The sequence below is a fragment of the Dama dama genome, chromosome 32 (assembly GCF_033118175.1).
Source record: "Dama dama isolate Ldn47 chromosome 32, ASM3311817v1, whole genome shotgun sequence".
NCBI classification, from domain to species: Eukaryota; Metazoa; Chordata; class Mammalia; order Artiodactyla; family Cervidae; genus Dama; species Dama dama.
This window is the reverse complement of record NC_083712.1, coordinates 41,855,742-41,927,134: the sequence shown is the minus strand read 5'-3', so window position 1 is coordinate 41,927,134 and position 71,393 is coordinate 41,855,742. Positions and strand designations below refer to the sequence as shown.

General features: G+C 48.5%; 1 long non-coding RNA gene, 1 other non-coding gene and 1 pseudogene across 3 annotated transcripts; 2 read left to right on the top strand and 1 right to left on the bottom strand.

Moving 5' to 3' along the window:
• The first annotated feature begins 11,220 nt into the window (after positions 1–11,220).
• LOC133050566 (uncharacterized) lies at positions 11,221–16,369 on the top strand. Of its 2 annotated transcripts, none has more exons than XR_009691643.1 (3): positions 11,221–11,387; positions 14,798–14,899; positions 16,219–16,369. It is a non-coding gene; the product is annotated as an uncharacterized LOC133050566 (long non-coding RNA). The 2 variants fall into 2 exon arrangements; XR_009691642.1 differs by having other exon boundaries at positions 14,798–15,007.
• A 22,206-nt stretch (positions 16,370–38,575) lies between these two features.
• On the bottom strand, positions 38,576–38,922 carry LOC133050549 (small nuclear ribonucleoprotein Sm D2-like; annotated as a pseudogene).
• A 28,743-nt stretch (positions 38,923–67,665) lies between these two features.
• LOC133050699 (small nucleolar RNA SNORA70) lies at positions 67,666–67,800 on the top strand. Its single transcript, XR_009691677.1, has one exon. It is a non-coding gene; the product is annotated as a small nucleolar RNA SNORA70 (small nucleolar RNA).
• Positions 67,801–71,393: the final 3,593 nt, after the last annotated feature.

Genomic DNA, 71,393 nt, shown 5'->3' with positions numbered 1-71,393 from the left:
ATTGCCACATTAAAAAAATTTTTTTTATTGGAGTTTAGTTGATTTACAAAGCTGTGTTAGTTTCAGGCACACTGCAAAGGATCAAATACATATATATGTAAAATCTTTACTCTTTTTTAGATTCTTTTCCCATATGGGCCATCACAGAGCATTGAGCAGAGTTCCCTATGCCCTATACAGTAGGTCTTTATCAGTTATCTATTTTACATGGAGGAGTGTGAGTGGGTCCACCCCAGTCTTTCAATTGATCCCTCTCCTCCTTACTCTTTGGTAATCATGAGTTTGTTTTATATATCTGTAACTCTACTTTTTGTAGACATTTGTAGCATTTCCAAAGATCCCACACATAAGCCATAGCATATGATGTTTGTCTATTTCTGTCTGACTTGCTTCACTCAGTTTGACAGTCTTGAGGTCCATCCATGTTGCCACAAATGGCATTATTTCATTCATTTTCTGTGGCTGAGGAATATCCCACAGTATATGTGTACCACGTCTTCTTTATGCATTCCTCTGCCGTTGGACATCTAGGCTGCTTCCATGTCCTGGTTATTGTAAATAGTGCTGCAATGAACACTGGGGCGCACAAGTCTTTTCAAATTATGGTTTTCTCTGGATATATGGCCAGGAGTGTGATTCCAGGATCATCTGGTAGCTCTGTTTTTAGTTTTTAGGGAACCTCCATACTGTTCTCCATAGCAGCTATATGTCCCCTCTTTTTATGTAATATACATCTCAGGCCTCATAATGGTCTCTATAGAGCTGTAGACTTGGCCAACTTAAAATAGTGGATGATAATAACCTTGTATGTAGACTTGATAAGACAAAGATAAGAAAACTTACTGGAAGTGTAAAATTAGAGCATGCAAAGTCAAATTGCATACCATACTAGAAAATATTAGTTTGCAAATCCTTCCATGAACCCAGTCATCCCTCAACCCCTCAGGACCACAAATCTTTATAAGACATGGCTTATAATTCACAAGAGCCTTTGAGAGCATTAATGATAAATTCATTGGCTGACTTGGAAACATCAACTTGTTTTCTCCTGCTGTCTTCATCAAATTTATCAATATTGGCAGAACTATCAGTTGAAGGCAAAAGAAATATTAAGTCTCTCTCTTTCCTCCCAAAAGTTATGATTAACCTGATTTCTGATAAATGTAATTTTCTTAAAAATAATGATTTTTTTTTCTATTTGATAACAGAGAACATGACATAGATGAAATTGATATTTTCATAGAATCTGGCTTCAGATGATTTGGTAAAATATAAGGACTGGACGGGTGATGGAATATTTCAATGTGACCCAGATACATTCTACCAGTTGTGTATGTTCCATATATTGGTGAGAGATAGCAGTGTACCTCATCTATTCATTTTACTTCTAGGGAAATCTGGAAAAATTTGCAGCAGATTTTATAATACAGTTTTATATTGTAAAGAACTTACTTCTGACATTAGATCCTGAGTCTTTAATGACTCACTTTGAGAAAGGAAGTACCATTGGTTTCCTTAAGATATATCTGAATACAAGGATAACAAGTATTGCTGAAATTTGGCCTCTGTACAGTGGTGACAGCTTTAATCTGGGAGACAGAGCTTTGGGTGACGCATTTAGAAAGAAAGCTTTATTGCTTTGCCAGGCAAAAGGGGCCACAGCGGGCTAATGCCCTCAAGATGGTGTGTTCTGCCCTAGAGGGGCAGTGAGGAGTCTCACAGTGTTCAAGGAGCAGGGCATGGTCATCTCACAGACCTTCTTCTGGTTGGTTGGTGATGAGGCAACTGGGAATCAACATCATCAGCCTCTGGTTCCAACTGGTCTGGGGTCTACATGCTGGTGGGCAGCATAGAATTAACTTCTTCCACCTGACGGGGGTTTCAGTATCGGCAAAACAGCTCAAAGGACACGGCTCAGAATATCAACTACAGTCCTTGAGGAAGAACTAAATGTCTTTGACTTTATTTAATGGCTAAAGTATCATTATTTTGTGTTGCTTGACTGTTTTCCTTTCGTTCTGCATCTTCTCACTTCTCTGATTAAATTTATTCTTTGACTAAAGGTTTTCTATAGACAAAAGGCAGGTGGAGGACATGGGTGGAGGTTGTTCTGGGATGACTCCTCCTTGGTTATAGGATCCTATTCAGTTACAGCAGCTGTTTGTTTTATTTGGCAAAAAAAAACCCAAAAAAACAAAAACACCCAGTTCTGCAAAGTCATTGACATCGGACCAACGTTGCTCTATCAAACAGATGCTGAATTTAACATGAAACTTAAATACATCGTAGTGTTAACACTTCTTCAGTGATGCTATTGGTGGCTCTATTGAGCTGATGGGTGACCTCGATTTGCCCCAAGAGTTGGTTTCATGTTTTGAAACACATGACATTGGAGGAGGAAGAGGATGAGGGTCTCCCAAGCACAGAGTTGAAACCACATTTCCCATAGAACTTTGGAACGTCTATCAGCAGACATGTTACAACCTGCCAAGAACACACATTGGCGTAGAAGACTTCATGAGGAGATTCAGGGCTCACTCACAAATGTACATCCTAGGACTTGGAAACTGATACCTGCCTTAATGAAGAAATAAATTTTAGGGCAAAAGGAAACATGCAATGCCAAGCTAGGAGGCAAATCATCAAGCAAAAAATTGTGTAAGACTATGAATGAAGGAAAGACATGGAAGACAAGTGCTGAGACCAAAATCCAGAAATTAAAACCAGTTATTTGGGCAGTGTTGCCATGAACCCATAGACATTTTAATGTATTCAATTTTTTTTTTTTGGTATTTTCATTTCACAATAAAATCTTTTAATAATTTTGTTACTAAGTTTTCCTGGTTTGTTATGTCCTTTATTTTATTTTCTATGATCAGAATTGTCTTATGAGCAATTAATTGTGTGGAGAAACTGCTTCTGGCAAACATTCTTACAGTGAAATACTTAGAACCCACTAGGATATATAATGAGAAATTTATTGTGGGGATCTGACCTCCCACAATTCTGGCAGTTGGTGAAAAGGTGTCGACAAAAAATTAATCAGCCATCTAAGAAAGAAATGGAAAATCTTATTTGAGCCAATTTGAGGATTGTAACACAGAAAGAACATCTCAGAAAGTTCTGAGAACTGCTCCCCCCTTTACAAGTCTAGACACAGTTTATAGAACTTTTTTGAGATAGAGGGCTGGACATCAATGATGTATTACTGACAGTTCACATAACCTGGATCTAAGTATCATCCCGGTAGGTCATGTGACCCTTTATGAGTTCAAAAAGGAATTGTCTTAAGGATGTTAGGTCAATGCTGCCCTTTATGGCTGAGCAGGTATTCCTGCCAGTGGGGGAGGTTTAGTGGTCCCTGATGCAGATACACGGTGCACTGTGGTGGGCAGAGGAGACCGAAGGGCGGAGAAGAATTTTGTATAAATTTCTCTTGTCTTGCCGTAGAAATATGACTTTTATTTCACAAAGGCTAAGAGGTTGTGGCCTCTTTGTCTGGCACTGGAGTCTGAAGTCAGCAGGCAGGCAACTGAAAAGGAAAAAAAAATGTACATAAAATGGGAGAAGAAAGGAGATACTGACCCAGATGATCTGGAAGCCATGAGAATGGGCTGGAATCGGTGTTGATCCCCTGTCACCTCTAAGCTTCCATCTCTGATGATGGGTGCTGATGGGCAGGAGAAGCTGGCCTGAGCTCGCAGAGCGAGGCACATCTGGTCCATGAGCTGACGGCTAGAAGCGTGATCTGGCCGGTGATGGAGCTGCTTCGCCATCACCCCAGCGAGTCAGCAGGTGATGACAGCGTGTGTTTGTGGGCATGAGAGGAGTAAGCCCCCAGCTTCGCTTCTATGATCTCACACAAAACGTGTTTTGAGTCCAGAGCTAACCCAGAACTTCTGGGAAGAAAAGGATTGGTTACTATATATACAAATATACTCTTATCAAAATAAGAACAAATATTTGTAACTATTCCAATTCTCATTCCACAATTATGTGCATGGTCGTAACTATTATTTCTATGTATCTTCTTGCATTTCTCAGTGCATATTTATTCCTTTTGTTCTTGGCAAGCACCTTAGGTGGTTGTGGTTCCCTACCTAGTGAGATGAAACAGACCTTCATTTCTGAAGAGTTTGGGCCATTAACAGTACTGTCTGCAGGTCTCCATCAATTTATTCTCTTATAATTATAATCCTGTTACATTAATATAATTACAGGCAAAGGTAGCCTGTAATTGGTTGAATTGTGCTATCTCTCTGTCTCTCTATATATACATATCTGGAAATACTCAATTTTCACAGGGACATCAAGTTAGGAACTATATATGTATATAGTGATATTTGTGGGCTCTCTGTGTGTGTGTGTGTGTGTGTGTGTGCATACTCAGTCATTTTGGACTCCTTGTGGCCCCATGGACTGTAGCTCACCAGGCTCCCCTGTCCATGAAATTTCCCAGGCAAGAATATTGGAGTAAGCTGACATTTCCTTCTCTAGGGGATCTTCCCGACCCAGGGATTCTGGGAGGCAGATTGTTTACCAACTGCATCATCTGGGAAGCCCACAAATATCTCTCTCTCTCTCTCTCTCTCTCTCTCTCTCTCTCTCTCTATATATATATATATATATATATATATATATATATATATATATATAGTTCCTAACTTCCAGTCCCTGTGAAAATAGAGCACTTTCAGATGTCTTCAAGTTGAGATGAGGTCATCAGGATGGGCTCTGGGCCCTAATCCACCATAACTGGTTTCCTTATAAGAAAAGGGCAGTTTGGATTCAGACACACACAGAAGAGAGCATCTTGAGGAGGTACCGACGCAGAGGGAAGATGCCAACGAGACGATGGAGGCAGAGATTGGAGTGATGCTACCACAAGCCAAGGAGCGCCTGGGGCTACCAGAGCTGGAAGAAGCTGGAAGGATCCTCCCTTAGAGGCTTCAGAGACAGTTTTAAGCCACTCAGTCATGGTCCTCTGTCACGGCAGCCCTAGAAACTAATATAGGTATGTAGAAAAAAGCATTAATCAAGTCAATAACCACAAAAAGATTCTACAGGATACACTGATTTCCCCTGTCAAATAAAAAACACCAGGAACAGTGGCTGTAATTGGAGTCACCATCTAATCAAGTTTACGATAATCCTTTGTCATTTTCCAAATCCGTTTTCCTTCTGCACAGGTTGAAAGTGGGTGCAGCAGGAAATCTCCACCCTTAAATCTTTCAAGTTCTCAGTTGTGGTTTTAATCTCTTTGTTTTCTGATATTGATGTCACCTTTGGGTTAGTAGATAGAGGCAGGTATGGTGACTTCCATTCAGCTTTCCCTACAGCCCTCACTCCATGGGATCCAGCCAGTTGCTAAGTGTATATATTCCAGTTATGCATTCCAGGCCTGGGGATAGCTACAGAGTGGGCTTGAGGTCTGAGGACCCCATCCCCCACCCCATGAGATGGACCTGAGCCAAAATTCCTTTGCACTTTCTGATCATCACAAGCCTCTACACTGACTAGTCTACCGTTGTGGGGTTTTGGGTGTCTAGAAGTTACGGTCAGTTCAGAATCACTGTCTAGTCATCTCCCCCAACTTGATTATTCTCCTTCCACAAAGTTCAATCTCCCTGGCAAATGTGTAGCTGCCTTTGGAGGGAATGAGGAGGAAGATTCACAGGGCTATTTTGGTGTAGCAGGTCCTTCCTCAAAAAGACCTGGCCTCCCCTTCCTTCAAGCGTCTCTGGGACAGTGAACTGGTTTTTAACAGGGAGTGAATTCAGAGTCTGTGAGTCCACTGTGTTTCTCAGACCTTGACCTTCTCAGCTTGTATGGATCAAGGCATCAGGGGTTGGCCCATCCTATCGGTCCTACAGATACCCAAGACATCTGCTGCTCATTATGGTCACCATGCCAGTAACATCTCTCTGCAACATGCCAGGGAAATCTTGGCCTTTCAGCCACACATAGCGTGGGCCACCTTTTGGTCCAGATTTCTGTCCACCAACTGGGCAAACTGTTAGAGCATTCCCAGCCCCTAGAGCAAACACACTGGATCTGAAATCTCTGCTTTAGTGGTCCATATCAATCAGTTTGGCTTGATCCAACCTTATTTTTCCTTCCAATCTGATCCCACACCATTTGGAACGATTCCACACGTGTTTCCTTGGTTCTTATCAACATAAATTGGCAAAATCATGCAGTTCTTTCATTGTACATCATACTTCATCACGAATCCCTGCCTGGACTTCATCCTCTTGGAGCCTGGGGTTTTGAGTCTGGCCATAAATCTGGATGTGCTGAGAAGGGTGAGGTAGAGCTGGGGAGGCATAACCCTTTGCCAGGCAGGTGAAATCAGCATCGTTTCTTTGGCCAAGGGGAGACTACCCTCCTCACTCTTGGGTGAAAGTTCTGGAAAGGAGATGTGGCAGAACTGATGGGCTAGAATCTACTCAAGTGTCTCTGTCCCAACTTTCAGTCTCACTCCTTCGAAGTCGAGGCTCTAACTAACATGAGAAACCCCCTGAGTGTGACAGTTCCATCCATGTTACAACTCAACTGCCTGCAGATCTAGACGTTGGTTTAGTTTTTGTTCTTAGAAACCTCAATTTGGTGGCTATAGGAGATATATTATTTTAGGGTTATAATGGAGTCGCTCGTATGAACCTTGAGCTGGAAATTTCAAGCCCTGATCTCATCATTCACTCCTTCCCCTATTTCTCCATTGCACTTTGAAACAACCAGTTGCACTATATTTCTTACTTTCACTAAAATTTTTCGTGGCAGCAAAAACCTTGTTTACTAAAAGACTCACTCACTTAGGCACTATTTTGACACTGAGTACAATGTGGGGCTTCCCTGGGTGGCTCAGACAGTAAAGAATCTGTCTCCAACATGGGAGACCTGGGTTCGATCACTGGGTCAGGAATATCCCCTGGAGGAAGGCATGGCAACCCACTCCATTCTTGGCTGGAGAATCCCAAAGACAGAGGAGCTTAGTGGGCTACGGTCCATGGGGTCACAAAGAGTGGGACATGACTGAGCTGCTAACGCTTTCACTTATTTTTCACAATGGCCTACCAGTATGCCTTTTACCACTGGGGACGAGACCACTAATGCCTTTAAATCTAGACCAGAAAGCCAGTTCAGAGAACCCATCCCTGAGATTTGTTCCCCTGGAACTTTCCAGTACCAAATTTTGTATGAGACAAGGTTCAGCCAGAGAGACAGAACCACGCAGGGCTCTACATGACAGGTGACTGTTATGGGAATTGGCCATGGGCTATTGTGGGTACTCTATGAGAGGCTCTGGTTTGTGAAAGTGGTGCTGGATCATGACCGATTGTGTGGTCAGTCTGTAAAGATGCTCCGTCCGTGGGGGAAGCGAGGGCAAGCAGGGACCTACACAGATGACTGAGAACCTGTGAGGATGAGCTAGAACCCTCGCTGGTCTCTCACCATCTGCACCTGTAAATCTGGCGAGGGGGGCTCTGCAGAGGACATCAGTGTCTTGTGTCATGGAGCAAAAACCCACCCGGCCCACGAGCTGTAGGTGCCAGAAAGGGGATCCGTCAGGATGTGGAGTTGCCCTGTGTGTGGCAGCTTTCCTGAGGAAATGGGATGAGCCACAGGCAATGATGTTGCGAGAGCTGAGACAGGCAGCACCTGGCTTGCTGCCCTGACTTGCTGTGTGTCGAAAGAATCTGGCTTCTGCTTTACTTCTGGGTTCCCGAAGTTGACACCGCAGAACCCACCATAGTCTCAAAGTCTGGGAAAGCGCTCTCCCCAAAGCCCTATTGTTCTTTTAAATGCTGACACCTTGAGAGACAAGGACCTTTCCATCTGCCTGTGAGAAAGAAAACAAGTTGCTTTGCCCTGTGTGGATGCTGACATCTGGGCTTTGAGCCGTAAGACCCAGCCCGATGTGAGTGGGAGCTTGGGGTTCAGGGTGGAGAGCAGTCACATGACCGTCTCCCTCCATATGTCTCCCCCAAGCAAGGTCTCTGTCAAGCTTTGTCTCAGATTCTTGTTGCCCATTCAAAAATCCATGATATTTGTCTCCACTTGGCAAGGTGCCTTCACACACACACATTCTCTCCGTTAGTTCTCATAGAAACTAAGAGGTGTTCAACTTGGAACATCTAAGTCATCTCCAAAAGAGGCAAGGAAGCCTGAGGGTCCTGAGTCAGGACTTCAGGATCATTTTTCCCTTTAGCCAATCTTCTTGTTCAGGGCTAAGAGCCATTAGGCTGTTATTAATAATCTCCTAGAAAACGTGGATGGGCATTTGCAGAATCAGGACCCAGTCATGTTCACCACTTATTTCTGCAGCTGCTGGGAAACTAGTCATGCCCTGACACAAATCCAGGAGGACCTCAACCAGTGGTCGGGTTTCCTGAAGAGCTCTTCGAAGATACACAAGTCAGTGAGGGGCCATCACATTTTCAGACGCATGTTTGCGTGCTCTGTGGATCTTTGGCTCCCACATTTCCAGTTGTGTGCTAGTCTTTATTCTTGACACTTAGTGCCTGGAGATGATTATTCTAACAATAGGTTTTGCCTGGCGAATGGGCCTATGCAGTTGTAATGATCTGCCAATATTTGTTGAAAGTGAAGGTGAAAGTCGCTCAGTCATGTCAGACTCTTTGTGACCCCACAGACAATACAGTCCACGGAATTCTCCAGTCCAGAATACTGGAGTGGGTAACCGTTCCTTTCTCCAGGGGATCTTCCCAACCCAGGGATTGAACACAGGTCTCCCTCATTGCAGGTGGATTCTTTACCAACTGAGCTATCAGGAAAGCCCAAGAATACTGAAGCAGGTAGCCTATCCCTTCTCCAGCAAATCTTCCCAACCCAGGAATTGAACCAGGGTCTCCTGCATTGCAGGTGGATTCTTTACCAACTGAGCTATCAGGGAAGCCCAGAGACCTTGAAAAGCAGACTTACATCCAATGTTGACATTAATTCAGGAGATGGTATCATTCATAGGTCCTTTTGGATTCTGTATAACAAAACTATGTCCATATTCAATCAGATGACCCAGAGGAACTGCATTCTTGACTTTGTTGTAGTCAATTCTCCTCAAGGAACATCTCGGCTCCTCTCCCTGAAAGGGTAGGTTTCAGTACTGGAAACGCTCATGTTCCACTCCCACTGGGGGGTGGGGGGGTGGGCTGTAGGAAAAGCAGGGGGTGGTGACCAAGACTCAGTCTTCTTTCTCTTCCCCCGTGACCTCTCTCTAGTCCATTCTTTTGAATCACTAACCTGCCAAACAACTAAATCAATTGTCCCTGATCAAACACGAAAATAAAATTGACCCCCAAATCCCAGATGGAGGCAGAGATTGGATGATGTGGCCACAAGCCAAGGAAAGCTGGCAACGACCGGAAGTTGCCAAGCAAGAGAAGCGAGGACAGTTCTTCCCCAGAGCTGTCAGAGGGAGCTCAGCCCTGCTGACACCTTGATCTTGGACTTCTAGCTCCCAGAACTACGAGAGAATGCATTCCTGGCATTTTGAGATCCCCGTTGGTGGTGTTTTGGCACCCAGGAAACTTATGCAAGTGGTTTTCACAGGAATAAGAATAAACACTCCATGAGACTCAGTGACTTGCCAAGGTCACACAGGTCTCGGTGGCAGAGCTGGAAGGGAAGCCCACGTCTTGACTCAGAACCTGAACCTTTCTCTGTGCACAACTGGGGAGCCTCTCGCCGGCACGCAGCTGGCCTCCCTTTCTCCATGCCCTCTTGGATGCTTTTGGGGAACTCAGTTCCCAACCCAGGCTCTTCTACAGCATCTTGAAACATGACCTTGTGGAGACCGCCTCACACATAAAATGCATCATTGCCTTAAAATAAAGCAGAGTTAAAAATCCCAGGCCATGTAAGCAAACGCCCATGTTTGAGTCTTCAGACCAATCCTGCCAGCCGCTGTAATCATACAAGTGGCTCTTTGAGACCTGGTGCTTCACTATAAAATGACTCTAATTTGGAGAAGATGGAACCCTGTGTGTGGAAGTTCATAACTGATTCAACGTGTCACAGGGAAAGGTATTTTTTAAAATTATTTCTTGACTCTCGGTGTCATTGGGATTTAGTTCGACTCAAGAGTCATTAGGTCAGAGCTTGATTTCGGAGGTCCAGGTGGAAGCTTGGCTGATCCGGACAGGTGCCAAGGTTTCATCAATGGTCCGGGGTCCCTGGAGTGTGGCTACTTAGGTCTTGGAAGGGCCCATCCGGCAAGAGCCAAGCTGCTGGCCGGACTTTATCACAGAACAGAAAAGATAGAGGTTCCCTTCCCGGCCAACTAAGCCGCCCTCTTGTGCCAGGTGGGCTCGCTCTGAGCCCAGGGAGCCAGGGTCTAAGTGAGGAGTCAGAATTCATTTTCTCAGAGGGAAGGGAGACAGCCAAGCTCCAGGCTTGAGCTTGGGGGAGGAGGGGGTGTCCCTGGAGCTGGCAGCAGGGTGGGAATCTTCCTGAAGGGAAGAAGGAGCTGGGCCTTGGGGGAGGGTAGGAGACTGGGGAGACACAGAAGGAAGAAGTGGGGAAAGTCCCCATGAAGGGACCCAGAGCTGTGGATGCAGAGGGAACCTGGGCTGTGGGATAGACCACAAGAGGTTGGCTGGCTCCAGGAGTCAGACGGCGGGAGGGCCCCTGGGTGCTGGCAGCTCCTTGCTCCTCCCTGCTTCATGGGGAGCCTCGGGCAGCTGTGGGGAGGCAGGCAGAGAAGCCACTGGGGATGGGGAAAGAGTCTGTAAACACGCGGACCATACACGCCCCTCACCGAGGCTCTGGGGGCGGTGGGGGGAGTCGCTGCTGGATGCAACTGGCTCCGTGATGGTTTCTGTTGCACTTATTGAATTATTATTTATTGCCTCGCTCTGCTTTGTTTTGCTGTGTTAGGTTCTTACGTCCTCCAGTTACTAAATCTAGGAGGAACAGCCAAAGGCCCTTAGTGGGGAGATGGAGGGCCTGGTGTTTCAGCCTTCCTGGTTGGTAGGGGAGAGGGCGGTGTGTGTGTGTGTGTGTGTGTGTGTGTGTGTGTGTTTGGAGGGCTGGTCCTCCGCAGACACACTCCCTGATCTTGTGCCCACGTCCTCAGTGTCTTCAGGAGACCAGGAGTACGTGAAGCCCCAGGATTATTTAGCCGCCTTGAGCCCCTGTGGCAGAAAGTGAGGGCAGACGTTCCAGCTCTGCTCGTGGTGACATTGCCAGGACCCACCCTGACATCTGCGAGGCTGGCTGGCCTTCCTCTGACTCAGGCTTGCTCTCGCTGCCCTTTGCCTGGGTTGATTGGAGCCATGTGCGAAATCAGCCTTCTGCAAACCAGGCACTGAGAACGCCTGGAAAGCGAGGAGGGCCCTGCAGAGACTGTTTCCTGACGCTTCCAGGTCTGTGATCTCTGCCCTCGGAGCCCTGGTCACTCTGGGGGTTGCTCTGATCTTTTTGAGCTTGGCCCCCCCCATGCCCTCTTTCTCTCCCAGGCTTTGTTTCCCCCCTGACCCCCCTGGGAAGAGGTTGGTGGGAGCTTCTTGTGATACTTTCTGGCAATTTGGGGGATGGAGCAGGAATATGGATTGAGGTCCCAGCTCTGGCTTCACCTCTCACTGGGCGACCTTACTCCCCTCAGCGTCCCCTGCTACATGTGTTCATGTGTCATGGGGGTGGTTTTGAAGCTTAACTAACAATATTCGGCACTCAGCAGGGCTCATCCAGTCCCGATACTGGTTTTCCCCTTGCTTCTCCAACTGGAGTATCATGGAGGGTGAGGTTTCCCGAGTCAAATGGGCTCCCAGGATCGCCTAGACCTGGGCCTGCCTACCATCTCAGGGTAGAAATACCTGAGCCAAATCTGACTGCTGAGACAAAGAGACCTCATACCTTTGCTCGGAATGTCTGCTGATCAGTGCTCTGCCTGCAAAGGGGAATTTTATTTTAGGATTCGCTAATTTCATTTAGATCCTTCCTAGCATCCTCGCAGCCCTACGGCTAGGAGACGATTGAAGAGAGAGGTCTCCCCACCCACAGAAAGTGTTTATACTTTCCTTCCCATTTTATACGCTGCCCTCTCAGTCATCCTAAATGTTTATTTAACGATGCTCAAAGACCTTTTAAGCTTCCTTGGTTTAATGTTTGCTAAACACCCTGTCACTTCCACTTCTACTGATAATTTCCTGCCTGCTGTCGAGCGGCCCCTGCTTACACACCGTCTGGAAAGTCTTAATGGAGAGACTAAAGGCTTGGTCCCTACGAGGGTGTGGGGAGCCCACGAGGTCAGGGGGCTCTCTGGGGTGGAAAAAATGAAGAGGAGTCGGGATGTTGGGAACTCACTTGGAATTCAGGAGTTCCTAAGATCGGTGAAGGGGGCAAAATTTCAAGCATATTGTGTCAATCGTCAGAATCCCGGGCAGCACCTCGACAGCCTCTGGGCCCTCGCTGGGACCCAAGCCTGGCGCACAGTTTCTCCATCATGAGGAAGGAGGAAGGGCAAGACTAGATGCCAGGCGGTGGTTCAGCGTGATTCCTGGCCCACGAGCTAAGGCATGCCAGGGAGAGAAGCTGGCTGTTTCTCAGGCCATAGGCTGAATGCTCAGCCAAACTCCAAGCTCAGCTCATCTCTGGTGTCCTATTTCTTCCCAGTGGCCATAGTTGGACAGCTCTAAAAACATAGACTTATGGCCACATTGCCACAGGAAGTTGCACAGTGTTGCTCTGTCTGGTTGTGCAGGTTCGGCACTGAGCAAATCTAGGACTCTAAGCCACACTGCAGTCTAAATGAACGGTGCTCTCTCGAGCTGTGCCGTGATGCAGGTTAGCTCTCCACCTAGAAGCAAGCTGGGCAATTCTGTGGCAAAGAACTGGGGCGAGATTGACTGAAGGTGATGTGTGCAAGGCCAGAACGAGGGGTTTTGAGTAGGACCCCTCTCATCAGGCCAGCCCCACCCACATCCCACCCTAGTGCAGAAATTCCAGATTGGAAAGCTGCTCAGAGAACGGCAGGGGCCTAGGATCCTTGCCCTTGAGTCTGGACTTCCTTCATTCACAAGAATAATATTTTAAAAAATTCGAAGGCTTTCTCCCCTTCATAGCTGACAGTTCAGGGACTCCCCTGGTGGTCCAGTGGTTAAGACTCCACCCTCCCCATGCAGGGGGTGTGGGTTCCATCCCTTGTCAGGGAACTAAGATCCTGCATTCTGTGCTTTGTCACCAAAAGATGAGAAGAACAAAGCTGACAGTCTAGTGGGAATTACACAACTACTAAGCATGGGCTACTGGGCTTCCTGGTGGCTCAGACGGTAACGAATCCGCTTGCAATGTGGGAGACCCGGGTTCTATCCCTGCTTTGGGAAGATCCCCTGGGGAAGAGAATGACAACACATTCCAGTATTCTTGCCTGGAGAATTCTATGGACAGAGGAGCTTGGCAGGCTGCAGTCCATGGGGTCACAAAGAGTCGGACAGGGCTGAGCGACTAACACTCACTTTCAAGCGTGGCCTACATTGGGACCTGAAGTTCTTCCCATGAGAACTAGAGCGTTTCAGGGTAGAGGCAGGTCAGTGTCAGCCAGGGTGGTTGGGGACCACTTCTCGGAAGAGTTGGGTCTTCATACTTGGCTAAGAGAATGGGGTAGCGTGGACAGGTGTGGGGGCCAGGGGAGCAGAATTCACATGTGGAATGACTGGGGTGAGAGCCAGAGGGTGGGGTTCACCCGAGCCTCGGCTTGCACTGCAGGGTGAGGTGGGGTGCCAGCCGAGACCACGTCTGTGCTGAGTGGTGGTGGACACGCTGGGACGGTCATGTGGGACCAGGTTCGAGTGACTTTAATTCAGGCCTGCAGTTTGGAATCCATTCTGTTAGGAAACCATTGGGAGGCTTCTGAGAGGGGACAAACTTATAAAGAGAGAAAAAGTGCTGTAGAGTGTCCCCAGCTTGGGGGGCAGCATGGAAGAGAGACCCCAGTGGGAAGACTTAGCAGCGTTCAGCGTAGGCTCCCTAACTCTGCCTTTTCCCAAGCCAAGTTCCTTTCCCCTGGGGCCAGAATCCAGCCGTCCACAGGGCCCAAGAAGGGCAGTCATTCCTGGAGGTGCGATCGACTCTCTAACAATGGGCCAGTGAGGCCACATCCCCTCCCACGATGTCTCATGGCTCAAGGATGACTGCTTCCAAATGATGGGGAGAGCCTGGCGTCTCACGTGTCCTGCAGAGGACATTCTTGCCTGCTGTGTGAGCGGTGGGGGGGATCCCAGGGAGGAAGAACTCACTGAAGCTAGGAGATGAGCTCAGCTGCCGGGGGCTGCTCTCCCGGGGCCCTCCCGCCCCAGGGTGGCCGTGCCGACGGAACAGCTGCAGCTGCCAATGGGCCGTATTGACCCTAGAAGACATGTGCATGAGACGATGTTCTGTACCTGGTGGCTGCTGGCAGTGTGGTGACTTCCGCCCCAAAGACCTCAGCTGGTTGTAGGAACCGGGTCTTCACCCCTAGTGCTCCTGAGACCATTCTTCTCTCCTCTGGAGAGCTTGCATCCTCTCCTAGCAGGGCTGAGGTGCCTCTGGGAATTGACTCAGCCCTCAGCTTCTTTCTGAGCCTCCCTGTCAAGCTCCTTTTCCCAGTCCGAGAGCAAACTGATGATGGACAAGAGCCGTGGGCATGTTCTGTTCCTCAGCCCATGGGTGCACAAGGCCGTCTGCTCCCAATTACAGCTCTGAGGTTGAGCCATGGATTGACAGGGCAGACTTCTCAGCCTGGAAACCCCATCGATCTGTAACTTCCCCAGAAAACCATCACTCACCTCCTTATCAGCCTCTGCAGGCCTCAGATGGTGACCGGCATCTGGTGGACCCAGGCCCTGCAAACCGACCACAGAAAAGGTGTCTCCATTTCAGCAGTTCTCAGCTCTGACCGGTGAGGCTCCTAAAACCAATGAGGGTATAACTCAGCCGTAATAAAAGCATGAAATAATGCCATTGGCAGCAGCATGGATGGACCTAGTCGATGATCCTTCGAAGTGAAGTAAGTCAAAGACACATAACATATAATTATCACTTATATGTAGGATCTAAAAAATGATACAAAATGATACAGATGAATTTACTTGTCAAACAGACAGAGACTCACAGACATGGAAAACAAGCTTCTGGTTACCAAAGGGTAAAGGTGGGCAGATAAATTAGGAGTTTGGGATTAACATATACACACTACTACACATAAAGTAGATAACTAACAAGGACCTACTATATAGCACAGGGAATTATACTCAAAATTTTGCAATAATATATAAGGGGAAAGAATCTGAAAAACAATATATATATATATGCATGTATATAAAACTGAATCACTGTGCTACACACCTGAAACTAACACAACATTGTAAATCAATTAAAAAAAAACCCAAAAACTAATGAGGATTTGGTACTCAAAACCAAGAGGAAGAGGGCCAGAAGTGTTAACCCCATGACTTCCTGTGACCTTGGCAAGCAACAGGGACCCCAGTGAAGCCAAGATGAAGTCCCATTTCAAATTTTTACAAAGGCAATCTAAGGTATCAGAATCTAACAACACTGTCTGTCGGGCTGAGACTGACTTGAGACGTGGGCTGTGGAAGTCGCTAGAAGTGAGAGCCTTTTCTTGTCTCCTTGCCCTGGGAGTCCTCTAATCTTTTCTGTTCCTTGGAAAACGCAGTTTGAATTTTTCCCTTCATTGACCTTAAACCAAGATGGGAGATTTTAAACCACCAAGAGCATAGGGCAGTTAGCAGTTGTCTGTCTCTTCTATTTGAGAGGCCCGAGTCACTATATCAAAGAACCATGGACTTTCAGAGGTGGGGATGATCTCAGATGGCTTCATGTAGACCCTTTAGGCCTGGATTAGAGGAAACGGAGGCCCATGACTGGAGTGATACATTGAGGGTCACGTAGCTAGTGGATGAGGAGCTGGACTTTGGAACTGGATCCGCCTTCCAGCCCACCAAACTGCCTTCCATTTCCTGGATGTTTCTATCTCATCACGCTGGAAAGAAGCGGGGGTTCCCCCACTGGGGCCTGGTAAAGGTGTCAAGTCAGTCTCAGCCCGACAGACAGTGTTGTTAGATTCTGATACCTTAGATTGCCTTTGTAAAAATTTGAAATGGGACTTCATCTTGGCTTCACTGGGGTCCCTGTTGCTAGCCAAGGTCACAGGAAATCATGGGGTTAACACTTCTGGCCCTCCTTGCCCCCACACAGGTATGCATAGACGGGAACACCCAGTTGATTCTGATGAAATTCTCGAACAGAGGCCTGGCCCCCAGCCCTGACTCTCGAAGTCAGACTGTCCCCCGGGGGTGGGCCCAGCCCTGCAGGTAAGTCTGAAGTCCAGCCAGCCTTGGTGCCATGGTCCCGGGAAAGCTTCCTGAGGGACCAGAAGGACTGCGGCTCTGCTGGGGTGGTGGTGAGGGGGACATCTCTGCCTTTCAGTTCTCTGGAGGGAGGCTGGCTGGCGGCAGAGGAGCAGGGGAGTGGGGAGGGCTCGCTGAGGTCACCGGGCGAGCGCCTGGCCTGGGCCTGGGGGAGCAGGTGGGCTCACCGTTAGGAGGCGCGTGGCCGCTGCTGCCGGACGTGGGCCAGTGTGGCCGGAGCGGCTGCCTGCTCACCCCAGGGACCGAGCTGAATTCACCGGAGGCCCGTGAGGCCTCTGCAGAGCCCAGGTGCCGGGGCCACCCACCTCCCAGCACAGGTCATCTCCCGGGAGAGGGAAAGGCCCCCCGCAGCCAGGGCCCAGGGGAGGCTGGGCTCTGAGTCAGGAGTGCAAACCCAAGTCCTAGCTGTGCCTCAGGCGGCTTTCAGGAAGAGTACCATGGAGGCTTAATTTTATGGTGTGTGTGTGGTGTGTGGTACAAGTATGTGTGAGGGGTGTGCTTGCTGTGTGTGCTATGTATGTGTGATATGTGTGTGATGTAGTGTGTATGTGTGGTGTGTGTGCTGTGTGTGTGAAATGTGTAGTGTGTATGTGTGATCTGGATGGTGTGTATATGTGGTGTGTGTGTTGTATATATGGTGTGTGTGGCGTGTATGTGGTGTGTGTGCTGTATGTGCTGTGTATGTGGTGTGTCTGGTATGTATGTGGTTTGTGTGCTGTGTGTGCTGTGTGTGGTGTGTGTGGTGTGTGTGTGCTGTGTGGTGTGTGTGCTGTGTGTGTGGTGTGTGATGTGCACGTGTGTGGAGTGTGTGTGTGTTGTGTCTCTCTGTGTTGTGTCTCTCAGGCACCCCTGGAGCTCTGGCTCGCTTTCGTGGGCTGCTGGTTCTAGAATGATGGCCCTGTCGTTGGCGATGAACCGCTCTGTAGAATGAGGGCCCCTGTGGGCCCAGATGCATCCGTGCACCCACCACCCACGCTGGTCGCCAGTACCCGCCTGAGGCAGAGAAGACGGGCGCAGGCTCCAGCTCGCAAACAGACCCACGGCCACCTGCCTGCGCGGGATTTGGCCGGAGAGAAGGCGGAGCCCCGGGGGGCGAGGCGCTGCGGAATGGCCTCAGGCTTCCTGGGCTGTTGCCGAAGCTGAGTTCAGAGAGGACAGAGCGCTTTTAGGAAACAAGAGGCCTGTGTCCTCGGGGCAGTGAAGGGAGCACAGCCTTCAGTGGAGGTAAGAGCAGAGGCATGAGCACCAGAACCCTGCGTCTCAGACCAGGAGACCTAGAGGAAAAAGTCACTTTATATGAATTGCAAAGAATTCTGCTTTCTACACCTGGAGACTTCGACCACCTGAACTAACTGCCCCCTACATGCCTGAGGATATTCTTTGTCTGAAAGGGCCTCTCTGCCCCGAGTCTGGGGAAACCCTGGCCCCCCCACCCCAGGCATCTGCAGTGAACCTTGCAAATCCCACCTCTGTCCTCTGTCCCAGGGCTCCTCCAGGGACAGAGGCCCGTCCTTCCCACCAGACGCAGGGACACAGGGAGCTGCCTGCCTGGCTGATCCCCGCTCCCGTCCAGCCGCGATCGGATCACCCCAGATGTGTGTGTAATCCCTTTAGCGTTTACACTGCTTATCCTGCACCATCTCTGCAGCTCCTCACAGCAGCCTGGAGTATGTGTTAATTACGCAGAGTCAACAAACATTTAGGGAGAGCTGACAGCGTGTGTGTGTGTGTGTGTGTGTGTGTGTGTGTGCGCGCGCGCGCGCGCGCGTGCCCCTCCCCGCCCCCCTCCCCACCCGGGCACAGCTGAGCGGGCTGTTTCTTGCACTTGCAAGCTGAACAGTAAGCTCTCTGAAAGCAGAGCCCTGAGGGTTTGCCCTGAGCATCTTCTCAGCTCCTGGGCAGAATGCCTGGCGCACAGTGGGCGCTCAGTGAAGGATGGATGAAGGAGCTTCAGGGTCAGCATCTCTGCTTTCCCTGCAGAGGAGTGAGGGGCAGGCAGGTGAAAGAGGAGCAGGCCAGCCTGGCCTGCCTGTGGTCACCCAGCGAGGGCGGTGGCTGCGACCTTCAAGCCGTCAAGCCTCTTGCCTCCCCCACTACAGGCCTCTGGTCAGCAGCCTTGGCGAGAGAGAGATAGGAGATTAACAGCTACACACTGCTCTGTATAAAAGAACTAAGCTGCAAGGATATACAGCCCTGGGAATACAGCCATTATTTCATAATAACTTTATTTTTTATTTTTAGCTCTTTATTTTATATTGGAGGATAGTTGTTTACCAGTCCATCCTAAAGGAAATCCGTCCTGAGTATTTACTGGAAGGACCGATGTTGAAGCTGAAACTCCAATACTTTGGCCACCTGATGTGAAGAACTGACTCATTTGAAAAGACCCTGATGCTGGGAAAGATTGAAAGCGGGAGGAGAAGGGGATGACAGAGGATGAGATGTTTGGTTGGCATCACCGACTCAACGGACATGAGTTTGAGTAAACTCTGGGAGTTGGTGATGGACAGAGAGGCCTGGCATGCTGCAGTCCATGGGGTTGCAAAGAGTCGGACACGACTGAGCGACTGAACTGAACTGAAGATAGGTGTTTAACAATATGAATTAGTTTTCAGTGTACAGCAAAGTGATTCAGTTATATGTATGTACACATGTATCTGTTGTTTTTCAAATCCTTTTCCCATTTAGGTTGTTACACGACATTGGGCACAGTTCCCTGAGTGACACAGTAGGTCCTTGTTTGTTATCAGCTTTAAATACAGCAGTGTATACATGTCAATCCCCAGTTCCCTAACTATCCCTTCTCCCTACCCTTCCTCCCAGTAGCCCAAAGTTCATTCTCTGAGTCTGTGAGTCTGTTTCTATTTTGTAAATAAGCTCATTTGTAATAACTTAATTTTAAAATTTATTTTTAATTGGAGGATAATTGCTTTATGATGTTGTGTTGATCTCTGCTATACAATGACATGTATGTCTTGAGTATAGCTATATCCCCTCCCTCTGGGACCGCCCACTCTCCCCCTACGCCCCGCCTCTAGATCATCACAGAGCCCTGAACTGAGTTCCCTGTTATACAACTGCTTCCCACTGGCATCTACTGTACATGTGGTAGTATATGTACGTCAGTGGTAATAACTTTAAGTGAAATATCATCTACAAAAATATTGAACCACTATGTTATACACCAGAGACCAATATAACATTGTCAGTCCACTCTACCTCAATTACAAAAAGAAGAAAGAAGGATCGGGGGCAGCGTGGTTGAGGGCGCTGCACCCCTCTCCCCACGGGGCTCCAGGGAAGCAGGTCCGAGGGCCTTGTGAGTCACACAGCGTGCCCCCACACGGCTCCCGGAACCCGGAGCCTCTTCTGAGAGCACCTCAACCTGGGGGGGTGCTCCCCAGGCTGATGTACCCTCTTCCAGGGGATGTAGCCTCGGGCAGGTCTCGGGCCACCTGGCCTTGCTTTTGCTCAGGAAACATCCTCAGTAGGATGTGGAAGCGGCCAGGGTCCCCAGGTCCTGGGGGCACTCAGAGGGCAGGGAGGTGTGTCTTGGAAGGTGGGGGTCTGCAGAGGATGAAGACCCTGCACAGACCCTCTCCCTGCCAACAGCTTTGGGGGAGGTTCTGGTCCAACGGGTGGCTGCAGGGTTGCAGAATGAAAGAGACCGGGATGACAGACATTTTCCAGAGAAAATACGTCAACTCGGGAGGCTGCCCTTCTCCTGTGACCCGCCCCCCACCCCACCCCGACGCCCTGGGAGATCAGGCTTTCACGAGCTGCTTCCTGTTATCCACTGACTTTCCTCCTAAGCGTTACTGAGGTTTTGGCTAACCTGATGCTAAGAAAAAAAAAAAAAAAACTCTCAAAAAGGAAAACAAAATACACAAACAAAAAAAATGAGGAAGATTTTTGTATGAGAAAGTCAGGGGGTCTAGATTAAGGACCTGTTTCTTGGAAGTGGCCTGCACCTCTTGCAGAGTTGTGACTTTGGTGGAGTGTGGAATGCTACAGAGCCAGATGCTGGCAGCTGTGTCTCGGGGTGAGGATGGAAAGTTCCGGGTGTGAAGTAATTAACCACACAGAGCCTTGCCCTGGAATGAGGGCTGCAGAGTGACGCAACCATTTTCAAGTGGCCTGGGGGGGTGGTATAAGATTTTATGGTGATTATTGAACCTTTTTTTCCCCTTGCCTTGCTAAGGATGGGAACTATAGTTCTGTGCTGTCAAATATCATACGGACAGGCCGGGCTTTTTAAACGAATTGAAACAAAATACACTGCAAAGTCAGATCCTCAGGCCCACCAGCCACACCACCGGAGCCCCAGAGCCACATCTGGCCAGCGGCTACCAGATTGCAGGGAACAGATGGACAGCGTTTCCATGCTTGCGAAAGTTCTTTTGGACGGCCCGGCTCCAAACATTCTTCTGTTCGGGGGTGGGAAGCCACAGAGGAAATGAGAAAAGTTATTTAAGAAATGTGAAGAGGAAGAACCACTTAATCGTCAGCCCCGGACTTTGGAGAATCAGATCCTTCAACAATAACAGAGCTGTATAAATCAGACTATTGTCTTGGAAAACAAACGTCCATGTCTCTTTACCGCCCCCTCTGACGTTTCAGCCACGAAGTCAGGACATCTGGGGTCAGAGAGCTCCTCACCGCACTGAGGACAGCTTGACTTAGCTTGAGGCAGGGGAAGAGGGCAGAGAGGTGGCAGGAGAAAACGCAGTCTCAGAGTGAGTGTATTCTGAAGCTCAGGCTGAGTGTGCGTGCTGCCTGGAGGATGCCTGCAGGAGGAGACAGAGTGGGGACCAGGCGCAGTGGGACTCACGCCGGCCGACCTGTCCTTCCCAGGCATGCGCTGGTGAGGGCGGAGGTGTCAGGCCGGAGGAGGGCTGCAATGAAAGGCAGAGTTTGCCCCCCACCAGCCTGGCGCCCAGCCACGTTAAGGTCATCTGTGACACAGGGTAGTCTTGGGAGGCCCTGGAGGCTTGCCTCCTCTTCGGTCACCCTGGCATGCAGACGTTGCCCTGGCAGCCAGGAGACCCGTTGTGGCGTCCAGCCTGGCAGTGGACGTGGCCCGCCATGGGGGTTGGCATGGGACTTGCAGGGCACTGAACTAGATGGCAGGCTGGCAGAGACTCAATGTCTGTCCCTAGTGGTGGCCAAGGTGGGGTCAGGGCAGGCCTGTGGTAGACACTTGATTCTGAGCAAGACGAGCAAGAGGTCTACAGGGCAGACTTGCCCTGGGTAGACAGGGATGGCATCCAGACTCTGGAGGATGGCAAGCACAATGCACCCTCCATTCTTGTGGGTGCAGGGCGTGCTAAACCCTTTCTCACCCAGAGATTCTCTCAAGAAGAGAAGGGAGGGAAGGGAAGTTCTGTCTTAGTAACTGAGAACTTTTATCCAAAGGAGTCTGTGTATTAAAAAAAAAAATCTATTTGCATGATTGAATCAGAGTAAGTAAACTGGCCTTGGTTGATGGTTTCTTGTTAACCAGTGTGTCTGACACTCAGCTTTCATCCAGTTGCTGTGGCCTGAAGTATTTGGTGCTCCAATTGGTCGGGTTCGGTTTACCTGTCCACCTGGAGGCAGAAGTGAAGTCCCCCTGGGAAGCCCGGACAGATGCGGGAGGGTGGAAGGATGCTGAGTCTGAAAAGCTATGGGGTCATCTGGATTTGGTATTTACTCTGGATAGCAGTGGATGGAATCATTCTCAAAAAATTATATCATTGTTGTTAAAAGGACATAAGCTTAGATATTGGTGGATAGATTGTAGGCAGAAATATACCTGAACCAGCTGGACTTATTTCAAGGTCATGGTCAAGATCCCGCTGCTCAGAGCAGATGAAAGGGCAAGCTGACCTAGGGAATGTGTCAGAGCTTGTGTGATGAAGGTGTGCTTTGCGATGTTGCTTTCTATGAGTCCGTGGAAAGCACTGTGGCCGAAGGGGTCATTAATACCTAACCTGTTTTATTCTGGTTGCAATTCTAAAGTCCTGGAATTTGTCCTCAGGGCCCCAGCAAACTTTAAGATGTTGTTGAAGAGGTTGCACATATTTGCATAAACTTTCAAGGTGAAATATTTTTAGTGTTTTTCTTTATGGCTGCCATTTGTTTTTCCTTCTCTTTCTTTTCCTGGGCTACCGTGGATTCAAACTCCTTCAGCCTGAAGAGGACACAGGACCAAAGAGCCCCTAAAACTGGCAAGAAGTGATCATGGAAACCATGAATAATCTCGAGCTCTGGGCAAAGCAGGTCAGATGACTGTCAAGGTCCTTATTATCGGGAGGTACCCCTGAGTTCATTTATATGTGGTAGTGGATTGAATATACTTTCCACTCAGACCATAAAGAATCCACTCTCAAAGCAGGAGATACAGGTTTGATCCCTGGGTGGGGAAGATTCCCTGGAGGAGGGCATGGCAACCCACTCCAGTATTCTTGCCTGGAGAATCCCATGGACAGAGGAGCCTGGTGGCTACCGTCCAGGGGATCGCAACGAGTCGGACACGACCGAAGCGACTAACACTTAACCACTTTCACATCCCTCAATTCAGGTCCATCTGCAAATTCAGAGTATGACTTTATCTGGAGACAGAGCTTTTGTAGATGTAATTAGTTAAGATGAGATCACACTGGATGAAAGTGGACCCTGAATCCTGTGCCTGCTGTTCTTAGAAGAGAGACACAGGGAAGACGTTCACAAAGACGAGGCAGAGACTGAAGCTACGAGCCATCTTGTCAGCTACAAGCCAGGGAGCCCCAGGGGGACTGGGAGCCACTGGAAGCTGGAAGAGATAAAGATACCCTTTTCCCCAGAGCCTGTATAGAGAGCGTGGTTCTGTTGATCCCTGATTTCAGACTTCTGGACTCCAGAACAGTAAGAGGACAAATTCCCCTTGCTGTAAATTCCCCCCCACCCGCCCGCTCCCAGTGTGTGGCGATTTGTTACAACAGCCCTTGGAGACGGGGGGCTTTTAGGGAAATTAAGACCTGGAGCAAAAGATAGGTCAGGGGAGAGAAATACAGACAAAGAGGACCCTTCTGAGGTTCCTTGACAGGCCGGTTTGAAGGGTTCATTTCTGTTTCAAAACAAAGTTGGCCTGTCCACACTGCCGCATCTGGCCTGCAGCGTGCAGGGCCGGGGGCGGTGGGAATGGCCCGGCCTCCTGTGTGTGTTCTCTCAGCACAGTCCAGGCAATGCTGGGCCAACTCCACGCCCTCAGGGAAGGGGTTCCTTTCCTCCCATCCTGTGCCTGCTCCTCAGCTGTGAGTCGTGAGTCTGAGGCTGCCACGGGGCACCTCGAATCCACAGGAAGGCCCTGGAGAGGTGGCTGTGGCCTTGATCTGCCTGGACACTAGCCTGGCACTGCCCAGCCTCAGACAGCCCCCTTCACTCCTTCTGTAAACACACACACACACGCAGGCACTTGTAATATTCCGTCAGTGCTCATTATTTGTGAATTCTGAGTTTGTGAACTCACCTACTTGCTAAAATTTATTTGTCACCCCAAACCAGTACTCATGGTGCTTTGGGGTCATTCGTGGACCTGCCAGTGAACAATCAGGGTCTTGGATCTGCATGTTTCCAGCAGAGGTCAAACGAGGAGACCCTCTCTGCCTTCTCCTTTCCTCCTGTAAACAGATGTCCTTTCTGTGATCTGTTGAGTGCCATGCCTTTTTACCTTTTGGGTGCTTTTTTGTTGGTGATTTCGCAGTTTAGATACATGTCCTTCAGGAGCGAGTTATCCAGTTGTTGGCTATGAATTAATGCATCAACAACAAATACCTTAAAAGCTGTCTTTAAACCACAGCAGACCTAACATGAGATTATGCCATAATTGGTTGATGAACATGTTGTGACCAGACGCTTGCAGGAACCTGGGAGCCGTGGTTCAGTGTTCAGTAGGGCTGTCCACACACAGCCTGTAGAACATCACCAGGAATAATAAAAACCGACTGTATTTTTCATCCAGGTCTTGTGATGAGGGTGAGGATGAACTGGTCCGCACACCCCTGTCCCCAAGTGCCTCTCTGGGTAACAAAGTGAGGAAACCCTGGAGTTCTGGGAAGTTCTAGATTCCCATGGGTGAAGAAGTTTTCTCTCACTTAGCAAATGTCTTCAGAACATCCAGCACATGAACAAGGCTCACTGTGAGTCAGTGCTTCTTTCTCCAGTGTTTAGCTCTTTCTCTAAAGTATTTACCCAGCAACCCTCCCTGACCCCAGATAAAGCAAGGTCAAGAGAAACAAAGTGAAACAAAACAGAAAGTCCACTCACTAATAGGGGAACAGAAATCAGATTATAAGAACAATAAAAGCAAACCACTACCCAACATCAGGGCTTCCCTGATGGCTCAGCGGTAAAGAATCAGCCTGCAAAGCAGGAGATGCAGGTTCAATCCCTGGGTCGGGAAGATCCCCTGGAGGAGGGCATGGCAACCCACTCCAGTATCCTTGCCTGGAGAATCCCAAGGACAGAGGAGCCTGGAGAGCTACAGTCCATGGGGTTGCAAAGAGTCACATATGACTGAAGCAACCTCACCATGTACCCAGCATCAGGCATCTCACAGGAAGGGATTATTTGCAATTGACCCAGTTCAGTTACATCAACAGTTATATCAGGTGAGGAGAAATTTCAGAATAGATGTAAAAACGAAATCCAGTCCCTTCTCTCCTAAAGGTGCATCAGAATCATTTTCCATCTTTTAATCCTCATTAAAAGCAAAACAAAATAAAATAGCAATAACAACAACAAAAAAGGGAGACAAAGATAAAGGGTCTCCCTGTGCATGACCTAACTAGTCTGAAATCATCACAAAACCAGTGAACAACCTGCTGTGAAAATGATAGGGCTGGAATGACTGGTCTGGGCCACCTGACTTGAAGGAACAGACATTAGTTCACTTCCTAGTAATTCAGAACCTGGATGATTCTAAGAGGGTCCAGCCTGAAGTTTAACTTGGCAGTTACCAGAAGAAACTTAACTTTAAGAAATGCGTCATCATGTAAATTAATATTGGAAAATTATTTACCCAAGGGGAATGTTAAAACTCTGGAAAAGAACTTCAGAAATTAGCTTCAAGCCACGGGGCGCCAACCAGCACCTGTTTATGGCATTTTTAGTACCTTCTCATGCAAAGTACTATGTAGTTTCCCAGCTTAAAACCAACTTTTGCCACTGAGTAACCTTGGATGACTTACCTCAAATAATCTCTATGAGCCCTAGTTGCTTTATATGGAAGTGTCCAAGTCAGGGGCTCATCACGTGACAATTTGCAGGAAAGAACTCCATTGAAATGGTAGTCTTACGGTTATTACCCCAGCTTACTCCCACCAAGCTCTTCCTGGGCTCAGGGTCCCATCCAGATGCTTCAGATGGTCCCCTCTGTTGAAGCTCTTCTCTCTTTTTTAAAAAAAATTATTATTGAAATATAGTTGATTTACAGTATTATATTGGTTTCAGATGTATGGCAAAGTGATTCAATCATATATGTATAGATTTTCAGGCAGTTTTCCATTATAGGTTATTACAAGATATTCTAACATAGCTTCCTGTATTATGCAGTAAATCCTTGTTGCTTATCTATTTCATTCTTTTATTATTTACTTATTTTGGCTGCGCTGGGCCTTTGCTGATGCACTGGCTTTTCTCTAGTTGTGGTTCCTGGGCTCGAGAGCACAGGCTCAATGGTTGTGGTGCAGAGGCTTAGTAGCTCCGCAGCCCGTGGGATCCTCTTGGATCGGGGATTGAACCATGTCTCCTGCTCTGACAGGCAGATTGTTTACCAGCTGAGCGACCAGGGAAGCCCGTATATGTTCATACCTACTTCTAATTTACTCTTCCCCCTTTCCCCTTTGGGGCTTCCCTTGTGGCTCAGCTGGTAAAGAATCCACCTGCAATGTGGGAGACCTGGGTTCGATCCCTGGGTTGGGAAGATCCCCTGGAGAAGGGAAAGGCTACCCACTCCAGTATTCTGGCCTGGAGAATCCCATGGACTGTAGAGTCCACGGGGTCTCAAAGAGTCAGGCACGACTGAGCGACTCACTTTCCTCTTTGGTAATCAGAAGTTTGTTTGAATGTCTATGAGTCTGTTTCCGTTTTGTAAATAGATTCATTTGTATTACTTTTTAGATTTCGTACATAAGTGATATCATATAATATTTATCTTTGACTTATTTCAGTCAGTATGATAGTCTCTAGGTCCATCCATTTTGTGCAAATGGCATTATTTCATTTCTTTGTATGGCTGAGTAATATTCCATTGTGTGTATATGTGTGTGTATATATATATTCTGTTGTGTGTGTACATATATGGGCTTCCCAGGTGGCACTAGTGGTAAAGAACCCATGTGCGAGTGTGTGAGACAAAAGAGACATGGGTTCGATCCCTGGGTCAGGAAGATCCCCTGGAGGAGGGCGTGGAAACCCACTCCAGCATTCTTGCCTGGAGAATCCCATGGACAGGGGAGCCTGGCGGGCTACACTCTTTGTGACTGTAAGGTCGCAAAGAGTCAGACACGACTGAGTGATTAAGCACAGCACAGGATTGCTGGGTCATATGGTAGTTCTGTTTTAGTTTTAAAGGAACCTCCATATGGTTTCCATAGTGGTTGCACCAATTTTTACTCCCATCGACAGTGTAGGAGGGTCCCCTTTTCTCCACACCCTCCCCACTGTTTGTAAGCTTTTTGATGAATGGCCGTTCTGACCCATGTGAAGTGGTGCCTCATCATAGTTTGCTTTCCTCTAATAATTAGTGACATTGAGCATCTTTTCCTGTGGCTCAGACTCTCCTCTCCCTTCTCCATGGGTCTAAATGCTACCTTTCCCTCAAGACCAGATTTATATCTCACTGCCTCCTCCAACTAGCTGGAGCCTATTCCCTGCTGTGAATGTCCACAGGATGCTGTCTGGGCAGATTTCACGTCATGTGCCATGTTGGGCCCTACGTGGCCACCATTTGGTGTGAATGTTTTATATTCTCTACCGCTCGGCAGGCTCCTTAAGGGCCAGATCCTCTCCCCTACAGGTCACCTAGCCCAGAGACTCTCACAGAGCATGCATACAATTCCTGGTTGAATGTTTGGTCCACTTTCCAGGCTGATCAGTGCGGCCAGTCTCCCTTACATGACTTAGGTGTCTTAGGAGGGTTGGTGGAGGTCAGAGTACCAGCTGGAACCAGGCTGGGCTGAAGATATTTGCAGGAGGGTAGCTCTCATGGGTTTGGGCTGATAAAGGTCCATAAAGGAAGCTACAAAGTAAAAGAATTTAATGTGACAATCCTTGTAAGAACAGAGTTGTCCAAAATTGTGTTTTTGTAAGTGTAGTGGTTACCTAAAATTGTTGTTTGACTGAAGGTGTTATAGATAATATCTATAACATCTATTTCCCTCTACCCACCACCACCCATATTTATTTTGCTTCTGAGGGTGGAGAAAATGATAAATGTCTCTCTTTCCTAGACATCCAGTTTTATTCTTCAGAGGCAACGCATGTTGAATATCTATGTATCCTTAGAGATCATCTTTGCATATAAAAGTATCTGTATATATTCTCCTCTCCCCCAACATTTTTGGTACAGATGACAACCATGTATGTTACAAATTGCCCTTCACTTTGATTTTTTAACTTATATTAAAAGTTTCCTTAAGAGCTAACTCCCTTTCATTTTTGACAACTGCATAGTATTCCATTGTATGGCTACACTGCAATTTACTTTGGCAATGTTCTCTGTTGATGAACATTGAGGTTTTATACCCAAATCCTTGTTATTATTAATAGTGCTACAATGACTAATCTTGTGAATATATTATTTCATGTATATGTGAGAAAACATGTGTTTGATAAGTTCTTGCAAATAGAATTGCTTGGACAAAGGTGGGTTCATTTCTATGAATACTGCCAAATTACACATAACACTCCTTCCATCATCTTATAAGCTGGACTGTTTCCCCACACCCTTACTCACAACGCTGCCAACAGGGTGTATTATCAATATCTTTGATCTATGCCTTTCTGAAAGTAAAAAAAAAACACTGTTAGATGATATAGTTTGAAGTTGCTTTTCTCTTATGAATGAATGAGGTTGTGTGCACTTTCCCATATTTAAAATCCATTTTTATATCTTTTCCTGTGAGCTATCCATTCATATTCTTTGTCATTTTTCTACTGTGGTTTGATCGTTTTCTGCAATACTTTTTTATGTTTTGGGAAAATTGGAATTGCAAATTTTTTCATTGCTTCTTATGAACCACTCTAGATGACTTAGTAAACCATAGCATTGCTACTTTATTTACTTGGAAAGTATAGTTATCTTCTTAAAAAAGAAAACTGCATAAATTACATATTCCTGATTACTTAACTTCCCTTGTCAGGGGCAAAACATCTTACTTCAATTAAAACATCTTATTTCAATGATTGAAATAGTCAAGGAACACAGAACACCTTACTATACACTGCAAGAAACAAACAAGTAGATTTAACAATTCATAATCAAGCAAGTTGGAATTGATGGACCAGGAAGATGCTGGGAACTGGGGAGACAGGTCTGAGCAGAGTATGTTTGGGTGCAGTGAGGATGGAGTGGGAATCCCTTCCACTGCCTGGAAGAGAAAACAGCACGAAGCAGGTGAGTGTTGATGAGCCCCAGGGGGTCAGGGGCAGCGTGGTGATCCGGGGGTTGTGCCAGTCATGGGCAAGACCTTAAAGAGGTTGAAGTAATGCAAATGTGCCCAGTGTTAAGAAATCAAAGCCCTGTGCCTGGAAGGACCAGTTTTCTCGCTTGCAAATGCCTCATGCTTCTTGCATGACTTGGAACATAAGTAAATCTGTGCCTTCTTCCCCTGCCATCCCCAGTCCAAACCCTTCCCCAGGGCCCCTACACTAGGCTTCTAGAAGCCCCAAACCAGTGCTGAAAGTGTAGGTAAAAGTCACCCTGGGGGTAAGGGCTGCAACATCAGGCTACCATACCTTTCTCTTAAGTTCCTGCGTTGGGTCCTATTCCCCCTCTTACAAATGCTAAGAGAAAGGAAAGAAGAGGTGAATGAATTTGTTCTTCTCTAAAGAGTAGAACTAGCTGGCAGAGCTCAGGGCTGCTAGGACGGTGGGTCTCAACACCCATAGAGCTTAAGGAGGTCAACACCAAGTGCAAAACAAGAATCAGTTATCTACTAGAGTAGCCGTCAGCCACACTTTTTGGCAGCTGTTACAGTGACAACTCAGTGAGCACTTTTCACTGATGAAGTGGGTTAGATTATTTGGTGAATTCACATCCCAGCCCTGCAGAAATTCTGTGGTCAGACCTGAGATGCTGGGAGTCTGATTTTTGTAAGATCTAAGCATGTATCCTTCCCAGCTCCTCACTTTCTGTGTTTCCTATGCTCCTTGTCTGTTGTTGTTATTTAGTCACTAAGTCATGTCGACTGTTTGTGACCCCATGGACTGTAGCCCACCAGGCTCCTCTGTCCATGAGATTTCTCAGACAAGAAGAATACTGGAGTTTGTTGCCATTTCCCTCTCCAGGGTCTAGGTTTCACAAATTTGGATATAAATGCAGATCAAATTCCAGCTTGGATGCGTCGAGTCAAAGCCGTCTTCAAGTGTACTGTCAAGAGCATTAATAAACAAGTTGCTTCCATAACAACATGATAATGGCCTATTGGTCATCTGTTTCTATCAGATACTGTGCATCCATTCTAAGCCTCCCAGTTGTCCACTGAAGATATGTCATTCTCTTTTCATAGATGAAGTGACCTGAACTTAGAACTGCTGATCTCATGCGGCTAGTAAGTGACAGAACTTGAATTTGGACCATTTCATCTAAACCCAAAGCCTGATCACTCATTTCTGCCTTCAGCTCATTTTCCACTGCCAAGGATGCTTTTCTAACTCACCAGATTTTGAGTTCTGTAGCCCCTGAGGATTGCTCCTGTCCTTGAAATTCACAAGACGAGGTCTTGACCTAAATGATAAACACTGGTCTCAAGGTGCTGACTGCCTCACAAATGAGAATAATTACCTGCTTGATGCAAACTGGAGAACACACACCTACAATGAACTGCTGAACCGTAGGTTCCGCAAAAGGTGTAGGAAGCATCGGGAATGATATCTTGAGCTGAAATCACTGGGGAAGGAGAGAGGTTCGGTTTTGGACCTTTTGAAAGGCTAAAAAGAAAGAAGAGGTTAATTTCACCTTCTGGCAATGTGGTAGACTAGACATCCTAGGAAATCTCCCCATATAATACAGCTAAACCATCTGGAATCAAAATTCCTTTGAAATGCATCACTGAGTTTGGAAAAAGGTAAGAGTTGCTGGTGCTTTTGATAGTCCTTGTGGTTTAGAGCAGGAATTAGCAAACATCTTCTGTAAAGCGCCAGATAGTAAATATTTGCGGGTTTCAGAGCCCATGTGGTTCTCTGTTGCAACAGCTCAATGCTCTGTAGCATGAACGCAGTCAGAGATAATACGTGAGAACAGGTTTAGGAGGGCTTGACCCCCAGGAAATTGGAATTGAGCCTTGGGCCCATACTTTGCCAATCTCTGATCTGGGGTCTTAGAGTTGAATGTCTTTTATGAATCTTCTGATCTTGAGCCCATACAAGGTAAGACGATAGAATGGACACAACCCTCATACACATAAAACAAGATCCCCAGGGAAAGTATGGTCTAGGAGAATGTGGTCCCTGGCCAAGAGAAACAGAGAAACTTGTCTTATCAGGTTGGGCTCTGGATTGGAAAAAAAAAAAAAAAGAAACATATTTCCTCTGTGAATTGTATTACTGTAGGTAGCCTCATCTGGGATTGGGGTTTAACTTTATATTACCTGCATCATACAGCAAACTACAAGCTACAAAGTTAACTTGAAGTGGTTCTTGATTGGTAGTGCCCTGGGGCACCTTACCAAACATGAGTTCATAACCCTAAATTACAAACCACACAAAGAAACAAAGCGCTGTGAGGAAGAGTCCGCAGAAACACCACCGAAAACGGCAGAGTCATTGCCTCAAAGATCTGATGTATTGCAATGACTGGTTACAGAAAAATTAAAGAAATAGAAAGGAGAATGAAAAAGATAATAGAAAACATTTCAGGCAAGGGGAAGAAGAGAAAGTTTCAGTGATGGGAGTGAACGCATACTTAAGGACAAGGAGGTAATCGTTCTGGATGGGGTTGATATGAGGGCAGTAATGGATGAATGAATGAATAAAACATTTGTTAAACTTGTAGTGTACTGGGCACTAGTGGTGGAGATGAATGACAGACACAGGCTCTGCCCTCAGGGAGATTCCAGTCTAGGAGAATCAGGTAAATAAATAAAGCCCATGAAATGTGATACCAGCTTCAAGGAAAGAAGGTATAAAATACAGCAGAGGCAAAGGAGGATGTCCCATTCTACCCAAGGAAGTCGGAGGCGGTTTCCTGGAGGACCTTATGCTGGAATCAAGTTCTGGAGGGTCTGCAGGGGTCTGGACTTTATTCTGTAGTTAATGGGGAAGAAATATGACCAGTCTTACAGTTTAAAAAGATAATTATAGCTGCAGTACAGTGAGTAGAATGGAGAGGGAAGAAATGAGAGATAGGAAGCCCCACCATGAGGCTGAATAGTCACCCAAAGATAAGGCAGACGTGCAGGTGGATTGGGGAGATGTTTTAGAATTTGGTCCCCTTTGGGGGTAACAACTAGTCTTGACACAAATTTAAATGGCTGTCACCCCACTGATGACCCTGTGACCCTACATCTCCTCCTCCCCGGTGCTTCTGGGGGCTCCCAGGCTTGCCTTGAAGGTGCTGGTGAATGACTGTGCCCCCAGCATCCTTTCTCCATGTCCCACCCTTCCCCTCCCCTGTCCCCCGGGTCCTTCTGCTCCCACAGGCTGGGAGCTGTGACCTGAGTGGGCGGGAGTGGGGTGTCTCTTCCTTCTTCTTCAGCGTTAAGTGTCCTGGAGGAGTGCTGCTTATTTCCTAATGATTATACAGTTTTCATGAAATGGTCCTTTGACGTGTTATGCAGAGACTCTCTGCTCTCCAGGTGACTCAGAGGAGGATGAGGAAGAGAAGTCAGCTTTCCAGAGCCCATCTTCTCCGTGTCTGTCACTTCTGAAAACCTGGCCCACTGTGACTGGCTTCTTCTTCCCCTAGGACATCCTGCAAGAGCTAAAGCAGGGGCCTGGAGTTGGGGGATGGAGCTGACTCTCCCAAGGTGTTTCCTAGCCCCCAAGCAACGGGCTTTGCTGAGCCATCTCAACCTTTCTGCCAGAGACGAGAGCACAGAGATGCAAGCGCATCTGTTTAATACAGGGTTTAGAGCTTTGAGTCATCATGGGCTAGGTAGTGCGGGCAGGGAGGATGCTGGAAAGGTCTCAGGAGTCACGGGAGGTCATTGAAGAGACCAGGCAAGAGCTTTAATACCTTCCCAGTGGGTCTATTTCTCCCCACATGTCAGTATTTCTCCAAGAGTAGACTGGTTTATATCAGCTTCTGAATTACATACAGACTTGGCTCAAATGTTCAGTTTGGGGGCCCTTATCTGAATCAGAAGCCCTGGTGAGTGGGGCTTGGGAAACTTGCAACTTTAACTAGTGCTCCCTGGGTGATAGTTTGAGACACTGCACACAGTCCTGTAATTGGGCCCATATGTCTTCTCTTTAGGTAAACGGAAGGCTCCTGAGTGTAGGTCCAATGTCTAAGGCTCATCTTCTCTGCCCCCTACACACACAGGCAATTGGCTGGTGTACAGTATAGATTCACCAAAGTTGAGTGAAATGATAAAATGCTGGTGGACTGACTGTGCTTATACTCTGCCCCCTCCAACAAGACATCTGATACTCATTCATTCCATCATTACGCTTTTATTTTGCAAATACTTATTAGTACTGTCTCAAGACAAGTCCCTGGGCTAGGCGCTGAGTCCCGAGACAATGAAAGCAACAGAGAGGCAGAGACCCCGGAGCAGGGAGCCAGGGGTTTGCAATGATGGGAGTGAGACTTCTTGGAGGAAAAACTTTCCCCACAACAGGGAAGGTGAAAATCCCTTAGGAGGCGTTCCTCGGATGAGTTGTAATTTCTGCATTGCTCTCTCTCTCCAAATGAAGAAAGACATCTCAATTCCTTCCTAATTCCCCAGCTTCAGGGCACAGCGGGCAGTTTGAAGACTCCTGGAGTTGGGAGATAAAGGGAAACATTATGTTCCACTGGGTCCCGTTTGATGTTTATACCATCAACACGGGACTTGGGGCTTCCCCGCTTCTCTTTCCCTCCGCCAAGGTCACCCGGAAGCCTGTGGGCTCTTTGATGTTCAAAAGATGGGCCTGGTCCTCTGTCTTGAGTGTGCTGCTGGCCGGCGTTCCCCATTCAAGTCGGGGCAGAGGTGGATCCTCTTTCTGGGGCAGATCCAGGGCCCTGAGGAGGAGGACAAGCATGTTCTTTTATAACCGTGCCTCCTGTTTTTCTGGGTCTCAAATGGAATTTTTGATCCTTCCTCATTTCCCGCCTCTCAACTTTATTCCTGATCAGAAACCATCTGCTGAGTTCTGGCTGTACACAAATAGCAAGATACGCAGGAAGCCAGCAGACCCTCAAGGTCAGGCAAAACTCACGAGGCCACCCTGGGCGTGTGTCTCCAAAGCACAGACCATCAGGAATCTCAGACCATCAGGTGCCCACAATCCCATGAAGGAGCAAAAAGCAGGGTGGGGAACCACCCACCCCTTCTCCGTTAGTTAAATCATTTCTCACTGTTTCTAGGCTGTCCCTGTGTCGTATGATGCGCGAGGTCTACATCTCCAGCAGCTGTGACCAGAGGCCCCTCTTGGGTACCGGAGAGGACTTGAGACTTGGCTGGCTTAGCAGAGATGATTCAGGCACTCCCCTGGCTGGGCCACAGCAGGAGCAGGAGACAGCTGAGCAGCCACTCGTCCCCGAGAGGAGCATGGCATAAAGGAGGGAGGGGACCAGTCAGCTTGCATCCCCTGATCCTCAGGGAGGTGGATTCAGAGCAAGAATACATGTGTAACAGGGGAGGCGGGGATGTCACAGCATCCTCAGAAAGAGGGGCAGAGCTGGCCCCAAAGACATGGGAACATAGCTTGGGAACCGGAACTATGCAGCTCTGGTCACCCGGTTGCCTTCTGCCTTCCGCCCGCTGCTCACTGGCCTTCTGATTTCCTGGTCCCCACGGTTCCGGTGACGTAGAATGCCTTCCTCTCCACTTCCGGCACACAGGTGACTACCAACAGACCGCCACCCTCCATCCTTTATGTGTTTTATTCTGCTGTCTCAGATCTGCAGTTTCTCATCAACACTGCTCACTCTTGGGGCCTCGTGGTCCGTCTTCTGTGTGTGTTTTTGCGTCCCCCATCCCCCACAAAACTAGCTATTGACTCTCTTTCCTGTCTTTTCTGGTAAAGTCCAGTAGAAGGAGCATCTGACTGGATGGAGGGAATTGTCACTGTCCTTTCTGGACCGTGTGCTTTGGTCTGAGCTGCTTCACTGGCAGCTGGTCAACCTGTTGACTGGCCAACTCAGCAAGCTAGAGGCAGGGCTCAACCCTGCTCCACTCAGCTCAGCCAGAGGTAATAACGACCTCAGCAGGACAGTGCATTCGAGAAAGCATCTAAGGCTTGTTCTCCAAAGGGATGTGCTGCGTTGAGCAGTTTTCTGAAAAGGGGACCACGGCTATAACCGCTGTTTTGAAGAATGGTCTGCTTAGTGTGGTGGGTTTGGGGGGAAGACAGACAGACCTGGGTTTGGATTATTGCTCTACTTAGCAGCTGTACCTCGGGAAGTTTACTTCCGATCTTTCCAAGCTCATTTCCATACTGGAGTGATGTGTAGGTTAGGGAAAAATTATGAAAAGTAACACCCCAAATAACTTTTATATGGCAACGCCATATTGGTCTGTCTGATTCTGGATTTCCATGTCACTGACTTTCACGTCATTTTGGCGTCAGGAGCCCATTTCTTGATTCAAGCCCCGTGGTTCCTACCATGCCAACACTGGTGGTGAAAAGGAGAATAAAGTAGGTGTAGAAAAAGCATCACTAAGAAACATTCAGAATACATCCTTGATTGTGTTGTAAGGTCTTATCTAAGTCTGACTAGAAATATTAGGCAAGATTTAAGATGTTTCCTCTTTAGTAGTTCAACAAGAATGACTTTAGCTGTTATATCGGAAATGAGAAACCAGACAAGTTTTCTTGGCTAGTCTCCTTCAATTAATAGATTTAAGAACATCTGCAATACCTTTGTTTAAGACTATTTGAGTAAAGACTTTGGGGAACAACGCAGACCGTGTAGAGATATATCCACACAATAAAACCAGATCTGCAGTCAGAAACCCTAACGTCTGGTTATCAGCGTTATGCAATTAATTGGCTTAGAGTCATGATTGATGCCCAGGGAGCTGTAATCAACCATAATCAGGAGAGACCTAGAGAAGAAGCAGGTCAAAACCAAGACATTCTTCCCCAGATATGATCCCTGAGAAAAAAATATGGGTGATTAGCTCTGGCATCTTGATCACTTCCCTTGGCTAGTCTGGTACAAACCCACTCCCCCTACCTTCTTCTTCATTTCAGGATTAAATCCAGGCTACCAGACAGAGCGTCTAGCCAATTCTTTCATGTGAAGAATTCCTGGATAAGCTGCATACAGTACAGCCCAGTCTTCTGGATATCAACATGATTTCCCACAAAAGGAAGCCCTGTGAGCAGATAGCTCATGTTTATCACTGACGGATGGCTTGACTTGCATTAGGCAGGAACTCTCTGCACCCCTTTTGAGACCCTGGGACCAGGGATTTCATGAAGCTTCTGTAATGGATTATCCTGAAGGAACATATCAAGGTGGCCCTCCGGCACCAATGTCCGCATGGAAGTTTTTTGATGGTGACCTAGGATGTGTAGTGTCACAAGACTCCAAGTCTCAGGAACTCGTGCTAATCTCTCAGGCTTGTTGACAAATATGGCATCAGAAGCACTGATATCTCTGATCATATGAGTAAGAATATATATTAATACATATAGATTAGGTGGATAAATACATGCAGAGAGGGCTATGTCCCATTTTAGAAAACGTGCGTGCTTTGGTGGAGATGTGTTTTGGTAGGAAATATTTTTCCAGTAGGTGACAAAGCCTGCAGGGGAGAGAATTCTTTTTCCAGAAGGCCATGATGGTGATTTTTAGTAGCAATAGTGGAGGCAGAAAAATGAGAAGCTACAAGAACCTTCTTCTCAGTTTGCTGTAGAAGAGATAAATCACAAATTGCTAAGCCCTGAGGAGGTGAACCCCAGACTGTACAGACTAAGAGACAACATGGAAAATTCTATTGAAAGCCCTCTTTTCCCACTTAAATTCTTGATGGATGGAAGGACTTGGGAACATCTTTTATTTTTACACTGATTTATTGATGCAAACAATATTTCTAGAGTAGTTTTATCAGGCATTGTTGTAAGTGTTGAGAATTCAGAAGCAAGGCAGAAATTTGCCTATTGATGGAAATTTAGACAAAATATCCAGTTTTTCCCATGACAGATAGTGCTGTTTGAACATTTTGCACTTCCTCTGAGCCTATAGAGAAACTTGTGTGCAAGTTTCTCTATGATAGATTGTTAGAAATGGAATAGCTGGGTTACAGAGTTCGTACATCTTCAGCTTGACTATATATGTGCTTAAATTCATCTGTAAAGTGGTTGTTCAGATTAAATTCCTGACAGAAGATATGAATTCCCGTTGCTCCATATTATTGCCGATTCATCACGTTGTCAGACATTGTAAGTTACGCAATAGTATTTCACTGTGGCCTTTTAATTTCCTTGACTGCTGATGTGGTTGGGCATTTTTCCATATATTTATTGGTCATTTGGATTTTCTCTTTCCAGATTCTCTCTGGAGGAATTTGACCCACTTTGTTCACCTTCTCCAGTTTCCAGAAGGGTGAATACTTTCTCTGTCATGGAACAAGTGTCCATAAATGTCTGGATGTGTTTCTGGACTGTCTAATCCCTTCTATATCTCTCTCTTCCTGTACCAACACTTCTCTGTCTTGATTGATATAGTTTAGGACTTGCCTGGTGGGCCAGTGGTTAAGAATCTGCCTGCCAATGCAAGGGACACAGGTTTGATCCCTGGTCCGGGAAGATTCCACATGCTTTGGGGCGACTAAACCCAAGTGGCACAACTGCTGATACTGCATGCTAGGGCCCATGCTCTGTAACAAGAGGAGGCACTGCATGAGAAGCCCATGTACCACAGCCAGAGAGCGGCCCCTCTGCAACGAGAGAAAACCCGCGCGCAGCAAAGAAGACCCAGGGCAACCAAGAAGAAGTAAGTATGTTTTTAAAAAGCAATATTAAGTCATCCTAAATCACTTTGGTCGATTATCCTAAGACTGCAAGCATGAATTAACATTTTAAAATTTGTTAATATATTTTACATCAGCAAATGCAATGAGAAAAGCCATATGTATTGGTCTGTGAGGGTTGCCGTTATGGAATACCACAGACTGGGTGGCTTAAACAGGAGTACTTAATATTCCCACAGTTCTGAAGGCCAGAAGTCCCAGACCAGAGTGTGAGCAGGTGTGGCGTCTCTTGAGACCCCCCGCTCCTTGGCTTGCAGGTGCCCCATTCTCGCTGCTTCTTCAACATTATTTCTCAGTGCCTGTGCATCCTTGGTGTCTCTCTGTGGGTCCTAAGCTTCTCCTCTTATAAAGACTACCAGTCAGAGTAGATTAGGGCCCACCCAAATGGAAGCATCACTGGTCATCCTTTCTGGCAGCGCTTGTCAGTGTCAGCCTCCTCTCCTCAGCCCCGTCCTGGATGGCGGAGCTTTTGCGTGGTTTTTACATGTGAATGAAGCAAAAGAAAAAGGACTTCACCCCCACTCAGGCTGGCCTATCTCACCTGGAGTGCCTCTTCTCCTCCTTCCCTCCCATCCACAGCCCGGCTCCAACCTCATCCCTTTCAGGTGATCCTGGACCACAGCAATCTCAGCACCCTCTCCTAAACTCCTTGAAAGTTTCTTGTCTGCATTATTTCTTTACGTTTCACCATATATGTTTCCTGATGTCACGTCTTCTATTTTTTTTTTTTTTAAACTCAGGACTTTATTATCCCAAGTACAAAGGACAGGTCTTCACAAAACAAGGGGGCAAGATCTGATGGCAGGGCAGGGACCTCTACTTGAAAGCAATGAGTGGGTTTTGCGAGACCATGGTGACCGAGTCTTTGCACAGGAGCATCTTTGAGATGCAGTGGTCCTTGTTGACTGGCTTGGACTTCTTGCCACTCTTGGGGACCTGGGTCCACATCTCCTTCAAATTCTCCCACATGTGTTGAATGCCCTCACCCAGCCCAGGAGCGTTCTGTTGTTCCGGCGGTTGATGAGCCCTTGGGTGCTGTTCTTGACCAACTTTGTGAGAACGGAGAGTGGCCCCACATTCAGCTCCTCCTCCTCCCACTCCTGCAGCTCCTCCAGGGTCGTCTGCCTCCAGGGCTTGTTGAGGAGGCTCACGGTCACTACCATCTCCGCATTGCTTTGGCCTTTCGAAGAGAGAGCAAGGGAGAGCCCACGTCTTCTATTGTTAATTTAGCTGGTCATAATGATAGGTTTTCTGTGTTCATGAGGTAGTAGGTCTTTTCAGAGAAGAGACCAGATTCTTACACGGTCCACAATAAGTGTTCACAGTGGTTATACAATCAGTACTGCTTGAACATACGTATTGAAGGCATTCATAAATGAACCAATGGGTGAGTGACTGAAACATGAGGAGACTGTACACACCCTAGCTTTGGGGGTGCTTCTTGGCGATGGCTTGGTACTCAAGGCTGGAAACAGTGCCAGGACTCCTCGGAGCCCTGAGCACATGTAATTATTACCCAGTGGATGAGGTTTCTGCTCGAGCATCCATCTAGGGTTTGCTTTGCTAAGGAATTCGTCGTTGTCATTAACTCTACCTCCTTCCCAAGGGTAAATGGGATCCCTGACACCAGGATCCTCACGACCCTCGGCTTAGTGATTGAGCAGAGCTCCGTGTTTACTCAAATCCTGTCTCCGAGCAGCCAGTAGTGAGGCACTGATTAACAGCTCTTACTGTACATGGCAGCGGCCCTCAATCACTTCCACATGCCCTGACTTCATGTTCTATTGTTTCAGCCGCTAATTTTCAAAATCCCCTAGACAAGATCTCTGCTCCAAAACATGTGTTTGGAGCTGTTCCTTTCTGCTGTGCGCGCCTACAAAACTTACATGTGGTTTAATTCAAAAGCAGGGCGGAAAGGGAGACGTGTGCATAATTTTTCTCCCTCCTCTCCTCCTTTGAGTCCCGTTTCTGCCAAAGCCTTTGGCCAGGATCCAGAAATGGCACATTCAATAATACCCAATGTGTTGGGGTAATATTTCATAATTACATCGTTGTTGGGAAAATTGTTGCCTTGAGAGTAATTCCTACGCACAACAGAAAGTCGGAGGCCCACGTGCCCCTTCGCACTCCCCCCTTGCTAGCGGGGAGAGGGAGGCGAGGAGGCAGAAGAGAAGAAAGAAGGGAGAAGAGGAAGGAGAGAGGAATATGAAATTTGTCTATTTGGCTCTCGTAAGGGGACGCATTAGACAAGATTTATAACATGGTGAAGGATGAATATTAACAGCTTTTAGGAATCCCGCCAATTCTACGCTTGGAACTGATTTTCCTCAGAAGGTAAATTAAAAATAAAACCCACATCTAGGTTTCCAGAAGACGGAGGGGTAGATGATGCTGTGGACTGGAAACCTAGGAGACGGCCCATGTTCTGCCCACACTGCATTCACGAGCGAGCCACAGTGATGGCTGGTCAAACATGGTGCCCTCAGGAAGCCACTCTTTCCAGGCTCAGCCTCTGTCTGGAAGCTGGTTTCTGAGACTCCAAGGAAGCGGATGCACAGTTGGGAGGCCCAGAGGAAAGGCTCTGGGGCATGGAGGGGAGAAAGGCTGGTGGAATGCCATGTTAACCTGGGAGGTCTAGTTAAATGGTGATTTCTTAGCTGTGGCCTCCAGAGTCTGTATAGGCCAGGGCTGTCTCAAGAGCAGCTTCTCCCCAGGTTGTGTAGAAAACACTGGGGGGAGTGTTCAATCAGCCTGCAGTTTCCACAGCTTCCCATAAGGAGCTTCTTTGCACGTCTGTAGCTGATGTTTTTAGAAAAGGCTTGTGCAAACCTTCCCTCTAAATGCCTTTCATTTTAGATCTAAACTCTCGGTGTGAGGTGCCAGCCCAATCCCTGCAAAGATGTCATCACCCTGAAGAAGAGACCTCTGCTCAGGGCAGTCTCCTAGACGAGTGCTCCCCAAGGACCACTGCAGAGCCTGGCAATGAAGAGGTGACCACAATCCATGGCGTTTGGCCTCAGAGGTCACTGATGGGTATTCTCGAGCACTGACTTGAATTGGTGACAGCAGCCCATGAGCTTGTCTTCCTGACATTTCCAAGCAATTTGGGATGGATCATTCATGTCGCTTTAGCCAAGAGGAGGTTTCAGTTACGGCCCAAGATGTCATTGATTAAGAACATAACAAGTAAAGATCATATTGAAAGCACTATACCCCAAACTACCATCATCAGAGGCCAATCTTCCAAAACAAAGCAAAGTCAAACCTCCAAACAAAATTAGCCACCATCTACCAGGCAGCATCTCCTGGTACCCTCTGAGGATCTCTGCTTCTCACAGCATCACCACCCAATTGGATGGTAAATTCCAAGAAGGCAGGTGTCCTGGCCAGTCTTGCTCTTTATTGAATTCCCAGCACCTAGTACTGGAATATAACAGTCCCTTAAAAAATTGCACATTAAAAATAATTAATTAGAAAAGAAACCAGTGGGCCTAGAGACTGTCACCCTGAGTGAAGTAAGTCAGACAGAGAAAGAGAAATATCATGATATCTCTTATACATGCAGTCTAAAAAGAAATGATACAAACGATCTTATATTTACAAAACAGAAACAGACTCACAGAGAATGAACTTTTGGTTGCTGGGGGAAGAATGTGAGGAAGGGATAGTCAGGGACTTTGGGATGGACTTGCACACTTTGCTATATTTAAAATGGATAATCAACAAGGACCTACTGAATAGCACAGGGAATTCTGCTCAGCATTATGTGGCAGTCGGGTTGGGTGGGGAGTGTGGAGGGAAAACAGATACATATTACGTATGGCTGGGTCCCTTTGCTGCCCACCTGAAACTGTCACCATTCTGTTAATTGGCTACACTCCAATATAAAATAAAAAGTTTTTTTTTTTTTTTTTAAAGAAAAGAAACCGAACAAGCAAACAAAACCAACACAATCAGGGACTAAGATCTGAAGGGCCATGTCTAACTTCATTTAAAGAACAGTCTGGAGACAGGCTGGGCTTTCCTGGTGGCTCAGATGGTACAGAATCCACCTGCAATGGGATTCAATCCCAGAGTCAGGAAGATCCCCTGGAGAAGGAAATAGCAACCCACTCCAGTACTCTGGCCTGGGAAATCCCATGGACAGAGGAGCCAGAGGGCTACAGGCCACCGGGTTGCAAAGAGTCGGGCATGATTGAGCGACTGAACGACAGGAAAGGAGCCGGGTTAAGTATCGCTCTGCTCTGCTTGTGTGTAACTTGCCCTTAGGTCTATGTGTGGGTGGGATGATCTGTGTCCCCCTCCAACCTGAGAATATTTCTAAACATTAACATCATTAACCTTCACTAACCTTAGCTGTTTCAGATGATTCTTGGAGCAACAGATAAATAATTCTCAGTCACTCAGCCCCAACTGGTGGTACATCATGGAAGAAGTGATGCAAACTTATTTTTATAAAGTTTTACACTTGGGGGGCCCTTGCAGGTACAAATTTGAAGTGAGTCTTCTGTTGGGCCAGAGCCATGGACCAAATGATTTGGCCTCCATTTTCTGAATTCTCGATATCCGTCGTTTCTGACGGTGAGGAGCTTGGGTCTCCTTTGGGGAGGATGGAGCCACCTACCCCACCCCAGGCCTGGAGCTTCCCTAATAAGAACCAGATGGTAGGTTTGGATTGATCCAATTTACAAAGCATACAGCTGGGGCTTTCAGCAACCCCTTCTTGCATCTCACCAAACTCATGAAAACTGGCTTGCCGTCTGAGACCGTGCCTCATCCGAAGCTTGGATGAAGTGCATGTCCCCTCTGCATTCTGTGTTGCCACCCCCACCATGACAGACTGAGAATCCAACAGGTTTGGGCTGGGAGCAGAGCATTTAGAGTCAGTCATACAACGGGCTTCTGAGTTGGGTACCAAGCCAAACATGGCCTGATTTACAGGAACTTGGGTCCCCCTCCCCCTCGTCAAGCACGCCCACTCCCTGTAATTGACCTGGCTGGAATTCTTGCCACAGAGATTACAAAACTGGGAGCAATTAGCTGGAGATATTCATAGGTTCTGTCATGTACAGTATTTGTAACAAAGCCTTCGATTGAATTCCAAATGGAGAATTTTTATTCCTGGAGCCAAAGAAGACTTTGTTCAAGGGTTTACATCACGAAACTATTTTTAGAGTCCAAGTCTGTTCTGGCTGGAGGAACCAATGTTCCCTGTCCTTTCCTGGATCCCTGGTGCCAACACCCTTCCCCATCAGTTCTTTTTATTCCCCAGAGCTGGGCACGTGGCTGGACATGACCGGGGAAGGAGGAAGGCTTCAAGGGGGTCAGCTCGGGGTGGGTAGCTGTCTCTGGCGGACTTTGGAGGGATGGGGACCAGGATCATCTCAAGACCCTGCCTAAAATTGTTGAAAGCTCCTGGAAACCATGGTTGAGAGTTTAGAAAGCCTGGAGGTGGTCGTCTGTCCTCTCCTGTCAAGACAGAGCAGGAGACATTGATTTTGTATCAAGAAAAGTTCTTATAATTTCCCAGCATCCTTCCAGAGACCCCTCCCCTCTCTGGGCAGAGCCTGTTATAGGAGCAAAGATCTGAGTACAAGAGGTTGTTTAGTCGCTCAGTCATGTCTAACTCTTTGCAACCCCATGGACCGAGGCACGCCAGGCTTCCCTGTTCTTCACTATCTCCAGCCCGCAAACCTAACAGAAGTCCTGTTCCTGCTATTTATGTTTGTGTATTTCGTACTTTTCACAGCGGTTTTATCCATCTCTCTTAATGTGATGTCTAACTACTATAAGTGGAACTTGGGATTCTAACTGTTAGGGCAGTTGGGGCAGGGGCCATGGGGCGGGAAACCACGAGTGTTATACACAACAGGAATCCATAGGCAGACAACGGAAGCAGGGACCTTCAGACTGACAGGAAGCCGCACCTTTTGGTTGATAAGGGTTCCCGGGGTGGACGGAGAAAGGTCGGGAAAGGCAGGCATCTCCTGAGTCTGAGTGTAACCTACTGTGCCCTGTGCTCTCATTATAAGATTAGCCTTCCAGATAAGAAGCGCCCATGACGCACTTTGACACATCTGATCTAAGCTAAATAGGGACAAACTTGCTCCTCCCCTCAGGAAAATGCAGCTGGGATGAAAATCAGGGAAGTTGACCCCCAGACCCCTTCCCCAGTGAATATTCTGCCCTTTCATTTGTACATTCCTCATAAGCCGCTTGCCAAAGGGCCCTGGGGCAGCAGCTCTTCCCCTGTCCGCCCGCTGTCCCTCAGAGCAAGCTGTGATGTGCTAAGTTGCTCAGTCGTGTCTGACTCTTTGCGACTCCGTGGACCATAGCCCGCCAGGCTCCTCTGTCCATGGGGATTCTCCAGGCAAAAATACTGGAGTGGGTTGCCACGCCCTCCTCCAGGGGATCTTCCCAACCCAGGGATCCAACCCAGGTCTCCCACATTGCAGGCGGATTCTTTCCTCTCTGAGCCACCAGGGAAGTTCTTGCTTAAATAAACATTCACTGTACTTTCTTAGGGCTTCCCCTGGTGGCTCAGACGGTAAAGAATCTGCCTGAGATGCAGGAGACCTGGGTTCCCTCCCTGGGTCAGAAGATCCCCTGGAGAAGGGAATGGCTATCCATTCCAGTATTCTTGCCTGGAGAATTCCATGGACAGAGGAGTGTGGCAGGCTACAGTCCATGGGGTCGCAAGGAAACGGACACGACTGAGCAGCTAACACTTTACTTTCTTAACCTCTCTGCTTGTCTCCACATTCTTTCTCAACCAATAAAGAGCCTTCAATTCACCGGCAGCGTGATAAATGATGGAGGACCTGAGGACCAGACCAGAGAAGTCATCTTCAAAGATCATTTAATGGGATAGCAGCTCAAGTCTCTCAACTCCTATTTCAGAAGTTTTTCCTGTAAACTGTGTAAGTCAGTTCAGCTGGGGAAGAGGTTTCTAGGAAGAGACTGTCCAGAGGGGAGACGTGTCCCTGCCTGACCCTCCTTGGAGCCTGCTGAACTGGGTCACGTCCTTCAAGCATGCTGGCTGTCTTCATTGCTGCCAGACTCGGGGGGCTTGGTTCCTGGGGTGAGAAGTGTTTCCCACTTCTCCCTTCCTCATGGGACCCCTCCGCTTCACGGAGCACCGGGTTGCGACTAGTTAAGTTAGCCCTGACACCCAGTGGTGACCAGGCTGGGTGACCCCAGACCGTGCAGAGCTAAAGGCGCCTCCTCCAGAGAAACGCAGCTCCGCAGCTGGGCACAGCACTCGGGAAGGATCCCTGACAGCAGCCCGCCTCCCTCCCTGTTCCCTGGGTCAGGGAAGATGACCTTAACCCTAACAGAAAGAGGAGATCAGAGTGGATGCCAGGCTTCCCCCCATCAGGCAGGGAGTCAGGGAAATCACCTCTGGGGGTGATGGGGGGAGGCGCATCCCCCTCCCCCCATACAGTGCTGGCCATACCGCCTGACTCAGGAATCCATCCCCTCTTGTTTTCCAGGCTGTGGGGGCCTTTGGAAGGAATGAGCAGGATTTCCCACTTCCCCGCAGGGGCAGCGGGGCTCTGTGTTCGAGGGAGCTGGACTTCCGTCACCCCAAGGGTGAAGCAAGTACAGGCTTGTGCAGGGGAGGAGCTGGCCGATCCCACTGGGGGTTTCTCAGGTTGAAGGGCAGGAGGGACCCGTCCCCAGGAAGGGTGCCCAGAGGGGATGGATGGGGAGATCCTGGCCCCCTGAGGGGTGGGGACCTGTGCTCTGCGGACACCCAGTGACCGGAGGTCCGGGACCCAGGATGGAATGCATGTGGAGAAATCTGGGGTGAACAGGAAGTGCCACGTCTGTAAGAGCTTTGAAGAGTTCTCCAGGCTCCCTGATAGGCTTGGAGGGAGAGGCCAGGAGAAGCAGAGCCTGAGTCTCAGAAGGGACTGGGCGGGCTTGGACCTCAAGCATCAACGCAGGGAAGGCAGTGCTGAGGCGGGAGAGCCTTCCTCACTTCCGGGATGCTGTGAATGCCAGAATGTTTTTTTAATGATCTGAAAGGAATTGAAACTGACTTAGAAGGTTGAGGGAGGTCGAAGTTCGCTTAGAGAAATAAAGCAACGGGCTGTTTCTTGAGCCCATGATTTGTAGAGTAAATTTATACTGTGTACTAGTCCCGAGAGAAGCGTGTGTTCACCTCCGAGTCAGCCCACAGCTCCTCTGGGCCACCATCACCAGGACACACTTCAAGGTCAGCCTTTTGTCTTTATGTGCCCTTTACCCAGCATTTGGGGCTTCGCTGGTGGCTCAGATGGTAAAGAATCTGCCTGCAATGTGGGAGACCTGGGTTCAGTCCCTGGGTCAGGAAGATCCCCTGGAGAAGGGAGTGGCAACCCACTCCAGTATTCCTGCCTGGGAAATCCCATGGACAGAGGAACCTGGCAGGATACAGTCCATGGGGTTGCAAAAAGTCAAACATGACTGAGCAACCAACACTTTCCCAACATAACACAGGCAGATGATCTTTCTGGAAAGTACTTTTTTTCCCCCAAAGCAACCACATACATTTTTTTTTTCACTAAAAATTTTTATACAATTTTTAAAGGTTTCACTCAATTGCAATTATTACGAAGTATTGGTTGTGTTCCCTGAGTTGTACAATATATCGTTTAGCCCCACTGGTTTCTACCTTCCCCTCATCAACTCCTATATTCCCTTTCCCCCTCCCCACTGGTCTGTTCTCTTTCTGAGTCTATATCTTTTTTTGTTATATTCACTAGTTTGTCATATTTTTCAGATTGCACATATAAGTAATATCATACAGTTATTTGTCTTTCTCTGATTTATTTCACCAGCATAATACCCTCCAAGTCCATCCTTGGTGCTGCAAATGACAGCATTTTGTTCTTTTTATTGGCTGAGTAGTATTCTACCATAGATGCATATACCACATCTTCTTTATCCATTCATCTGTATGCAGACATTTAGGTTGCTTCCATATCTTGGCAACTGTAAATATTGCAAAGCAAACACATTTTAAAGAGTTTTCATCTGATTTCATTTGCGAAATATTCGTGGGACTGTAAAAAAGCTCACAGACGGATTTGCTTCTATTTCTTGAGGTCTGTCTTGACTTCTGGGAAATCTACTGGTTCCTCTGTTCACCCAAGACCTGGAGACTATGTCCTGGGCTTCCTGAGTCTGAGATGCTCCAGAATAGTAAGAGAGTGGTAGGGCAAAAAAGTGGAGAATGAGACTCGTGCCTCTGAAAGTGCGAGGGGGCAGGGGCTGGTAAGGCAGCCCTTCTGAGAACAATGCCTGTAAATGTTCTGTCTCACCTCCGAGTCTTTCTGTGCAAATTTTCTGGGCTCCCATGTAACCTTGCACCTCAACTGATGGGCAGGGGTCCTGCTTCTGCTTTTTCTTGAGTAGCAGAGGAGGCTATACTGTGACCTTGATTCTCAGACCTTAACACCATCTCTGATAGAAAATGTGGTCAGGGACTTTCCTGGTGGTCCAGGGGTTAAGACTTCATGCTCTAAATGCAGGGGGCCTGGGTTCAATCCCTGATCTGGGAACTAAGATCCCACATGCTGTACAGTGTGGCCAAATAAATTATGAAAAAAAGAAAAGAAAAGAAAATGTGGTCAAAGAAGACACTATTCTTTCCCCAAGGTGAAGGAAGGCTGCCATAGATCCAAAGCATTGCTACGCCAGACCCTCCTTCTCTTGCTAAACCTGGAATTGATTCTGAGGATGCTTTTCAACCTGCAATAGAAGTATTTCCAGTTCTAAGTTCTGATGTGAGCTGTTTCAAATATCTGTCCTTATCCTGAATGAAACTCAAACCAGTGTAACATCGGGCTCAGTTCAACCATCCCTATTTTTCATTTTGAGTCTCTGATACAGAGAAATGGAAGACCCTCTTTGAATTCTCTTTTCTGTGGTAGCACCGATCTCCCCCTTACTCACCCACCAGAAAAGCATGAAGGGTCTGGAGCAGACTCTGGAGCAGAGCAAAAAATGCCCACATCTACTTCTGCAAAGCCTCCCCGGGGTGCTAGATCCCCTCAGTCCCCTCTCCACCAAAAGGCAGCATTCCTGAGCTGCCCACATGGGCTTGTGGGCCCTGGCCAGCTCTGCCCGCCTAGGACTGGCTGTCTTTGTCATCCACACTTTGGGAATTAACGTTTGGAATTCTTCCATCTCGCTCCTCCATCTGTTGACCAGAGCCTGGCTGATGGAGAGGCTCTGATGGAGGCTCGCTTCTCTCCCAAGTACCATGCAAGGCACTCTGAGGATCCATCAGCCCAGAGTTCTCTCCTTTTAGTGCCCCCGAGCCAGCTGGCTGCATCTCCTTCCTTGGCTGCAGTTGCTTGCGGGCTCTTGGGGTCTGCTGGCCATGACCTTCAGAGCCTGAGTTCCAGCCAAGCCTCTGTTCTTTTTCAGTTTTCTCCTTGGCTCTTTCCCGTTTCCCTGAGCACTGCCCACTTTCTTCTTTGGCCCTTCCATCCAGGCAAGGTTCCTATTCTTTTCCAGACAAAGAGAGTCATCATGAGCAACAGGATCCCGGAATAAAGTAGAGGGAAAGTGGCTTGAGTCCAGGAAAGCCCAGAAGCTTCAGAAGTGCTGTCAAGAGCATTGTTACTGCCGGGCTGGCTGTGTTGGTTGGACAATGAGGTTGGACAATGCTAAACAGTGCGTGGGGCTCAAAGATTAGCAGAAAGAAACCACAGCAAGAAACTGGGAAATATGGATCTGGTCATGGTTACTTTCAGATGATGTATTAAAGTGTTGAAATCTCCCTCTAGAGCAAGGATCTCCAGTGCCTGGGCCACTAACAGGTCCTAGCCTGTAGTCTGTTAGGAACTGTCTTCACAGCAGGAGGTGAGTGGTGGGCAAGCGAGTGAAGCTTCATCTGTATTTACAGCCGCTCCCCATCGCTCACAGTACCGCCTGAGCTCTGCCTTCTGTCAGATGAGCTGCAACATCCGCTTGCAGAGGAGCTCGAACCCTACCGTGCACTGCACGGGTGAGGGATCCAGATTTCATGCTTTTTAAGAGAATCATCCCCAAACCATCCTCCCCCCAACTCTGATCTATGGGAAAATTTCACCTTTCACCAAACCGGTCCCTGGTACCAAAAAGGTTGGGGTCCTCTGCTCTAGACTAAAGAAGCAATGGGGAATAATCCACAGAAAGTCAAGCCTCTGTGAATACTGACTCATCTTAATTGCTCAGCTTTTGAAAGGTGAGGTAAGGGATATGGGGACCTCTTGCCCTGGCCTTAATTCTTTCTCCTGGGCTGAACACCAGGTCTGGGAGCTTTGGGAGACATAAAAGGAAGAGGATGTTGGGCATAGCCAGATACATGCCTCAGTTATTAGGAAAGGATTCCCAAAGTGGGGGGGGGGGAACCCAAAAATAGCCTAAGAGATTCCATGACATGTGAAAAGCCAACTAATAGTTGGGAATAATAGCAATGAAGAGAACAAGAAAAGTCATCAAAGAAACTGCATAACCACCATGAAGCTTGCTAATTAGCTCAGATTTTACAAGTGGTCATGCAAAAGATGGAAGGAAAAAGCACACGAGTTGGCCAATCCACATGAAATATGTCAGAGAGATTCAAGATCACAGCGAGCAGTGGATTGTGAAACGCGCCAAACAACAAGATGGACTATTTGGAGTAAAGACATGACAACTAGATGAAGCCAATAATTGGGAAAGATTGTGTAATGGCTGAAGAACACAGCCTCTCGTTGGAGGAGCCAAAAGAACTTTCAAGATCCACTTGTCTCTGGTAGAGGCTCTCTTCTCACACTTATGTTTAACTTATTTACAAACAGAGCCCCATGCCCACTATTTCCCCCACTCTTAGCTTGTAATTATGATCCACTTACATACTGAATTTCCCAACCTTCTTTGCAGTGTAGGGGCCTTGCAGCTTGTCATGGGACGGAGGGATATGAGCAGAATGAGGTGTGACGTCTTTAAGTGTCATCTCCTTAAAGAGCAAAGCCTGACTCTTCTGTCTCTCCTTTCTGTCACTGTAAATCCAGAGGTGGAAGCATGTACGACCACAGGAGAGAGGGCCCACTAGCTGGGCTTTCTGACCTTTTAATTAGAGCTGATTTACTACCCTGAACCGTGGCTTCCCTAGTAGCTCAGACAGTCAAGCATCTGCCTGCAATGGAGGAGACCCAGGTTTGATCCCTGGGTCAGGAAGATCGCCTGGAGAAGGAAATGGCAACCCACTTCAGTATTCTTGCCTGGAGAATTTCATGGACAGAGGAGCTTGGTGGGCTATAGACCACGGGGTCGCAAAGAGTTGGACACGACTGAGCAACTAACACACACACACACACACAGTACTCTGAACTATGTAAGTTTAGATTTTATGAGAAAGAGACATAGACTTTCAACTTATATAAGTCATTGTATTTGGGAGTGTTTTGTTACACCACTTAGCCTGATAAGCCTAAATGAACACAGAATCTAATCATCTCATTGTGTAGAAGAGGCAAAGAGACCCTGGGAGTTCAAGTGCTGACACACAGCCATCACAGTCCCTGTGGGGCTGGTGCTCTGTTGGGAAGTAAGAGTGAGTGGCATGGGGAGATGGGAAAAGTAAATTTGTTTCTGAGTGTGACAGCCAACTTTTGTGCAAAACACCTAACGTACACTAAGATTTCAAGTCAAGAGACTTGGAGAACCAGAACTCTGGATTTTCAAGTACTTGCAAGTTGAGCTCCTTGCTTTCGTTCTCTGACTCTTTGTCCCAATACACACACACACCCCCCCCACATTCCACAAACACACACCACACACACATCACATCACACACACACACTATCCCTGCCACATTTAATTCATCTGTAGATACATGAGAATATGATCATTGCATGAAGTCCGTGAGTTTTGGAGCTGTTTGTGATGCAGCATTTTTGGGGCAATAGACAACTTTGAAAATTGCATAAATAGTGAATGGATTCTAACTGTGATACTAGTCATTAGCAAGAAATAAAAATGTATATAAGAGAACAACTTGACCTCATCTGGACAAGCCAGGAAGGTTTTTCTGAAGAAGGAATATATAAGTTGAGACCAAAAGCTCAAGTTGGAACTGACCAAATGAAGTGATATTGGACTGAAAGAAAGGACATTCTAGACAGAGGGAACAACAGGTGTGAGGTCCTGAGGCTGGAGATGTTTAGCGTCTTTAAATGATGGAATGAAGGCGTTGTGCCTAAACTTAGGGGTGGAGGGGAAGAAGCAGCTGTGATGAAGATGAAGATGTGGCAGGCACTCACCCGCGAGGTGCTTGGGAACCAGATAATGCATTTTCTTCTTCTTCTTCTTCTTTTTTTTTTTTTTTTTTTTTTTGCTTTGTTTACTAGACCTTGGGACTTTGTAAGGAGCTTTAAAATAGAGAATGACAATCAGATTTCAACCTGGTGTCAAGAATGGATGCCAGTAGAGAATGAGTGAGAAGAGCTGACTCATTTGAAAAGACCCTGATGCTGGGAAAGATTGAAGGTGGGAGGAGAAGGGGATGACAGAGGATGAGATGGTTGGATGGCATCACTGACTCAATGGACATGAGTTTGAGTAAACTCTGGGAGTTGGTGATGGACAGGGAGGCCTTGCATGCTATGGTCTATGGGGTCGCAAAGAGTCAGACACGACTGAGTGACTGAACTGAACTGAGAGAATGAGTGGTATTGGGAGATGAGATAAGAGGCTGTATTATCATCCCTGGTAAGGGGCTTCCCAGATGGCCCAGAGGGTCTGCAAAGCATCTGCCTGCAATGTGGGAGACCCGGGTTCAATTCCTGGGATGGGAAGATCCCTTGGAGAAGGAAATGGCAACCCATTCCAGTATTCTTGCTGGGAAAATCCTGTGGACGGAGAAGCCTGGTAGGCTACAGTCCATGGGGTTGCAGAGTTGAACACAACTGAGCAACTTCACTTCTTTCACTTTATCATCCCAGGGAGGGATAATGGTGACCTAGCTGGTGGTCTAGAGCTGGAGACAGGGAGGGTTGTTTAGGAGACAGAGATGACGGGATTTGGCCATTGATGAAACAAAGGCTGGGGAAGAGGCAGCGTCAAAAATGTATTCCAGGCTTCTGGCATGCATCCTTGTGTAACTGGTGCGTGCCATCCTTGGTAGGGAGAAAACCAGAGGAAGAGCATATCTCGGGGAAAGCCATGAGTTCTCTTTTTATGACCTTGTGCAAGTGATAGCCTGTGAGTTTCAAGTTTTTATGTGTAAACTGGGAATGATAACTCTAGGCTTGTTGAGAAGATCAAATGAGATCACACATGCAGAAGAGATGTGTGAGTCCGAACGCACAGTTCAAAGTAGGGTCTTGCTCCTGTCACAGGGACAGAAGGGATGGCGGGGAGAAACAGAAGGTTGATGAGCTGAAGGCGTAAAAGTTGACCTTGTACCAAATTCGTCTAGTCTTTTTGGGAAAAACCAGTGAAGGCGGCAGAGCCAAACCTTGAAACCTCATCTGAGATGTTCTTTTCCAAGTCCTGGGAGGCCCTGCCCTCTGTGACTGCTTCAGGCTGGGAGCAGAGAGCAGTTCCCACTCCTGAAAACCACTTTCAGGACACACTGTCTCCATTAGGGGTAAGTCTTCTGTGCACCATGGAAAATCCTTGAGGTTAGACCCTGCTGGTGCAAATTTGGAGTTGGGGTGGGCGTGATGAAAGCCTGCTGCTGTGGCCTAGACAACTCTGACTTGCTTAACGTGTAACAATCCAGGCTGTTTGCTGGGCTCCAGAAACCGTGGTTTCTTGGGAGGCCATCAATGACACTTTTTATTGAAAACTATTCATTGACCTACCCTTGCCATATTCTGCAAGTGAAATTCCTATCCATGTGGGTGCTGAGGCCAAACCCAAAGGAGTCCTTAATTTCTCATTCCTTTGCCCCCACAGCCCCTCTGTCACTGAGAAGGACCAAATTTAACAGCCTGTTCTCTGCATACCCACTGCCATGACTGCAGCATTTTCTTTCATCTGAACTACTGCAGACACTGCCCCCATCCAGTTCCCAAAGAGCAGCTCCGGCTACCTTTTCAAGTACAAACCATCCACTTCACTCAACGCACTTAGAAGTCTCCATGGGTTTCCCCTCCTCATTTAGAATAAATCCAAACTCCTTGCGATCCAAACTCCACAAGACCCTGCACACCATGGCGTGAGTGAAGAACAAAACCCGCCGTATTGATTTATTTTAATAATGGCATAATGGGCCCTGGGTTACTTTGAGTCACTTTTTCGGGCTTGGTGCATCTGTACCAACCTGTGCTGGTGATTTTACCCTGTTTGATCCTGATAAGGCTGGAAACTTAGCAACAATCCTTGACCAGGAGAGGGAAGTTCTCTCCCTCTGCTCCGATCACCAGTGTCCCGGTGGGGGAAGGAAAGATGACCCCTTCTAGGAAAGGGGCGGGACTGCTCCTGTCTGACTAGCTACCTAACACTGTTGGAGTGGACAATTGCCCAATCAGAGCCCATGTCAGCCAGAAACCAAGCATGTGGGCGCTGGTGTTTGCTGGTTGGGTACCAGGCCCACTCATGCGCTTGATGGTCAGCCTTGTCTGCCTCCGTTTGGTTCCTCAAACTGAGAAACTGATTGTCTTTGAGCATTTCACCAGCTGCCCCCTCTACCAGGCATTCTCACCCTCCAGCTTCTGGGCAGGCTTAAACCTCCCTGTTCCTTAGGCCCCAACCCCCAGTTTAAAAGGCCTCCAGTGGCCCTCTCTGCAGTGCTCCCCACCTGTGATGACCTAGCTGGCCGTCTCATTTCTATCTGCTTGTAGATGTCTGTCTCTCTCTGATAGCTTGAAGCCTGCTGGAGAGGAGGGGGTTCGACTGGTGGATATATCTCAGGGCCTGGAACAGTGTCTGGCAGGGAGCAGGCCCTCGGCAATCGTGGCTGGATGATAAGCCGGTTGGTGGCACTTCCTAGGAGCGGAGCCGTGTTGCTTGGTGGGCGCCTGGCCTGGGAGGAGATGCTCGCAGCTGTGATGCCCAGGTTGGTGGACAGTGTGGGCTGAACGTGGAGCCCCCCTCGCTGTTACAGGAAGGACAGCTGACCTGGGTCTCAGGAAGAAAAGCATGACAAGGAGCTGCTTTTACATTCCTTTCATCTTAGGGGCTGTGAGGCTAGGGGGTCGGTGGGCTCACTCCGTAAAGTTAATTCCACCCACCCACAAAAGTGCTGTTCGAATTTTGCCTTTAAGAACTTCTGGTACCAAGCCCAATGGTGGGAGTAAGGGGGTCTCCCCGCACCAGCAACTATTCTCCAACAACATCTGGTTGTCCCATGAGTCAGCTCGCTTCTGACCCTCCCTCCCGAGAGAGGGTCAGATCCCACAGGTTAGGGGGCTAAGCTCACCCGCCCCCTTCAGACCCAACTGCAAGTCCTCACTGCTCCCTGTGCTTCTCACTGGCCTGTTATAGATCAGAGGCTCCCAGGAACTCCTGCTTGTCTTCCATCCATTTACAAGAGCAGCTCACAGAACTCAGAGGGACACTTAGTTATTATAATGTTTACTTGCTAAATCGTGTCCAGCCCTTGGTGACCCCACGGACTGGAGCCCACCAGGCTTCTCTGTCCATGGGATTCTCCAGGCAAGAATACTGGAGTGGGTTGCCATGCCCTCCTCCAGGGGATCTGCCCAACCCAGGTCTCCTGCTTGGCAGGCAGATTCTTTATCACTGAGCGACCTGGGAAGCCCCTAGTTACTAGATTACTGGTTTATTACAAAAGGACGTAACTCAGAAACAGCCGGATGGAGGAAGTGCTGAGGGTGAGGTGTGGTGAAGGGCACGTCCACTCCCTCTGGGTACCACTCTCCCCAGTCATGATGCTTTCACCATCCTGGCCACTCTCCAACTCAGCCCTTGGGGTTTTTATGGGAGGTTTTTATGGGGTTTTTTTCACAGGCACCCTTGATTCAATTATTGGCCATTGGTGATCAATTCAAGCTTCAGCCCCTCTTCCCTCCCCAGAGCTCGGGGTGGGACTGAAAGGTCCAACCCTCCAATCATGTGATTGCTTCCCCTGGCAACCAGGCCCCATCCTATGGGGGCATCCCCAAAGTCACGTCCTTAACGTAATAGAAGGCATTTTTAAGGCTCTCATCTCTAGGAAATTCCAAGGGTTTTAGGAACTCCTGCTAGAACCAGGACAAAGATTACATACTTCTTATCGTAAATCAGAGTATCAGCCCTGAAAGACGATTAATGTGCAAAAACTCACCTGATCATGTTGACTAGTTTAATAGCCCCTTCAGTTCAGTTCAATTCAGTCAGTCGTGTCCGACTCTTTACGACCCCATGGACTGCAGCATGCCAGGCCTCCCTGTCCATCACCAACTCCTGGAGTTTACCGAAACTCATCTCCGTTGAGTCGGTGATGCCATCCAACTATCTCATCCTCTGTCGTCCCCTTTTCCTCCCGCCCTCAGCAGCCCCTTAGATGGCAGTAAAGAGTCTGTGCCCTTCTTCCTTTCCGTGCATCTCATACCTGGACCCCAGGCTCCCTTCCAGAAAGAGCTGCTTTTCCTCAAGTCCACACTTGGCTTGCCAGGGCCAGTCCCTGTGAGCCCAGCACCAGACCTCCCTTCTGGTACTGGGGGTCCAGCCAACTGGGCGGGAGAGACCCTGGGCTTTCGGGCATCTGACCCTGACTTAGCATCACGGCCTGGCCCCACTGCAGGGCTGCGTCACCTCTGGGGGTCTCCCTTTCTGTAATGGTGAGAAGGACAGCAGTGTTGAAGTCACCTGGTCTGGGCTCCAAGCTCTTCTGCCCGAAACACCCAGCAGGGGCTGTGGAGTGGAGGGTGGTCAGCATCTTCCGGCTCTGAGCTTCTTGGGAGCAGAAATCACGCCTCCTGTTCTCTGCTCTTCCTCAGAATCTCCTGGTCCAGAGCGAGGAGTTCAGTGAACCTCACTGACTGACCCACGCCCTTTTGGTCTTTTCTAGCATTTCCTACCTGATTCTGAGAAGCGGAAGCATGCACTTTCCAGAATGGTCCCGCTGCTCACTGGTCCTGCCGCCAGAGGCAGAATTGCTGGGAGGAGCTCTTTGGAAGGGCCAGGGGACCTCTGAGAGACCAAAAGGAGAGAGGCCGTGGGGGAGAGGGGTAGGGGGCACGGGAGAAGCACTGAACGGGGCTGGTTTCCTGGGGGTTTGGGGAGTTCTGAGGGTGGCATGCAATGAATGAAGAAAAAGGAATTGAATCTTTGGGAAAACGAGGCTAAAGAGGCTGAGAAGTGCAGAGAAAGGTTCAAATCATTTCAAACAGAAGTGAAAACAGCACTAAGTTCAGGCTAAGACAGCTCTGGTGCCTGTTCCAGTCCTGTCTGAGAGGGGTATTCATAGTACTGCCCCAAACCCCCCTCCAGTGTTTCCTGGTTCCTGCTGCAGTGTCTGAAGGGGCCGGCGTGTCCCCCAGAAGTGCCAAAACGTGAGGGATGGATGGGGTCGTGGAAGGGGTGCGGCTGGTTACACAGGACCAGCCTGTGAGCGAGAAGCTTCCGGACCGCTCAGAGCTTCTCTGAGACACGCTCCGTTCCTCCACAAATATTATTTTTGAGCAGGAAGGCCTTTGGCAAGCACTGGTCTACAGTACACGTTCTGTTGCGGGGAGGGTAGAAGAAGGCTTTAGTCCGGAGGAATGAAACTCCAAACCTGTAGCAAAGTTGGAAACAGCCCCCTGTCTTGGAAGGCACGTGCAGACTTTTGAAGACTGATTTCCTACTTGGCATCAGCCCTGGCTGAAATTGTGAAGGGATGACGTCCACCCCAGGAGAAGCCCTGATTCCTCTGCCGTCTGCTTTCCTCCCCCTGCCCCGTCCTACCTCCTCCCCTCTCCTGCTGCCCCTACTTTTCTCCATGTTTGTGTTTCTGTCCGTCCTCAAAAAGGATCTGAAGCCTGGCCTGACTCAGGTTTAAGTGACTGATAATAGCTTATCTCCGTGAGATTTGACTTGAATATGGGCCAGAGCTTTCAGCGAAGGAAGGGAAGTGTGGGTGGTATCTTATTTTATATTGTGGGTGGTATTTTAATCAGACTCTGATGCTAAAGACCTGATCCTTTCAAAGATGAGACGGTGAGGGGGTGGAGTTGGCTGCTATCTCTGTTTGGTCCCATGGTCATATGACCAATGATCAAGAAGAGATTTAGTGATTCTTTAGTCTTGGGTTCCAAGATAAGGATCATTTGATCAGCCTGGGGGACCCCAGAGTCTGCCCTGTCACAACATACCTTGGTCATTTGGAAAGGGTGATCCAAGAACCAGACTTTGAGAAAAACCGACCTAGTTCTGCATTTGACCAGTGAGGATCAAGCATGAGGGCGATGCCCCCAAGGTTTGGTGGACAGAGAATGTCATCTGCCATGTTAGCAAACACAGGATGTTGTGACCATCAAGCCATCGGCCACTGCAGCTGCTCCCCTCTGACCCTCTGCCCTGCACGCTGAGGGGATTCAGGATGCAGAAAAATAAGATAGGTCTACATCTAAGGGATCATTTCAATGAGTTCAAACTTTTGCATCTTCCTATGCAGAGAAAATGCAAAATTTATTACTTGAGATGCTTGATTTCCTTTAATCTTTTGATAGTCCAACTACCTGAATTTTTTTTCTCTAAATCTCCAATATACCCTGGCTCCTCCCTTACCTCTTTGTGCTTTATTTCACGGAATAAAACTCAGCTCTCCATTTTCAGGTCGTGCATTTTTTTTCAGCTGACAGTTCCCTCCTGCCCCTTGCTTGCATGCCAGGGCAGGTCCCGGGGTGGGTCACAACAGTAGCTGCTTCAGCCAAACTCCCAGCACCTGTCACTCAGCCATTCTTGAAGGTTTCAAATCACGGATGTCTTTTATTTTAAAGGGCGACCCAAGGAGAACGTGAAGCACAGCCATCTGCCAGCCAGCCTGCAGGGGACAAGTCCAGGTCCAAGCTGGTCACTGCGGACTCCACCCACAGGGCACAGAAGGAATCAAATTCTCTCCCCTGAGGTCGAGGGGCTCTGCATACGTGCCCTTTGGGACTCCTGCCCACCACCCGCCCGGATCTAGAGTGACTTTGAACAGCCAGGTTCCTCCGCAGCCCCCAGCTTCTTCTCTAGAGCTTCGAGCTTTTCTAGCTAGACAAGAATTTCCTTCTCAGGCAGGTCCCACATAAAAACCAAAGCTCCCACTTCCAGGTCCTGGTTGAGAAGAGAACTCTTTCTTAGGCCAGAGGCAGAGAGTCAAGGCTGGAAAATGGACACCGCCTCCCACAAGTTCATAGCAACCAGCCACAAATGGCATTAACCTATTATTTGAATATAAAGCCCCAATCTTTTCATGGCTCTGAAATACCCCTGTTCTCTGCCTACCTGTGGGAAGGCTCTCTGCAGGAAAACTGACCCCAGAGGAAGGGAGAAGGAACCCCCACCATGAGACACCAGCGTGCTGGGCAGGAAGTTCCTTCCTCTTCTCATGACCTGCGTGGTGTTAGCAGAGCACCTCTCTCTTGCTTTCCTTACCCCATCCTTTCTTCTTTGTAGTTTTATGCCTTGTTCTAGTGGGAAGCCCACATGTCTGCCAACAAGTGGTCTGGGTGCGTATGAGAATGGTTCCCACATCACTTGCAAAAGTTTTTGCGCTTAATTCCCCAACGTGTTTTCAAGAGAAGTGGCATTATCTTCAACCTCCAGATTAGGAGACTGAGGCTTGGAACAGTTCACCATCAGCATGTCCAAGGTCACCAGGCTGGTTGGCAGGAGGGGGGTGGAATCTGAGCCCAAACTTGTGAACTGCAATGCTTCTCTTCTCCCGAGGAGATCGCAGCCCAGCGGCAGGTCCCTAAGAATAAAATATCTCTGCACCACGGCGACTGCCTCATTTGCCGAAGAGAGGGACGACACACTCGTTGTATCTTTGCAGGTCAAGGAGGCTGTTTAGGAAGTTAACCAAGGAGGGGAGGGGAACAGGGAAGAAGAACCAAAATACCCTGAGGAATGAGCAGGGTGGGGCCAGAGAATCTGTTCTGGGGCACAGAGTAGGTGCTCAAGGTACACAAGTCAACCAGATGGCTGAACTTCTAAAGCCAATGGGATCAAAGTCTATGAAGCTGATGGGAAGAAGAGACAGAAGACTTTCTGGAATACCCAGTTTAGGGACCTTCCTGGAAGAAGTACAGATTAGAATAAACAAAAGTTCTGCTATTTCAAAGGTAGTCACTTTAGGGAGGAAAATAAACTTGTACGTTGTGACTCCATAAAGAAATAACCAGGGGCAGCATTTCCTGCCTTGAAGGCCAAGGTCAAATAGAAGAATCAGAACCTTCTCTCTTCCCCCATCACCACCCGCCCGCACCGTCCCTGCCCACTCCAGGGGCTGAGTGAGCTGCCTGCCCAACCTTGAATTCTAAATCCAGTCTTAACTTCATTAAGTTCCCATCTCCTCCCTCTTCAGCTCTGGCACATTCTGCTTTCTACTTTGAGGGAGTCACCAGCTTGATAGACTACAGGAAACCTGCCTGAATTTTACATCCAATTTATAGGGTTCTGGCTCTAAGAGTGGCTGAGGAATCCATGGTGAAGACTGCTAAATGGGCCATGTAATCCACTTGGAGATGACGCGTCCTGGGTTTTGCACGTCGGTGTGTGCCTTCCTTCTGGCTTCTGTGTTTGTACTGGGGGGCTGATGGGGGACACGATTTTGGTGACTTGTATGAGTGTGACCAATCTGCCAGGAGAGAAGGACCTTCTTTCTGAGTCTTGGCAGCCGTGGTTTCTTGCAGGTTTCTTCAGCCTCTGGTTCCTTGCCTGGGGCTTTGGGTCTGGCCTCCAAAGGCGGGGCAGGACTTTGTGATACCAGGTCCTGACTCCGACCCCACACCTCCTTAGGAAGAATCACCAGCCTTTGCGGACTGCTCCATGAGCTTTCAGAAGGACTGGAGGTCTCGGTGCACGCCAGGCTTCCTCTGTCTGCTTGGCCCTCCCGCCACCCTGGCAGGCAGTCCTGATTTATCTCCTCCTCTGGCTCTGCAGCTGGCAGGCTCTTTCCCCATTCAGAGGGCAGATTTTCATGACCTTTCCACTAAATCTGGACTGCATTGCCTGGGCCTCCTCCTCTTGCCCAGTTGAGGCAAAGGATTTGAAGCCGATCACCACCACATACAAACCACCATCCTCCTTCTGCTTCATCTTTGCCCTCCATCCTCAAGGCCCGAGTCAGCATGCCCTGCTGGACCCACCAGGAGAAGATCCTCCTTCCCCTTTGAGTATCACAGCATGTAGAGCTTTGGACAGTCACTGGATTCATATTATATCTCGGCAGCCAGGAGCCCAGCGGTAAACAGATGGTACACCGAAGTTGGGCAGTTTCATAATATTCATGAATATTTAATACAGGAACTTTTGCAAAGGTGTAGGAAGAGAGTAGGAGAGGCGTGAAAGTGTAGATCCCCAGGGCTGGCATCCGGGGATGTCTTATCCACCTCAGTGCTTGAAGGAGTGAGGGCAGGTCAGTACCAGGACCAGCCAGGCTGGACCTTTGTTAGAGGGAAGCTTTCAGTTTGCAGAGACCTCTTGGGATGAACATGGGAGAGTAAATGTCCTGATCTTAAAACAAGAGGGAAAGGGGCAAGGCACAACCTTAAAAAAAAAAAAAAATGACAGAGCCCAATGATAGGAAGAAACTGACTAGAACCAAATAGGTCTAAGGCAGCAGATGAGTTAACTTCCACTAGACCTTGAGTCTCAGTAACTCAGTGTAACACACTGGCAAGCTAAATGACACATCCACAGACACCATGAGAAGTTCCAAGGGTCAAAAAGAGGGCAGGGGCCCAATTTCTGGAAATCTCTACTCCTTCCCCCAAAATAGCTGGAATACTCTTCCCACTCATTAGCCTACAAAATTACCTACCCCTATAAAAACGGACAACCTCAAATCCTGCAGCTTCTTACCTTCCAAGATGGTCCACATTCTGTCAGTGACGTGTGTTTCTCTCTAAATACAGTCACTTCTTACTCACCCCTTTGTCTCACTGAATTTTTTCTGCAATGAGACATCAAGAACCTGAGCTTCCTGAAGTCCTGAAACCAGGTTTGTGATTTAGTTGGAATATCATGGGTTCAAGTCCCAGTCTGGGTTACACAGTTTCAATCTTACTGCCCTCCTTCCTCCCAACCACAGTTGAATCCATCCGGAATCGAGAGGACATGAGCCTGCTGTGAGGTTCAAGAAGTAGGTCCTTAACTATGCCGCCTGAACCAAGATCGGTTTGGTGGACCTACTTTCCTCAAGGCTAAAATAAAAAGACTTGCTTAGATCAGGGCTTAGCACGTGATGGCCTAGGGCCAGGTCTACCCCTCCCTGCTTCTGTAAATAAAAGGTTGCCTGGGTCACAGCCACACTCCATTTCCCCAGGTTCTCTATGGCAGCTTTCTCACTATAGAACAGAACTGAGGAGTCCCGATAGAGACCAGGCCACCCCCAAACCCAAAACACTGACTACGTGGATGTCAACAGAAATGTTTGGTGAGTTCTCATTGGATGAGTTTCAAGGCCCCTCCAGCTGTAGGGATCAGTGGTGAAGTGCCATGCTTTAGATGGCTTAGCATCTCACACGCCTGCACGATGGTGGGGGTAATGTGCATGCCCCCTGACCTGCTTGGAGGCTGCCTGCAGCCGATCTCCATGTCCCCCCACCCCAGCCCTGCTTCAGGGGCTATGACCAAGGAGACAGGCGGTGGCAAGCGGGTAGGTTGTAAGTGCTATTCAGCCATCAAGCTCCCCCAGGCAAGCTCAGTCAAGAAGGGATGGAGTCGAGGTGACCAACCAACACAGGCTGTCTCCAGCAAGACGGGAAATTGTGCCTCAGCCCAACTTTATGGGCTGTCTCAGATCTCTCACCACCCCCGTCCCCACCCCCCTGCCACCCCCACCACCACCTTCTTCCCCACTCCCTGACATCCCTTCCAGAATCAACTGTTTGCACTTTGTCATAGGCTGCCTTGCAGGAAACCCAGATTAGACTTGCTGTCTGCGGCCCGGGTGCGCAGGTAGTTAGTATATACGTTGTTCTCATCGACAGTCATGTGTCTTCCATTATTGACCATATTCTAATCCAAACAATGACGTTGGAAATTTTGGCTAATTTAGGGAAACAAAAGCTTGCTGCCGAGAGAGTGGCCTAGGAGATAGGGCTGAGTTCTGTGAACCGGGGTAACTTGGAGACCTCCGTTCCCTTATCTTGACAGTTAGAGGATCGCATGGCACGATTCCCCCAATATCTGAATGTTCCCAGCGCCATGAAATCGGACCCAAGTTGTCTTGCTAATCTCGTGGCGGTAAGGAAAAGCAGACATTTTCACAGTCTGAACTCCGAGGTGTTTTGTGATAAGGGCTTGTTTTTTGTCCCTTCTTAATGTAGCAGTGGGGGGTGGGGAGGTAGTCCCCATTGAGGGAAGACCAAAATGCAGAATTAACTATCTTGACCTCATTTTCTGGCAAACCCTCTTGTTTCCTGTTATCACCCCCTCGCCTCCCACTCCTGATCTCACCTCTCCATCCTTCTGGTACCCAGCTTACAACATCATGGTGAGCAAAGAGCAGAAAAATAATAAGTTTAATCCTATGTGCTTTGGTTTCTGAAAGTAGGAAGATTTAGCCAAGTCTGTCTAGAAAGATTTTTAAAACTTCTTGGTCACCTGGGGTATGACTTCTATCTTTGAAAATTATACCCTTGGAGAAAGAAATGGCAAGCCACTCCAGTACTCGTGCCTAGAGAATCCTGTGGAAAGAGGAGCCTGGTGGGCTACAGTCCATGGGGTCACAGCAGTAGGACTCAGCTTAGTGACTAAACCACCACTTCCAAATCATATCCTTTACCCCTAAACTCAAGGAGTTGGAAGGAAATGTCTATTCACAATAAAATCATCATTAAGACTTAGATATAACAAATATCATCACTATCATAAATATCAGATGTGAATTTTGATTAAGAACCTGTTGTGTACCCCTAAGAACAGGGAATACATGGTGAGTAACGGGGCAGAGATCACAGTCAGCTGGTAAATCATCTCTCTAATACGTATAACATTGCACAGATGACAAGTGCTATGCAGAAAAGGTACAGGTAGGTGTGACATGTGTGGTGGGTGCCTGATGTCCCTGGGGGCAGGTGGGGAGGGGCTCTCCTGAGGTCTGGAAGGGGCGGGTACATGTCAGGTGAGCTGGATCCTGGGACAGACACGTGAGTAGAGAAAGTGGAGGCCAGGGTGGCCCAGGTCCAGAGGCCAAGGAGAGAGGACAGGAGACACAGCTGGAGACGCCAAGGGACAGGAGCGATCATCCATGCATTCATTCATTCACTCATTCATTAGTTCACTCACTCATGCATTCATTCACTCATTCATTCAGCAAATGCATATCACATTCATCCCACGTCTGCAGGTACAGTGATAAATAACACAAAGTTCTTGACCTCAAGAAGCTGACATCTTTTTGGTGAAGACAGATCATGAGCAGGCAAATGAATACATATATAATTCAGGCAGGCATAAGTGCTGGGGAGAAAAAGAATGCTGAGGAAGCTTAGAGCGAGCCATGGATGAGGCAGTGGGGAGATGATTTCAGGCCCTTTTGGGTCCTTGAAGGTGCTGGACCTTCCCCAAAGAGCAGCCCTGGCCTCCCAGTCACCTTATTAAGCCAAGAAGAGCAGAGAGCAAAGTCTCTATTCATTCTGGCCGATAGAAATGACCTAGGAAGAGCAGAATTGTAATCTTCCAGTTTAAAACATTTTTGCATATTTATTTGCCATCCTAGAAAATGCAGGACCTTGGTGAGAGGAAACACTCCAGGGAGCAGGTTTGGGGTTCAGATTCCCCAGAGGGAGGGATGAGCTTGAAGGCCCTGGCCTGGCCAGAGGCAGAGAACTTCAGCCGCCCTCCTCAGATAAACGGATAATCGGGAGGCGAAGGGGTTGTGGCTGATGGGCCCGACCAGCTGGCAATTTCCTTGAAGCAGGTTCTCAGGCCGAAGGCCACTAGGAAGTGGGTGGGCATCTGGGTTGTGTCAGAAGAGGGCATTTCTGGGCGCTAGAGGGAAGAGAGAGCCCCAGGGCCGTTTTGAGTCAGATCCTGCTGATTTGACGTGAGCGGCATGTCTGTGTCCCCACCAAGCCCAAAGCACAGGTCTCAAGCTGCCCCTGACCACAGAAACCCCTTTCTCGACACCCTGGCATTTGGAAAAGCACCCCTGAGCCTTGCATGGGAGCGTGTGGTCCCTGTCGCCCCTGTAGATGCCCTGGATTTCAGTTCCCGTGAAAAGGTGTGAGTCTGTGTGCGCATGCCTCATGCACATATGTTCATGGCTGTAACAGATCACAGGCCAGCACCAGAGAAGGGTGGAACCCAGCACCTTTCCCAGGAAGCTCACAGTGTGGACGGGGCCATGGACCGTCCTGATTCAGGGCGAGTTTGAGATGCTCGGAGCGCGATGCACTCAGTTTGGTGGGTTGGTGGGGAGGAGCATCAGGGAAGGGCTTCTGGTGTGTGACCAACTGACATCTGACACAGAATGCAGGTGTGTGTGTGTGTAAAACAGAGAGAGAGACTGAGAAAGAAAGAGAACTCTCAAATGTAAAAGCTGCCTTGGGGATCATGTCAACGCCAAATAAAGCTCAACTTATAGATGAGCCTCGTATGCCCTGGATATTTTTATGCCATTGCTGGTATGCAGTTTGCATTTATTAAAATGTATCTTTTAAATTGTTGGTAAATCATTTAAAGCTGTGCTTCTTAGTTCTTTCTCACCGTTAGGCTCCGTGGTCTGTGTTGCTATGACCATGGATACAGAACACAAGGACACACAGGCCCAGGGGTGATGTTGGAAGTGACAGCTATTCACGCCAGAGTCTCTGGGCGGGGTTGTGGTCATAGCCCCAGGCAATGATGCGAAATCAAGATCATTCAACATCATCCGATTTGTGTGCCTTTAAGGAAGAAGGTCAATTGGCAAAAACAAATGTACCAGATAAGTAATTTTTTTTTTTTTCTGATCAATTTGCTGAGAGTTTAATGGAAAGTCTTGTGAATCAAAGTGGCTTTAGGGGGAAAAGGTGGTAGGACTTGAGAAAAAAGTGGCTTCTGGGGCAGAGGGGTCCTCCAGGTTTCCACTGAAACCTTTGTAGGGAATACAAACAGCTCTGCTGTCTGAATTGGGAAATGGGAGTGGGTGGGGGCAGGTGGGGGATGAAAAGAAAAAAATGTAGGGACTCGGGCACGCCCAGTGGAGGTGAGCAGCAGTGGTCCACCCAGGCATCTGCTTCCCTGAGCCTCTGGTTAGAGCCTTGGTGGGCTCTGCTGAACTCCCGCTCACCTGCTCAGTGTAGAGCACATCCTCCGAAGAGGGGTAACCAGCACCCCCAGGAAAGATGGGACAGCCCCAACGCTCCCCGCAGGAGGAGAGTTCCACGCGCTGACCTTGACTTGCCCCGGGCTCAGGTCACAGCCCCAGGCTCCCCTCCACGCAGGCTGGGGACCCGTCCAGGCAGGCGGCGGGATGCGAAAGCCGCCCTCCCAGATGCCGCAGTCCTGGTGATCGTGGAACCGCGGTGCCATCTGATGGCCAAGACGGGGAACAAGCTGGGGACATGGGAGGGACAGGTCTGGACGGTCCCGGCCGGGGCCCCAGCTCTGGTCGGCACTCTGACTCAGCAGGTCTGACCTCATGGTCTTGCAGTTCTCAACTTGCGGGTCACAGCGCTGGGGCTCCCGGGCTCCAGAAGATATCTGAGGGACCCACTCTGTGCTGGATTCAGTAGCGCTGTTACAGTCAGGGAGTGTGTGTTAGGAGTCCAGGGGCAGGGCTGTGTGGGGGGAGGAACTGGACCCGGCAGGATCGTGGGGGAGGGGAGGTGACCCACCACTCTGAAAGAGCCAACTATGGTTCACGCCTCCTCCCTAGGCCGAAGGATCTAGCTCTTTCTGACATTCTTCCTGGCCTCACACACTGTCCTGGGATGCCTTTGAAGGACGCTCTGGGGGAACCCTCGGCTTCTGTGGCCCCGTTTGCAGGTTAAGGTCCTGAGTAGGCTGGGGGTGCAGACGAGGTTGGCACAGATGGGGGTGAGGTGAGGATGGAGGGGAAGGAGCCCCAGGCCAGCCAAGCTCTGGTCCCGGAAGTCAGTGGTCCTGGGGATTCCGTACTGTGGGATGCGGCGTGGGCCAATGGGGGTGGGGGAGGAGCTGGAGGACTTCCTTCCCTTTTCTGAAGCCCCCTCCTCTTCCCCCAGTCCCCATCCTCCTTTCTTCCTCTCTCTTTCAAATCTCCTTCTTTATTTCTTTCCTCTATTCCTACAAAACTTCTGTGTTGGGCAAGCTCTTGAATTGGGGGAAGCAAATCAAGCTTAAATTCCTTAAAAAGTTGCCAGACTTTGAACTTTTGGGGGCAGTGATTACTTTCTTTGGGGGAAAAACAATTGCCAGCACCGGTCACCTGGAAGGGTATTTTGGGCCACCTTGGGCAGGATTTATACCCGGCAGGTTATCAGCACCGTTGATAGTGCTTCCTCCTTTCCTGGAAATGAGGGACGCAGGAGGAGAGGGACAGAGAGAACGTCTCCAATAGGACGGCTTTCAGGACTTGATACGCATGCCCTGCAGGTGGAGAATTTCACGCACTGGGCTTGACTTGACTTACTTGACCGTGATGGACAGGTGGGGAAGAGGGGCAGAGGGGAGCTGCTCTGAAGACGGATCTTTTTCCTATGGTCCACATGTGAGTCACGGGGACCCGTTCCAGGTTGCCTCCAAGGAGACCTTTTGATGTTGCATGGTGCCTGGAGAAGGGAGCCCAAGCCGAGAGCAGAGCAGTCTGAGGGTGGAGAGCAGGGTCCATGTTTGAGAGGCTCCCTTTGAAGGATCCCAGCTTGGGGACTCTCCAGAGGACCCCTGGGACCCCCTTCGGAGGGTCATCTTTCACTAACTGCTACGCTGGAGAGAAGGAGCACTTGCTCTCAGATGGAACTGTTCTCTGGCTCAACTCTCCTCCCTGACCCCATCCCCTCCAAACCTGGCAGGACTCAAAATCACAGCCAGTGAATTGGAATGGCAGAGTCATGAGCTGAGCAGGACAGCAGAAGGGGCTTCACCTCCCAGAACCTGTTTGCCCACTAGCCAGAGGAAGCCCCTTCCTCAGGAGCCCCCGGCCCACCCTCTCCCTGGGTCCTGGTCATCCGTCAGTCACTGGACCCTGCCCAGAACCACAGGAGGAGGCACGTAACCCAGATGGATCTAAAAGACTTTTTTTTTCTGCCAGAAACTGGCATTTTCTTGTAGATATCAGGACTAGAAGTCAGCTGGAGATGGCTCATTATGGTGTCAGCAACACCATGAGAATCCTGTGCAGGGCTGTCTCTGGAAATTCTCCAACTACACCCTTGAGTCTGTCCCTCTGATCGCCCCTCTGATCAGATGCTTTTCCCTTCAGTCCAACAAACTCTCCTGGTTCAGGTTGTTAACACAGATCTTTAAGGCTTACAACTGAATTCTGGGAAATGGCTCCATCACAGTGAGATCTTCACCAGTTTCCTTTTTCTGTCTTTTCTGCACCGCTTGCATTCTTTGGATAGCAAAGAGATCTGTGCAAAGGCTCCAGAGACAGGCAGGCAGCCCCCTTGACCAGGAGCACACATGGCAACCGGAGCTCCGGGGCTGGAAGAGGCCTGGGAGGCCGTCCTGTCCTCGCCCCATCGTACAGGAGAGGAGACTGAGGCCCCGCACCGCGGGCTTGCGTGTTTCTGAGCAGCACCCGTGGCTAATCCCGGACACTGCCCTGTGCACGGAGTGAAGGAACCTCAGTCTGTGCCAGAAGGCGTACACGGCGTCAAGACCTTCCAAGGAGTTTACGGCTGATGAAGCCCTACCATGCTCCTTTCCTCATGGGGGCCCAGTGTGCAATGGCTGCAAACGGCAGCCTCCTTGGCAGTGCGTGTAGCCTGTGGCCTGCACGGCTGGCTCTGATGGATCTGGAGACAACCCTTCCTGGTGGATGTCCGTGACTGGCATGCTGTCTGCAGTCCAGGCTCCATTCAGCTGTGCGTGGTGCCTTTGAAAAGCCCCAGGGCAGAGGCCAGGGTCCACAGTTGCCAAGTTGTAATGTCCATCCACACGAGGATGAAGAACAGGAAACGTGCAATTAAGGCCCCCCACACGGCCAAGTTCAAGTTCCTTGGCTGCCAGAAGATCCACATCTCCAAGAAGTGGGGGTTTACAAGGTTGAATGAAGATGAATTTGAAAACATGGTGGCAGAAAAGCAGTTCATTCCAGATGGATGAGGGGTCACATACATCCCTAATGACACCCCCCTGGACAAAAGACCAGTCCTGGACTCATGAGAGCCTTAGCGCTATCCATTCCTTACTCGTGCCCACCAATGAATCCTACTTTCCTGTTGAAGAAAGTAAAAAAAAAAAAAGACTTCCCAAAGCGAAAATAGGATTTTATATTTTCTTTCTGACCCACATCCACATGAAAGTACTGAAGAGGCTCGTATTAGGACCAGGAAGAAAGAGATGTTTCCTTTCTGTTTATCTTTTTAAAATCCCCACTGAGCTACTGATGCAAGAGGCAGAAAGTGCAGGACGAGGAGGCAAGGGACAAGCGGTCACTTTAATGCAAAGGGCTCAGAAAGCCCATCCACAAATTCTCCCTCCAGAAATCAAACCAATGTTGTAAAACGATTATCTTTCAATTAAAAATAAATAAATGAAAAAAAAAAATTCTCCCTCCAATCCCTATGCTTGAAAAGCTGGGGAAGGTAATTAGACCTAAGACCATGACTGTCCTCCAAACCCTGCCTGCCTCTGAAGCCCTTCTTCCTGGCTGGATACCACCCTTGTTTTTTCTGTGTGTTAAGGATCCATTTTTAGGGATATTTTCATGGCCAGGTTTTTTTTTTTAAGTCTTTACTGAATTTGTTACAGTATTACTTCTGTTTTATGTTTTGCATTTTTTTTTTTTTTTTTTTAGCCAGGAGGCACGCGGGATCATGTGGAATCTTAGCTCCCTGGCCAGGGGTCGAACTTGAGCATTGGAAGGTGAAGTCTTAACCACTGGACCACCACGGGGAGGTCCCCTTGTGGCCAGTTTATGGGGACTGTGTCTTTGGAGGCAGCGTGGCTGGGAGCAAGTTTAGACCATTTGCTTTTAAATGTGAGGAGAAAGGAAGATGAAGTATGTTTAAAACACGCAACTTACAACCAGCCCAGCCTTGAACTGAGCAGGGTGAGGGGGCAGAAGGACTCTTTCCATCCAAAGGGAGGGGTGTCTGTCAAGGAAGAAACAGCCTCTGTTTTGAGAAGAGGCCCAGCTTCAAGTTTCAGACGCTGGCATGCCTTTCCCGTCTGTAATGTAAGTTTCAAGCTCTTGGTGTGTGCTTCTGCACTCCGAAATAAACAGAGCACCTGGGCTTCCTCAGTCAGACGGTAACAGGATCAGGCTCCCAGGTCCCCCGCGCGTCCCCACCCCCAGGTAAGGGCAGAGCCGTGAGCCGGCCGGGAGCGTCCAGACAATCCGGTTCTTTGTGGGCTGACTGCAAATAAACAGCCTGGAGCCGACGTGGGCCCAGGGGTCTCTTTGCGGCTCTCGGGGCCGTTTCTCTAGAAGATCGCGTGGCCTTGGAGGCCCCGGGGACTGAGCTGGGATCTGTAGGACCTGGCGCCCCAGAAGGCTGGCTCTAAGCGCCCGGTGGCCCGCGGAGTATGCTCCGTGATCCACATCTGACCTTCGATCTGAAAACATTCTGGCACTTCCTTTGGATTGAAAATAGTGGCAGGAAGAATTTGTTTTCTCCCGAATGAAGACGTTTGCTTTTGGATGTCTGCTCCTTTGCACAAGGGCTGAAAGGAGTTCACAGGCTCTGCTCGTCACAGGACCGGCTGCTCGGGCAGCCAGGCTGGGCCCTGGGCGGGCGATGCTGTGGCCACAGCACCCAGAAGGCGGGGAGGTCAACGCCACCAGAGATTCCCGCGGTGAACCTAGTAAATACTTGCGATAAGGCAGCTAGAACTAACTGTTTGTATAAGCACCTGGAAAGAGGTGCAGGGGCGGCCAGGAGCCGGTGGATTTGCTGGGACGTTCACACGGACTCGGCTGCTCCCTGTTCTGGAACGGGCCTTATGGGGTCCGATGGGTCCTGAGGTGTCTGGGTTGGTTCCCTGGGAGCAGGATGTCTCACCAGGGAGCTCTCTTCGTCTCCCTGCAGGAGAGATGCAGACACAGGAGGAGACAATGAGTGGACCCAGCGATGGGCCACAGGACCCTGGGGCGGCCGTGGCCATGGCTGGCCGAGGACCTGGCAGAGTCGTCCCCAATGCCACTCCCTCCTTCTGCTTTATGAATTGCTTTGGAGAAATCATTGGTGTTCTTTTGGTCTCAATTCCACAAAGCAAATCTATCATTTTTATTTTCTGTTTTAAACAAACAATTACAGTTATACAGTACAGTGATTCAGTTATACATATGTGTGTGTGTGTATATATATATATATATACACATTCTTTTTTATATGCTTTTCTATTATGCTTTATTACAAGATATTGAATATAGTAGGCTTCCCTGGTGGTTCAGTGGTAAAGAATCCACTTGCCAATGCAGGAGACATGGGTTCAATCCCTGGGTCAGGAAGATCACTTGGAGAAGGAAACGGCAAACCACTCCAGTATTCTTGCCTGAAGAATTCCATGGACGAGGAGCCTGGCAGGCTATATTGGGTTGCAATGAGTTGGACATGACTGAGACTCATGACTGAGTCGGACTAAACACCAACAACAAAACTGGAATTAGGAGGAACTAAAGGAGCAGAAAAGGGAATAAAGACATAAAGGGAAATGTACATAAAATTATAGCATAAGGAGGGGTGAGGCTGGCTATCTCATATTCTGTAACAGACAAGGGTCACATTCCAAGAAATCTAAGGCTGGACTTCATGATACTGCAGGAGCTTGGAGGGAGGCCTTCAGGAATATATCTGCCTTCATTTTTCTAATGTTTCCTGATGGCAGGGACTTCTTCTATTACCCCAAATTGCTTTTGAAGCTGAGCTGAAAGGCAAGATAATACAGTAATGGTGAAAAATGACCTCAGCAGGTGAGAACAATGAACTTGGTTAAACGTGGAGGCACTGGGTGTGTATGTATGTATAATGCTGACCCTTGGTCCAGAGACCAACTTCAAAGGCACAGTGGCATGTGACGACACAGATGCCTAGGGTTCCTGTGGGAACAGAATAACCCCTTGCATCAAACCCGTTGATGACTTCCCATGACCCCAGGGATCAGGTCCCAGGCCTCAATGTGCATTGAAGACCCTGTACCCTCACCTGTGACACTCACCCCCTCATTCTCTGTGGTTCAGACATACTGCCCTCCACTCACTTTTAAATACAGATGATATCTATCTCTCCTCGGGAATTGCCCCACACAGGTCTCCACTGAAGCCTCTCTTCACTGTTCACGAACAGTGTACTGAGCTTTTATCACGTGCCAGCCACTGTGATAAGTACCTGAGTCACCAGGGTAAATCAACAAACAAAAATGAAAGGTCCCCTGCCTGCCTTCACGGTGTAAGAGG